The 60,948-nt window shown below is 40.2% G+C and overlaps 3 protein-coding genes and 1 long non-coding RNA gene across 7 annotated transcripts; 2 read left to right on the top strand and 2 right to left on the bottom strand.

The window, feature by feature from the left end:
* Positions 1-834: 834 nt before the first annotated feature.
* Positions 835-32,442, bottom strand: PTDSS1 (phosphatidylserine synthase 1). 2 transcript variants are annotated; one of them, XM_052788676.1, is made up of 13 exons: positions 32,129-32,442; positions 26,623-26,714; positions 25,034-25,078; positions 22,650-22,774; positions 19,945-20,103; positions 16,289-16,440; positions 14,142-14,283; positions 13,088-13,200; positions 11,488-11,553; positions 7,486-7,585; positions 6,235-6,303; positions 5,633-5,702; positions 835-4,315 (listed from the first exon to the last, which is right to left on the bottom strand). In XM_052788676.1, exons 1-13 carry the CDS (start codon positions 32,305-32,307, stop codon positions 4,203-4,205), a joined length of 1,425 nt encoding a protein of 474 aa, XP_052644636.1. In that variant the 5' UTR covers positions 32,308-32,442; the 3' UTR covers positions 835-4,202. The 2 variants fall into 2 exon arrangements, with proteins under 2 accessions (XP_052644636.1, XP_052644637.1); XM_052788677.1 differs by having other exon boundaries at positions 835-4,312.
* A 122-nt stretch (positions 32,443-32,564) lies between these two features.
* On the top strand, positions 32,565-47,386 carry MTERF3 (mitochondrial transcription termination factor 3). 2 transcript variants are annotated; one of them, XM_052787818.1, is made up of 8 exons: positions 32,565-32,690; positions 33,239-33,593; positions 35,787-35,939; positions 36,979-37,168; positions 40,384-40,531; positions 41,794-41,865; positions 44,655-44,816; positions 47,135-47,386. In XM_052787818.1, the coding sequence occupies exons 2-8, from the start codon at positions 33,263-33,265 to the stop codon at positions 47,327-47,329; spliced, it is 1,251 nt and encodes a 416-aa protein (XP_052643778.1). In that variant the 5' UTR covers positions 32,565-32,690; positions 33,239-33,262; the 3' UTR covers positions 47,330-47,386. The 2 variants fall into 2 exon arrangements, with proteins under 2 accessions (XP_052643778.1, XP_052643779.1); XM_052787819.1 differs by having other exon boundaries at positions 32,577-32,690; positions 33,242-33,593.
* LOC128142117 (uncharacterized) lies at positions 40,342-47,136 on the bottom strand. Of its 2 annotated transcripts, none has more exons than XR_008235275.1 (3): positions 44,982-47,136; positions 43,771-43,853; positions 40,342-41,951 (listed from the first exon to the last, which is right to left on the bottom strand). It is a non-coding gene; the product is annotated as an uncharacterized LOC128142117 (long non-coding RNA). The 2 variants fall into 2 exon arrangements; XR_008235276.1 differs by having other exon boundaries at positions 40,342-41,845.
* A 3,129-nt stretch (positions 47,387-50,515) lies between the features above and the next one.
* LOC128142327 (cytochrome b-c1 complex subunit 7) lies at positions 50,516-56,431 on the top strand. The gene is made up of 4 exons (XM_052788305.1): positions 50,516-50,630; positions 51,927-51,998; positions 54,837-55,003; positions 56,190-56,431. Exons 1-4 carry the CDS (start codon positions 50,612-50,614, stop codon positions 56,265-56,267), a joined length of 336 nt encoding a protein of 111 aa, XP_052644265.1. The 5' UTR covers positions 50,516-50,611; the 3' UTR covers positions 56,268-56,431.
* The last annotated feature ends 4,517 nt before the right edge of the window (positions 56,432-60,948 follow it).

Genomic DNA, 60,948 nt, shown 5'->3' with positions numbered 1-60,948 from the left:
CAGTGTGCTGTGAGAGAGGTGTCTCTTATAAATTGTTTAATCGGGTATCTTCCCAAGCCTTCAGAAGAGATTTTATACTAAACACTTGCCCCTCAGCTGTTCTTCCCAGAGGATGAACACGCTTAAGTCCTGGCTATTCCAAATTTTACTACAACCTCAGAATTTATGGGCTCTCTACAAATCAGTATTCCAAAAGGTAAGTCACACTGAAGAATAGCTCTTCCCAGCAAGGCAGAAAGTCCCGGTATACAATGTCTGTAGAGAGAAGGAACTGAGGAAGAAAGGGAAAGCCGGGCTTCTTTACACACTAGACATCAGGCTAGTGCCAACAGCAGAGGAGCAATCAACAGCTCACAATAGGTTTTTAGCATAAAAACAACTGGAAATTGCTGTTGTGGAAACTATGGCAGCAGTGGATGCCAAAGCAAAGCGTTTCTGATGCTCAATGACACCTTTATACTGGCAGAGGTTTACTTGCCAATAGCCTGTCTTGCCATTCTTCTACAGGAAGTCTCATTCCTTCTTTGAAGGTCTGTCATGAGGCCATCTTGCAACTCAGCTCTCCCATCCAATAGGAAAACAAGTCCAGAAAGAATAATTAAGACAAGACTTACCCTGTATACTAGAGAAACTTCAGAAGACATAATGTAACTGTTCATATTATCAGATCTGCTGCTCCGAAATAATAAATTACAGCAAAACCTTAGTGTGCACTGTAGGCTGCTCAGGGACCGCTGCACTTGTCAGCATGCAATTACATAGAATAAAATGTAATAGCTTCTAAAGGCAGTATGTAATCATTTCGTATGCCTTGCAGGTACAAACACACATAACTGGTGACATGGGTTTATTTACTGAGTTATTGCAAAATACAATACTTTGCAATCAATACAGAGCAACTCTATTCAAAAACTATTAAATACAAGGTTACATCTGTGTCCTCTTGTGATAAAGTAAAAAATATTAAAGTTTTAACAGCTGGAACATCAAATAATGATCTTCACAGAAGAGTAACAAAAGCACTGGTTGAAATCACACTCCAAATATTTAATTAGACATGGTGTATGATCTATGCAGCAACTTTAACGCTGGAATCCAGTACTCAAGGCTAGCTCTGGTTCAATGTATACCTGCATTTTAGAACTTTCCATTTTTATTTAATCCAGTACTTCGAGTTCTTGCCACTACCCTCTGCTTACACTTGCTTACACCATGCTGTCCCGAATTAGCCTCCCTTCAATGACTGACATCCCTGATGGACAGCCTCTGGAGGGCCAGTTCGGATCTCTCCTAGCAGCAGGGGAGATCACTAGAGGACAGAGAAAGGAAAGAACATCAGAAGCAGGAAAGTAGTAATGAGAGGCTGTGACAGAACAAGTAGTTAAAAAACAGGACAGTGCATTCCATGACTGTTACAAAATACTGTTCAAGCAGCAGAACTCATACATGGATGCTTGTTGCTAAACAGCTCAGTGATTTGTTATTGTAGGTGTTACACACATACAGAATTCAGCAGTAATGCAATAAATGACAAAATTGAGATCACTAATTTTACAGCAGTGATCAAAAGCACCTTTCCAATGCTTGCCAGTGCAAAGCTCACGACCAAAACGATGGGCTGAAAATACAGTTGTCAGTCAATGGAGGACTTGTGAGAATACATTGCCAGAACTGCTGACAGAGGACACAAAGTGCCATTTTCCAAGCAGCACTTGAATAGTTTACTTAAGTTTCCCCTCTCCCTAGCCATCCATCTTTTAAAGTAGTAAAAAACAAAACAAAACAAAAAACCATACCACAAAAAAACCCAAACAAAAAAAACCAAACAAAACCCCACCAAAACAAAGCAAACCAACCAAACACAAAAAATTAAAGTAAAAAGACTTCATGGGAAATATTTTTAAAGGTGTTGTCAGACAACATTTCTTCAAGGCCAAGCTGCTGTAATAGTGTACAGAAGTCAGCTTCCAACAAGATGATACTTCATATTTGCCTTTCCAATATTTTTAGGGTGCAGTTCAGCAGTGTGAGCACCAGGTCTGCATTTACAAAAGTGTCTTTGTCCCCACAGGCAAGTAGATATTGTACTTCAGCATCTGCTTACACATGTAAGCTTTGTATACATAGCTGTTGTGTGTACACCTTGCAAGTACAAAACAGGCTCTTGCCTTTGAAAACCACAGTACTTAATATATCTAAACCATTAGACTTCCAATCTCTTCCTTTGGTATTGAATTGATAGAAAATTTACAATGCCATTCTTCAGTCTTACACAGACTGAGTTATTAACCAAGAAAATAAAAAAGTAACAAGTCTCAGTATCCAAAGAAATCCACAAATACATTCATCAATACGTAGTACATTACGAATAAGGAGGCAATACATGGAATTGCAATACTACGAATGAAAACCAAGCAGCTGTAGGAAAGCCTGAAAGCCTTCCTAATATTTTTGCTCATGTAACACTTAATGTCACTGTAGCAATGATGATATAGCAGCTTCTACTATGTTACTTCCCAAGTTGTACACTTTGATTGAAAAGGGGGGTGGGAAATGAAGGGCCTCTGAGGAGTTCAGCAGCAATACTTAAGTGCATTGAAAACATTGATAATCTGTGGCACATAGGAATTAATGGCTTACGCAGGATACTTTTTTCTATTTACAGTATCATACACTTGTATAAAGTCTCTGCTGCATTTTTTTTTTAGTACTTAGCCTGTGACAAATCACAGTAACATTATTCAAAGAAAAAGGAAATCCCATTTTCTTATGAAGACTAAGTGACTAATGGGTATTACTTATCCCTGCTTAATCTATCTAACCCTCTGAACCCCATGAATCCCAAAAATCTAATTGGCACAAAAACATTTTGATAACTTAATACAGGAACTGATTGCTCTTGATTGTTTACCTCTTAACTTAATCATTACGTTCACTGCTGGAGAATTATCCACTTTACTAGATGTCAGAATTAATACATTTTAAAAACAAATAAACAAATCCTACCAGAAACCACACACACAAAAAAAAAAACAAACCTGCAAGAAAGAGTGACTTCACTCCTGGGTATCTGACTGCATGACAGGAAATACCAAAGCAATGGGGTATATCACAGTAATATCATGCTGCCTCTCAGACACCAAAGACTACAGCAAGCCTTCACAAATAATTATGTTTATGGAAGTAGTAAGCAACTCAGCTTCAGCAAAAGCCTGCCTTATCACCAGGCTTAGTAGGGCATCAGAGCCTTCAAAGCAGTTTCCGGTATCAGTCTGAAGAGACTGGGATTTCTGGTTCCAGCTGAGGCAGAGGCAAATTAGAGGAGAGTGGGAAGGAACATTGTACACAATGAGACACAGCTGAAAACATGACGTATTTGCACTTGAAGATGCAAAACACACTGCAGTAAAGGAGGAAAAACAACTAAATGACATGACATGTCTCTAAGGGCAGGAGGTATGGCCCTCTACTTTGCAACAGGTTTTTAAATAAGTATTTAAAAAACTTAAAAGAAATCAAGTGCATAACAATCAAGCTGAAGGACAATGCAGAACAAAAGAACCATGTTTGAAGGTCAATTTCAAATCCTTTACAAGAAATCTGGATTCATTTCTTCACTGGTAAAACCCTGTCACCAGGTCTAAAGAGCCTTTACATAAAAGGAAGCAGCTGGATACAAGTATGGAAATTTTAAATATTTACTAACTGTTGTATAGAAAAGTTTAGTTGTGAGACTGAGAAAGAAGGACAGAGTTGCTTTTAGTCAAAGGATTGCATACCCTTCTAGAAAACAACAAAAACACAGTAAAACAAAAAAATCCAACCAACTATGCCAACTGATTATCAGTTTACTAACCTTTGCGTTCAAGTCCTCAACTAAGATATTAAAAATGTACTTGCAACACCTGAACACAAAACAGGGTGTATCTGCTATGACAAAATTACTTTTCTTTCCAGCATACTCTTCATTAGCTTTTGGTGCCACATGCTGAAGAAACTAGATTTAAATCAGTGAATGGCAAGTGTCAGCAGGCAATGATTTGCACTACACTGGTGGCTCCATCTTGATCATCCTTTTCTTCAACACGTCCTTTTTTTAACTTTTAAATTTAAAAATCAATCTTCCATTTGGAAATTCAGAGCCAGGTCTGATTTTCTTTGTCACCTCTGGTCACACTGTAGGATATCTTCAGAGACCGTTCTTATTTCTTGCCGATTCCATTCGTTACTTTTGATTTGGAGTGCCGATTCCTCCTTCTAGATGAATGGCTTTCACTATTGACTGAATGTTTCGGTGGACTATTGTCAGCACCTGCTGAGAAATAAATATTTTTTGACATTGTCAAGCTCTTGTCTAAAAGACAGTAAGGCTTTCTAGAGCTACAGTGTTTACAGTTTGGATTACTTCAGGTTAATATAAACTGGCTGATACTTCTACTCCATCTAGTGGCCTATTTTTTTTTTTAAAAAGCAATTCTTAAGACTTCTGTAAAATTCCTCCTCCTCCAAAAAAATTCAGAAGTTTGCTATAGCAGAATATAGTGGTGAAACATCCTCCATTTTAAATGACACCAATAATTAAATCTCCACATTTTTATTACTGGCAGGTACTACCATCAGAAATTAAGAACTATGGAAGTGAGGTCACAGATCCTTGTAAGAGTATATTTCTTGTTTTTAGTCTTTTACATGACAGACCATGTTTGACTCTTGAGAAAGCAGAGGGAGACAATGGGGGCTGAAACAACGATTCAAGAGCAAAACATGAGAAAGACTGAAGTTTGTAATTAATGAATTAACAAAGTCAGAGAAATATTTGCTTGGCCAGATTTCTCCAGCATATATAAATGGGAAAAACATTTTGAGTGCAAGCAATTTTTCTCAAGAAAATATAAAAATCTACAAATTTACTAAACTGAGAATAAATTAATATCAGCACCCAGAAAAATCATGTTTGAAATATAAAGCAGCTCTGCTGTAGGTGCTTTTCAAGCATATGATAAATAACAAATATTTTTAATGGTACAAACACCTGGAGCAAAAACTCTGACAGAGATAACTTCCAGGTATGAATCTTGACATTTGTTCAATAAGCAAGACCACACTAAAGAGTTAATGGAGGAGGCAGGTAACTTAACTAACCTCTAGTGTAGGGAAAAAGAGAAGGAGGCTGCCTTTGCTTAGGACAGAGAAAGCTGTTTATGACCATCAACACTGCATTGACTAGGCAAGTGTCAGTAAGAACACAAGCTCCAGGGCACATTCTTGACTGTTTCTTAACAAGCAAGAATAAAAGCACATTTCACATTCACATGTTTCAAATCAAACATGCAATATTCAGAGAGAAAATCTGTCCACAACAGTTATGCAATGCATAATGCCCTAAACGTACACAAATGGCCTGGAATAACAGCAGAAAAATTCAGTTGCTTTATTAAAAAATAAATACATTCCCAAGAGTTAGAAGAAAAAAGGCAGTAAAGCAAAATAGCTTTGCAGATGATTTATCTGTATAGTTCCTGTGGGAACATTTAAGTCCAGTTGTCTCCAAGGTAAGTTTCTCCGGTCTCGTTTCCCAGTGCTGAGCCTTAATGCTAATACTTCAAGAATATAGTTGCAAAAGTGCCAATACCTCTGCTGAACTTAGAATGAAGCCAGGAAGCATCGGGACTGTATGGGCTGTCTTCACTTTCTGATAAGGTCTGTAAAAGCAAGAAGGACACATGTCATTGGGATGGTGGTGGTTCTTTTGATCAGCACTTCAACTGTTTGCAATTAGACTTGTAAATTTAAACTGTGGCAGAAGTCCTCATAAAACATTCAGCCAGTACTTAAGACTCTCCCCTTCTTAGTTAGAAGGTACAACATAGATGATACAATAAGAACTCACCACTTGCCACGTGGTCTGTTGTGTAACCAAGTATTCTTAATATTCCCCTAGCATTCCACCTGTACAATGGGAACATTAGCTAACCATTCATCCCTGAATACTTTGCTAAAATTACAGCCTCATTTTGAGTAACTAAGAGGACAGCATTCTTTAGAAACCACAGTGTAATTTGGGATCTGTCCAAGGCTCGTTGAATCTAGAGTTCTTTCTATTGATTTCAGTTAGACTCTGGACCATCCCCCCTCATCCCCATTTATACTAGCTCTGGTAAAGAATTCTAATATCTAGGAGTTTTGCAGTTTTAACTCTGGTATAAAACAAAACCAGGCTTCTTAATGAAGTACCTTTTCTCGGTGGCCATAGTATTCTGCATACCAAACCATACCATATAAACACAGGAAAGTTGTAAAGGCCTAAACAAGGAAGGAGAAGAAAAAGAAAAAGTAATCTGTAAAACTTTTTCCAAATTCCTTACTGGTTCAAAGTCTCAGAGTCGCTGGAGATTCCGCATTCAGAGACTTTCATGCTCTGCTTCTCTCTGCATCTTTTTTCAGGATGAGTAAGACCCATGCTTCAATTTTAAGGTACACACACATTCTGCCACCATGGGGTATGCAGACCAATTCTTAATGGGAGCATGAGAATACATAGAGATCACCCACATACATGTCAGATACACTGTCAGTATGATTTTTGTCCTCACCCTGTACAGTCATCATACAAAGGCAGCTGGTAGGCACTTGTAGGTATATTATCAGGAACAACCAGTCTGGGAGAAAAACAAATTCTCCTTCTCCCTGCCCCATGCTTCAGTCTCGGTTACATGTTTGGTTTTGTGGTGCTCTGATCTGGGAAGCAATTAAATACTTTTCTCCTCTGAAGTTTCAGGAATAAAATCATCATGCTAAATAAGAGAACAATAAATTCTGACTGCCTATCACCTGTTCAAACTGTGTTCCCAACTAGAAGGGAGAAGTATTTATCTGTCAGCCCATTATAAATGCCTTATTTTTCACTGACCATTAAAAATGTGTTTGGCATTGGAGTTACAAGTCTGGCAAGACAAACATCCATTTACTGTTATAAAACAGGCATTTCATGCTGTATTTTCAGGAATCACACTGAAGTACAGGAAGTTGCAGGCTGAGTGAGAATGATTTGCCTGATAAAGCAGGGTTGTTTACATAGTTATAAGACTTCAGTGTGAAACAACATGCATTACTTATTAATGCTATTCATTAACTCCTGTTCCTTTTCAGTGGGCACTATAGCAAGCACCACTAAAGTTAGCCTCAATCAAACTGACATTTTCTCTCAAAGATAAAGCGCCCTATAACTAGTGTTTGTTTCATTGTTAAGCACTGGTAAAGTGGCTATATTCTGCTCTGTCAAGAAATGAGGAAAAAAGTTATTCTAGTCCCTTCAAAGTGTGTTCTAAATGATCTAGCATTTGCTTTTCCTAGAATGTGCACAAAGCTCCTTACCACCATTCCCCCACAATGATCCCCTGCTGCCAATGTTCCAGAGAGGAAGCTATTTAGATGCTTTCAATGGTTTTGCCATGCTTTATGTTTCACATGAGAAATCTCACTTACCACACAGAGAAGCCAAAACACAACATACAGTATTTGTGTTTTGGAAAAAAGATCCTGTCCAAACTTTATGCACACAATAGCTTCAAGGAAAGCAATAACCCTGTGGGTAAATGAAAAGGGGGGGGGGGGGGGGGGGGGAGTGGTTACAAACACTAAAGATTTAACTCACATGTTCACAACCCAGACCCCAGACTGTCAGCTCTAAACAAGCATTACTCTCTAGTGAGCACACACCTCCCCAACACCACCATTAACTGAAATTCTTTGGGAAATTTATTTTTCTTTCTATACTTTTCTTCAGCATAAACGGCACAAAAAGTGAACAACCAGCAGTTCACAATACCGCAAGCCTCTGCTTGTCCAGGGAACAAGCAGGAGTGTGTGCCAATGGCAGAGAATTTTGGTTTATACCTACCATTGTGCTTCAGCCCTCACCAGATATAAATTTCTTTTCCATGCCGAACAACCAACAGACTCCCTGTTGGGTGAACTAGAACTGTGCTTTGGGTATTTCTCTACTGGATGTAAATTTACTACAATTCTAAATAGGTTACTTTGCTTGCTTCGGATGGATTTTAATGAGAAAATTAACATGAAACAGCATTTCAAATTCTGAGGATCCATGCATTTGCCCTGGTTTATGTGTAAACTCAGGTCCACACTACAGTATCAGAGGATTTCAGGAGAAATGTGAGAGGAAAAATTGCAGTATTTACTTTCTTCTCTGGCATTATAACAATCAAAACAAGTATCATTTCCAGCTCTCTCCCCGTTACCAGATGTTTACATCTTTTCAGGCATAAAGCTGGCAAACAGGACCCAGCTCCCACCGTGAAAGAGGGAGGAAGATGTCTGCATGACTTAACCGCTGGTATTGCAGAGATGGTCCTGGTGCAAATAATAAATTACAGCTTTCTCTGTACCGTCTAATGTGACTTGCAGCATAAGTGGGGTCAAAACTTAGAATTGTGAAAGTAACACCTAATTGACCAATACTGCAAATTAACAAGGTGCATATTAGTAAAAACTTGAGAGCAGTGTTACTCTGTTGGGTCACCAACTATTTATCTTTCTTAGTTTTATATGATTCTCACTAATCCAGCTGCAGATTAAAAAATAGCTAAACTGAACTACAGCAGTGAGAACAGAAAGACCACCATCAGGAAACAAACATATGAGGGTATGATACACTCGAAGGTATAAACAAAACAATAGGCTATTTTCAACAAGGACTCAAAAAAATGATACAGCTGTTTGTGCTAGATATATACATTCTTTCCATTATTTTTGTCAAGAATACTTGGGTTAAGCACATTGTAAAATAGAACAGCTATTACAGTTAAAGAAGTGGTAAATCAAAAGATAGAAGAATGCTAACAGTGAAAGGTGTTAGTGTCCTACTGAAGGGTGATGAGAATACTCAATAGAACTAAAGACTCCATAAGTTTTTGTTCAATCAAAATGGTCTTGTAACATCTTAACAGATATTCCTTTTTGAAAGGCTTCACCTTAATGAAAATGGTGTAATTTCCAGCAGAGCTGTTGCACAGGCCTTGTTCATGCCTTACATCACTTCCTGTCCATCTATTGAAAGTTATGCTACAGTATATGTCAAGTCACAGAGAACACAGTTTCATACTAACGCAAGGCACTAATTTTAATTATTCCCATGGTTAGGCTGTTACAAATTCAATTTGTGCCTTTAGAAGTGTGCCTTGATCACCATAGATATGAATATTCTATACATTTGCTTTTAATTGCTTCAGAAATTATATTCTGGATAGTTAAATTACTGGAAGAGTGCTGCTTTTCTAACAAACAACAGGAAGTCCTAGTGGTGCTCTGTTTTTCTAGCAGATTATAGAACTAAGCAGTATGAAGGAAAATACTTACTCCATGCACGTTTCCCATAATTAGATCGCACTGTAGATGAATATTCTATCGCAGTTCTTGCTATGCGATCGTAAAGAGATATTTGGGCATCTATTTATTGACATATATGTGTTGACATGTTGACACATTAATGTGTTCAGTGAGAGCTTTGAACCAAGGATGATGGTTTCTGTAATCCTTAACAATTTTTCAGAGCCAAGGCAAACATTCAGCATCATATTTCCCTTTGGTTTGCAAAAGAATATATTCTTTCTCTTGGATGAAAGAGAAGTTCATCTTTCTTTCTTCATAATGCAGAACTTGAAAATTCTTACCCCCAGATTCTAAAATTGAGTCTAATAAGAGTCTAAAATTACCATCTATAGTTGAGAAAATTTCCTTTTTCATATAAACATATAAATTCCTAAATCATTTAAATACAGATTTCAGTAACATGTCTGAATTCAAATGTGTATCTCCAAAATATTAATATAGTTGATCTGTAACTACGAAGATGTTTATGCACAAACAGAGCAAGGTTATTTGATTCTAATTGTAAATTAAGTAGTCACATTAACTGTGTGATTAATTAGTTATCTTCAGTACTAAAGCACCATCCATACCAAACCCAGAAAGACAAGTTACTCTGCCATGATCATTTAAAAAAATCCTTTTTAAGGACTGTGTACGTTACAGACTCTCTTTAGGAATCATAATGCATGTTTCAAGGAGGGGGATCCTCCCTAAGTAAGGAGGTTTAGGCTTACAGAAAATATTATCAACTTGTACTCAGCCCCACTAAAACTAAACAAGAACAGAGTTACTACCTTTTGTGTGTCCATTGGATGTTACAGTCATGAGTTGAAGACAGTAATAGATCCATCCAGGAAGGTGATAAGTCAGTGAAAGAGGTGAACATTTAAGCCCAGCCAAACCCAAGGAGACATGTGTCATGTTCTCCAGGGTACATTTAAAACAAGAGTAGAAATCCCTTCAATTACATTACAGCATGCTCTGCTCTCATCTCAATTAAATGTTGAGGAAGAGGCATTCCTTATGGTGGTGTAGTGCCCTTGGAAACACATGTTCCAGCCCAGCACTGTTCCTAAAACTCTGTAACATCCCTAAGACTAATAGCAAAGGTGAGGTAAGTTTGCCAGAGCACTGTCTCTAAATTAGATCTGTGTATTTATGGCTCATTGAAATGCTATTCCAATTTAAAACAGTAATAGGTTCTTCTATTAAACACAAAAACGGTTCAGACAATTCTAGAAATAAGACATACATTAATCTTGACAAAGAGAATGAAACGGCTGTTTTAATTTAAAATCATTGCTATCAGAAATTAGCTTCTTGAATAGTTTCTTAAAATACATATTACATGTTTTTTCTTTAAGACATTATTTAGGATCTTTTATGTTTTCCCATTTGTAAGTTCCAAGTCATAAATCAAAAGGGACACTACTACGCTGCCTAATTACACAAAGCTTTTACAATGCTACAATAGCATATGCTTCAGGTTTGCAGAACAGTACATTTTAGTCAAGCCATCTAGAAAAGGAAGTTCTCACCAGAAGCAAACATGCAAACTCTTCATTTAAACGTCTCCTCCATGAGACATGTTGAAAGAGATTGTAGCCAAGGTAACCATTGTTCACAGTGTTATTCCTTTCCCTCTTTGAGAACAGAATAGAAATCGTTGATAAACATGGTTTGTTTCACTGTCTTCTGTTGTGATTCCACTAACAGCAGCAATGCCCACCTTGATGGCCAGGTAAACATTGCTCCTATGACAGTCAAGCGGTAGAGGCTAAAGTTGTATCCTTCTCACCTGACTGAGAATATGGGCAGCAAGGCCAATGCTACTTTGAAGAAGCCTAGCTTTATCCAGCAGTTTCTAGTTCTTCCTTCTGTTCTTCTCCTTACTCATTCCATCACTTCCCATGTTCTACCTCCAAATCCAGAATTTGCCTTTCCTCTGAACTTGTGAAAAAAAAAAACCTCTCCATACTGTTCTTTATACTAAAACCAACACAAAACAAGGACTAGCTTCATGCAAAGCCTGTTCCTGTGCTGGACTCATACTTAACACTTGGACAAGTGCTTCAAGAATGCAGCAAGAACACTTACCCGAACACCCAGCACTGAGTTCCCACCCTCTTGCACTGTGTATCCGTGAGGTACGCATAGTATTGTCTGAGAAGTGAAACAAGAAAACTCTTCAGTGAAGTTGAAATTCCCCAGAGTATTTACTTTTAGAAAACAAGTTTATGTTACAAATACATCTATAACAAAAATGAAGTGCTGATGGTTAAAATCACATGCATTCACACTGGATGTCTACCAGATGGCTTCAATTCTAGTAGGACAGATTATCACATAGATCGAATAGCTTCAAAAAACACAGAAAAACCTGAGAGCAAGGACTGGGAAAGTACCCAAACCAGTAGGCTAACAAAGCTACATATTTGCTTCCTGCCTCTCTACTGAATCTCCAATTCTTTTAGGCAAAGTGCAACAGCTTTGAAAGAATTAGAGAATCCCCCACTTTTTCCACAGTTTGTCTTCAATTTATTAATAATTGCATTTTCTTGAGAGATGTGGGTTTGAATCTTGAAAGAAACTGAACATGGCTATTCCATATCCTAGGAGAGTGTTCTAACCAGTGGCATGTTTTCCCCTCAAGAACAGAGTAGAATTTCTCACTATTTTGAAAACAGTGTGGAGATCTTTCTGCTTTGTTCTTTATGCTCCTAAATTTTAAGAGTTTAGAGAGGGGAATTCCAAAGAAGTGGAATCAAAGTTCCTTTTCTCAGTCTCTGATTTCCACTTACAGATGGGGAAGACAAGTCTTATTAATCCAACAATACAAGGACTGGTTAAGAATAAAGACTTCTACAGGTTGGCAAGTGCCATAAAAATACTTAAAAGCTCACCTACACAGGAGCTTATAAGGATGTTTAAGGTGATTTAATTAACAGTGTGAAATCACTGCACATAACTTGAGACACTAACAGCTGTATTTTAGGAATAAACCAACACATGGCTGCCATTTAACTGTCCAAGGTAACGTCACTTTACTCATGAATCGGAAATTCCCTGCCTCTAACTTCAGAACTGTGTGCATTCTGTGTACCTCCATCTATTGTCAAAGGAAAAAAAAAAAAAAAACCTAAGGGGACTCTGCTAACAACATGAAATAGTGTGCATGACTAAAAGCAGGTTAATGTTTCTACACAGCTGTTAACACTGCACATGTACTGTTCTGTTACTCTGAATATGGTAATGCTCTATCTTTTCTTATAACATGCTAATATTTTCTGTAGACACACAGAATAAGGAGCTCAGAAGAAACAACAGCTCTATTTTTCCTCATCTACACTTTTGTGAGCAGCTGACTCATCAACTTGGATACTTTCACATGCAGTCCTCAAGGATAACATATGCAGCTAACTCACAAAACAGGAAGATGCTATACAAACAGAAGACGGAACAGACTGGTTCTGCATCCCTATGGAAACACAGATGTTTATATACAACTTACCTTATTAGTTTACTTGTCAGAAAATACACTTTATTGAAAAGTGATTACTGTTTTGTTTTTCATGGTGGCAAAAGCATAAATTTCTTGAAAGGTGTTGTACTTACTCACAAACTCTATGCAGTTCTTGGGTGCCTAGAAGTCAAGCTACTTTAAACCAAAGAAAAAACACCATGGCAACAAAATTACCTTACAGTGGGTGCTGTAATGATTCCTATGAAGAGAATTCTCCCCCAGCTTAAAGGGTGGCTTGCTTGGAACACAAAGATATGTTTCAAAAAGAATGTGTTCAACTCAGTCAGCTAGGAAAAAAAAAAGTTAGTTAATAGCATTCAACTTGCATAACTTTTAATGAGTTACTACAGAAAATGTGCAAAGATTAATGTGGAAACTGCAACACTGAAGGAAAACTATCTATGCTCTACCACAGCCCTGCTGGTTAGATTGAGGATTTAAAGAGTCTGAGATTCCTGCTCTAGGACAGGCAAGGAATATACTAGTAAAACAAAGAATTGTCCTCTAGACACCTCTATGAAAGTATTTGCTCTCTTTCAGGAACCCATTAAGGGACCAGACAGTAATTCACACTGCAGAGGTCTTCTAATAACTTTCATATCCTAAATCAGGTAAGAATGACTGAGGCAAATTTGGTAGAGATGAAGAAAAAAAGTGTACCTCAAATGCTTCTGGTTCTCCTTTTAAAAGCTAAATCCAGCAAATAAAAAAAAAAAAAAAAAAAAAAAGGAGGGGGGGGGCGGGGGGGAGTTTTAGTGAAGTCTGCTAGCATTTGCATGACGAAGTACCAAAGCAGTTGGGATGTGTTATGGAGTCTTGCTGGATCAAGGCCAGAATTCTGAGTATTAGTGATCCATCCAATAGTCAATGGGAAAGAAAAAAATCCCAAAACCAAAAATACCCCACACAAATAACCCAAAACAAACAAAAACCCACTCCAAAACCCCACTGTCTAACAGTTTTTAAAACTGTATCAATTGCAAAGAGCAATATGATGGCCAGTACAGCAATCTGTAACATTTGGGTTTTTTGGCAGATTCTGTAATTACACTCTTGAACTATAACGTAACTCCTGTGAACAATGCCCTGACCAATTCTGTATTATCAATTCATTTAACTGTGTATTTCAATGATGGACATACATTGCGTTAGAATATGTTCTAGCCAAACACAGCCAATAAGTAACTGAGCTGACAGCAGCTTTGATTTCACAGAATTTATTTCTTACCTGCCAAATGATCATGAAAAGGTAGATTCCGGCCACTCTTTGAAACGAAGACTTAGGGTCAAACCAGCGGACATAGGTCCAGCTGGCTGGGGTGAACTGTAATACAGCTCTTTTGATTTTCCCTGTGGTTGTGTGAATGTCCCTAGAAAAAGAGAATGGCGGAAGTAAATACAAGGAATATGCAAGAAAAAAAAAGCAATAGCCATGTTACTGATGTTTCAGAACAATCACACTTTTTCACTGGACAGCAGAGATCTTCACAGACACAACTGTGTACCAGGCAAGGGTGAATTAAGAAATATAATCTATTAAGCATTTCAGTCAGGGTGCATTCTGCTATGGAAGTCCGCCCTCCCCTACCCTCAGTCAGTAACTAACTACAAAACATACCTATCATTCTCTCCGTGAAGGAAAGAAACAAGGATTGCGATCCTGCAACCCCCTTGGAAAATCTAGAGGATATTTCTTCCTAGTCTATGCTGCCACTGCTCTTATCCCAAAGACTCCGTGTTCTAGAGCTCACTGACATCAATCCTTCAAGAATCTGTCAGATTCATCATTCGTTAATTGTATAAGGGGCTGGCTCCAAAGGCTTCAAAATACTGCACTTCCAGCACACACAACCCCTGCTGTTCTGATATTAGATGCATGCAAATCTTCTAGAGAAATGCAATAGCACTGTTAAAAGCTAGAAGGCTATTAAATTCCCTTTTGAAAGAGGATGCGAATAGAGGTTCATCTGACAGATGTCTTACTGGTTCTTGCTTTTGATAACATTAATTCAGATGAGCAACAGCATCCAAAGGACAGGGAATCTAAGAAAAACTCAGAGTTTCCTTTTCTGAAGGAAGACTAGCAAGGCTAGAAGTCAGTTTTCACCCTGTTATTTCCCTAGCCCTTCTGGACAAAAAAGGAGATTCAGATTTGACATTTCTGATACTTGTGTTCTTTTAGGCTAGTGGGATCTTAGGTTAGGGGGAACCTTCTAATCTTTAAGATCTGCATTTATTCAATGAAGAAAGAAAAAGAAAACAAGAGGGCACAAGCAAAGGCTTCTCATTCTATGCAGCTCATCTTCGCAGTATAGGTCCAAAAAAAAAAAAAATCTACTCGTGCATTTAAAAGAACGTGAGGAAAAAATCATTCCACAAAGACAGTGAAGACTAGTCCCGCCATAGGTATTCTGCTGTTTTAACTTTCAGTGAACTCTCTAAAAACATAGGGGCCATCAACTCTATGATGCTCATTATTCCTCCTGAACTGAAATGCAGGAAAATTGAATTTGGACTAAAGGCTGGATGGTTCTCAGAGCAATTAACAAATTTGTGAGTAAGAAAAGAAAGCAGTACAGAAGTTCATGTAGGGTACAAATTTGGAAGTCAAGATTTGAGCTCCTTTTCCATCTCTCAAGGCAGTATCCTTTGGCAATTCATTGTACTTGATCGTTTCATCTATACCATTGGTAACATGCAGATAACCATGCTTGCCACCAACTGGCAGGGAAGAAGGCAGGAGAGGTGCAAAAAACTATGAAAGGAACCATACCTGGACAGCTAGGAACTGACATTTACTAGGCCACAAGCTGTTGCCCTTTTACACAACATATGCTACTTTATTTTGCAATTACTCCATTTATTTTAGAGGGTCAGAAATGGGCTAAGGCAATTCACAGCACAGGTACAATCAGCCTGATTCCTCTTCTGCAATTACAACTAGTGCTGACAGATTGCCACACTAATGCCTCATCAAGGTGAGCCCGAATCTAGTTAAAAAACATTGTATAATGAGAAAACAATTACAATTTTTGGTCACTGCCTTCCTCAAAGTTTTATTTGTACAAAATAAACTAAGAATGCAAATAGCTTTACTGCTTTATACTTTCATTTCACATCAATGCTTGTAACTTAGATTGCAAAGGAAAATTATATATACATAATCATATTTACAAATATATGCTGTACAGTAGCATTATTATGAGAAGGATTTTTAACATTTAAAATAAATTTACAGCATTGTTAGCACATGCAGACTGCATGCTATTTCTATATTACACGTGTTTTACGTATGCAGAGGTCTATTTCCCAAGGAAATGAATTTAATATTATAACATCAAGCATAATGTTTATCAAGCTTTAATTTAGACCTACTTGAAGCTTGCCCAGTGATAGGTCCTCATCTCCAAGAAACGACAAACTACCATGCCCAACCAGATGCCACCCCCGTTACAAAGCAGGATGTCCAAAATGACTTGATCCCACCAGCATTCAGCAAAATTAGGCAGAAGGTGCATGAAGAAGAGCTACAGAATACAGCAAAAAGATTCTGGGTGAGGAACAGCACAGAATTAATCTAAATTCACTTTTTAAGTACACATTCAAAAAATCAGCTTTTCAGTATGTCATACTTCCAAGGACATGAGCCACAACCACTGAAATTTGATGGGCATCCTTCCATTAACTTCAGAAGGCCTTGGATAGAACGACACAAGACATCAGAGGTTTCCTTCTTGCCATTCCCTGTTGGGGCTATGCTGTATATAAGGATATCATGCAGTCCTTGGCCTCTCAAAGATGATACACAGAACATTCATAGAAAGGCATGAAACAAGAAAAACTACTGCATTTCTTGGAGGAAAGAAAGTGTTTTGTGCTTTAAAAAAAATAAATTGAAGAGAATCTTTGTTTTGTTTTTGCTAAATAGTTTTAAGAAGTATGTTTTCTAAACCAGCAACAAGATGCAGTACGTAGAATGGATGCATTTGTAACATCTGTCAGTACTAAAGCATGCTGGAGTTCAGGACTTAAGACTTGTTCTGTTTCAAAACTTTCTTTCATTTACTGTTTTTAAGAAATTTAATGACTGTAAAAAGAGTAAGAGTTCACCAATATTTCAGACACTAGAAGCTTTGCTGCTATACTTGATCCAGAATGGTTCAAGAAGTTAAGAGGATATTCCAACTCGCCCTTCCTGCTTGGTCTCTGCTAAGCACTAATGATGAAGGTACTTTTATGATGAAGATACTGGAAAATAGGCCAGAAAGAAACCAACATCAGACTGAAAAGCTGACACCATCTGGATATACAAAAACATATTCAGTCCCTTAAAGATTTCCCCTGGAAAGTACACAAATCATTTACCTCCGAAGCAAGCTGTTCCTTTCTGAATACTGAAATTAACTATGAGACATTAGCAAGGCAATTAAATTTATTTACAGATACATTTGGTGACTCTACACTTTTGATAGAGTGAAGGAAAACAACTGGCCAGAGTTAAGGCAAGATATAAACATAATTTACTGAGAGCTAGAAATGGATTCAGCGCCTCTCATTCTCCTTTAAGAGAAAATAATTGTATTCTCTATTCTACAAGAAAAAAATCCCAGCAACCCAAAAAATAGACTGAAAAAGTTAGCTGTGGACTGGAAATCAAGACAGCTATGTGTTAAGCAGTCCCTTTGGAATACTCAAGGAGATGCTCAACAGAACACATAGCAAACTAAAGAATATTCTTACCTCTACAAAACCAGTACAATTTTTGTCAGTTAATGTACATACACTGTGTCTGTGGAAGATTAATGGTTTGATTTTGTAATTAAGTATCTTTTGTTAACAGATGTATAAATAAAATATTGAAAAAAAAAAATCAGATGTGGGAAAAGGAACAAGAAGAATGTTCTCTGTATACAGCAAGAATGAATACCGGTCCATTTATAATAAGTTACAGTGATACTGATAATGACAGTTCCTTTGAAAACTCTTGCAAAAGTATATCAAAGCAACTAGTTTTTCTTTGACAAGGCTATGGGAATTTCAACCTGTAGAAAAGAAAATTTGAATTTCTCTTCAGGACCCAAGCTATACAATGTTGCTCATTATCCTGCTACAGTTTCCTTTTCACATTTTAAATTATTTTAACCTGAAAAGGGCACTGGGCTATGAATCTCAATCTGCAGTAATCCAGCCGAAGACACCAGAAGTTACAGATAAGAAGGCAGCAAAAACCAGAGCACAGGTGTTAGCCAGACCATCTCTAAGGTGCTAGCTGTCTTCTCAGAATGAGAGAATGAGGTCTGCTTGCATCCCAACTTTAATCCAATAGTAAGGAGCATAAGCCAAGTGTCCCATTTCAAAACGGGGAACCAGCTGAAATCCATTAGTGCTAATAGAAGATGCACAGCTAAATCCCTGTGTAACTGCCCCAATAACTTCTATAGGTTTCTAATGACTCTCCTAAATTAACTAATTCATTAAAAATCCATTTGAGTGGTGATAACCTCTCTATATATTGAACCTTACCCAACACATTGTCTGTTCCAATAATCTGCCTTTCAACAACAGGGAATACTAGACACCCTATGCGGTGTCAAATTGACGATGATGGCTGTGTAATGATCAACTGAACAATAAGAGTGCATGTGAAACAAATCCAAATTTATTCTTTTCTGGAGAAAAAACCTGAAAACAATAACTAGCAAAGTTGCTTTTTGTGGATGGGTACTTGTGAAATCCCAATCCTAAGCAATTTCAAACAGCATATCCTTCAATGCCACAGAACAAAAACATGTTTTGTAAAGGAACTCATGGCACCAGTATTTTCAAACCCAGAAGTTTAATTTTAGACAACTAAATCCTTATCTATGTTTCTGAATTATAAATGCCTTGTCAGATGAGCCAAGCATTCTCAAGACAGCAAGCTCTAGAGAAAACTATGATTTTAAAGACTAAATTCAGGTGTTTACATCTACACTATTTGAAGTGTGACAGGTTAGACTATACTGTCCCAAAAGCTGATAAAAATTGGATTTTTTTTTTTCCTCTAAATTGTCCAAAGAATACAATGAAATTAAACTCATTTTTATAGAAACGCATCCTTGGATTTTAGGTGACACATATTCCACTAATCAAGCTCTAGATTACATGCAAATGAAAATATTTAGAGTAGCAATTAATCAGCTTGAATTCTTAAAACAGATCTAACAATAAGAACCAGCAGTCCAAGCAACAGTCAATTGACTGAATCAAGTCAAGTATCTGTATTTTTTTTTAATCCAAAATACGATTTGAAAGTGCCAACAATCAAATGACTTAAGCATGTGCTTGGGAGAACTGTGGTAAAACTAGGTAACAAAAATAAGTCAGTGGTCCTCCAAACCATGGTGCAGGTCTAATAAAAATCACATTTTAATGTCACTGAACATGAATAAATTAGGCTTGCGGGGTACAATTTAACAGAAAAAGGTCTATGCACTCAGGCATCATGACAGAAAACAACACACCAAATGGTGTCTTGCCATCACATATAGACTTCTTCTCATGGCTCCTCACACCTTCCTCAGGGATCCCTCAACTCCATTTCACTGTACAGTATGCACAACTATACACAATGTGTAATACTGTTGTATTTGGGTTGAGGGGATCATGACAGTAGATCACAGATATTGCAAGGTGAAAAAGGAGAACAATTGCTCTGAATCACAGAATATTAGTCAACATCTGAAGTAGCATGAGTGTTGACTCCCAGAACAGCAGAAAAACAAATTATGGATGGCACCAATAGGCTGGCCTAGACTTCCCTCCTGCTCAAGTAGTAGGAAGTCACTTACCTAAATCCCAGTTTGCTGTTGTCCACTAATGCAAATGCATCAATTGCTCAGCATCTGAGTTATAAGGCTTAAAATGTAAATCTATACTGAGAACTAGTGAGTCATCATTCACATAACATTCACACTACCCCCCCTCCAGCCCCTCAAGAACAATTCAAGTCTCATACATTTGCTTATAATTAAGATAAATGGGTGGCCTACTTCAGTGAGCTCCCAGGTGATGCTAATAGTCCAGCACAGCCCATAGCTCCGGATCAGCAAAGCCTTCATAGCCCAGCCCCAGAAATGCCCAAAAGCAAATATATCAAAGTGGCTAAGGATTCTCTCCCACGTGATAACATGACAGTTCACAGCATACTCCTGTTAATGAAAAAAAACCCAAACAAACAAAAACAATGAAAAATCTCAATCAACAGGCAACTTCAGAAACACTAGAATGAAGAAACTTCTTTCTATCCAGTGCAATAAGCCTGAAATTATAAGGATATTAAAATAAGCATTATTTCGCTTTCTTGTCCTCCTCAACTCTGCAGGAAAACATTCAGTATTAAGACTCAGTGTCATCAAAGTACAGCTCTAATTTAAAGGGAGATAGAATAGACCTTGGTGTCTGAAAGAGCACGTACTTCTTATGTGACAGAGGAACAGCAAGAGCAATAAAATCAATAATAATAAAACCAGCAAACAATACTCCAGAAAACAGTTATTTGCTTTTCTTTGGGGTCTTGATTTGAAATAACCACCTTTCCCCATTTTCATGCTGTCTAGTGTTCAGATGTGCTCATCAGTGGCTAATCCTCACCAGTTTGTGATGTTATGTTACTCATCTCAATGTTCATTTGAGTATCTTTTGTGTCTTATTTTCCTCACAAAAGCAATTTCCCAGACCACATTCATATTGAGAAAGTTCAGTCACAGGGCTGAATTTAAAAAAAATCAAAGGGAAATTGCAACTGTTTTGTCACAGATGAGTGGCAGATTCCTTACAAACATTAATTAATATTCTAGTCATCAATAACAAAGGAAATGTGTTCTCTCATCATGTTGTACAGCAAGTGCTAGAAATCACTGCCTAACCAAAAAAAAAAAAAAAAAATCTGTATGCCATCAGGAGGCTGCATCTGTGGGGTTCTGTCTTGTCACTGGGCACAAACTGAACTATTCCCAACTGGAAACACACATTTAAAAAAATCTCTGCTCTCCAACCCTCCTAAAATATACATTGCCACCTGCAGGTGACAACACAGCACTGCTCAGTGCTGTTGAATTAAGAATGGATTCTCTTTCAGGCCAGAACTATTGCTAATCCTGCACAAATGAACCATGATCAAGTTGAAAAGGGGATGGCAGAGAAAGATTTAAATCCTGGTCTCCATAAAGAGAAGACTATACAATTTCACACAAATACTTCTATCAGCAGGCAGTTAAGTCCCACTATGAAACTGTAAGTAACCCTTACTGCTGGTGCTCCCTGAAGTGAAAACATGGTATTCCTTCTAGCACAAGCCAGTGCTGCTGGTCATTCAGACAAAGGTGCACCACCTGTCCTAAGGATGGCAAAGCTGCAGGTTTAGTGCACGTACCCAAAGAGATCTGAAACTGGTTCATTTGCCAGCATGAGAAGCATGGAATGCACAATGGAAGCTACAGGCTCCTAGCTACACCATGATATCTGAAACTCTATGATGAGTGAACACAATGAGGTTACTCCAAAAGTAAGCTTTTTTTCAGGGCTCTTGCTTTTTTGCTGTTATTTTTACTGTGGCTTCCCCCCCCCCATATCATCTTTCCAGCTGCAGCTCTGCCAGTCATACAGTGAAATGTGTTGAACTTTCTTTTATACTCAAGCAACTTAGTCACCCCTGTGCAAGAGACCAAGCTGCAGCCTTCATTACAGTTGCACTTTCAAAATTTACTCCAACTTTAAGTGACAGTATCAAGACTGCAAAGTAGTATAGACTAGGTTTCCACTGACTGCTATAGTCAGGGAATCTGCTGCACTGTGGTTCTGTGCCAGTAGTAATACTAGTCCTCCCCTGACTTGAATCTATTTATTTCTAACTTAAATGACAGCAGAGCCAGGTGAATCTGACTTACCAACAGACCCCTCGTCTCAGCTCCCTTTTGTTGCTCAGCAACATCACTAACCCCCATGCTCATGCTCCATTTAGCAACGTGTCCTCCCACCACCCTAACAGCAGGCTGCCCATGCCTCGCCACCACCACACATCTCCTGCAGAACAGAAAGTCACAGCCCTGCTCTAGACACTGGAGTTGCACAACACGTACTGCTGATCAGCTGAGGTGCAACACCTGAAGCATCCAGAGCTTTCCAGGTAAGGAGCCTGTATGCAGCCCTCACTATCAATCAACTAATGTAAGCCTACTGTACTGTAAAGTTTTCCATTCCCTCTTACATGCTACAGGGCAGGAGTTTGCAGCCACTGCTGATTAGGTGTGGTGCAGTACTTTGCATGTGCAATAATTGCTATGACCAAAGACAGTCAGTGTACTTCCTTACTCTTGAGGCATGAGTCCAGTAACAGCACCCACTATACAGCAGGTGACCATGGTGCACAGATGCGCAAACCCAAGAGCAAGGAAGCACACTGGTCAGGTGGTGGGCAATAATTTGATGCAACAATGAAGAGGACAAGACTGGCAACTCTTGCCTCCCCACGCAGTAACCCTCTTCTGCTTGGTGCCCAACTACTCATACCCACAATTCACAACAATTGATTTCAATGTAAAGAATCAGCAGTTGACACAAAAGGCTCATTGACTCTGTCAAGTATAGGCACAAACTTGCACTGCTCATGCCAGCAAATTCAGGTTTATCCCTTCCCACCCATGTAAAACATATCTAAAGTAGTCAAAATGTCCAGTAAAGTGCCATGGATACATACCATAATATCTGCTTCCCTGGTGGCATATCGAAGATTAGGATCCAGCCAGTACATCACTGCTTTTACCTGCTCAAAATTAAGGAAGAGCACGAACACCAGGAACAGAAAATAGAGCACACTGAGACCTGCAAAAAGACTCAGCTTTAGAATCATGTTCACTCACAAAACTCCTTGAGACACAGAGAGTCCAAAAAGCTACTTCCAAACTGTTACTCTATACATGCCCCGTTTGCACAAATTGAGTTTTCTACATACAGTGGCTACATGCAAAAAAGCTTAACAGACCCAAGTCAGATGGTAATCTCTGAGCACTCAGGCCTTCATATCCCCTCCTGTTTCAAGTGATATAATATAGGCTTGACTGCATGAACCCAATCAAAACAAAATCAGTCTAATCAGTTTAGACACAAGTAGTACAAGGCTGTGATCAGGAAGCTCTTTAGTAAGAGATACATTAGGACCCCAGGACTGGATTAGCTCTGTCCCTTTGCTTTAAGTATTCTTGGTCTCAATAATGCAGGTCCCTAAGCCTTTATGCAGATTTCAACACAAAGAACAATTTAATAAACCCACCTGGCAATTCTGAACTATGCTGGCAATAAAAAGTAGTTATAAATATAAACTAATGTATGTTTGAGTTACTTTTGTGAGCTGGAAAATTTTCTGCTTGAAGCTTTTAAAGATAAAAATGATTATGATTTGTTGTCACACCATTATAAATTATGAAACACTACTGCATTTGGGACTACTGCCTCTCTCCTCCCAACATCTGAATATGGATCTTCATAAAAAAGAAAAACTTGTAAGAAGTTAAGAGTCCTAGGAGTAGATCTGCGGGTAGACGAAGCTGCTGCTGGGAGCATATCTTTACATTATTCACAAGTTCACAGATATCTAAGACCACATTTGGAAGAGGCATATAAACACTAACACCATTTCCATAGTCTAGCACTCAAACTTACTTGTATCCTGCAGCAATGTCATGGAAGGCAGAAAGATTAATGTGAATAAACTTAGTATCTACCATACAAAGTAAACTATAGAAATTCTAAAAAGGTATTTTAAACTATAACCAGAACTCACATGTTATTAATCCCCCATGTATGCTAGAGAACAACTGCCATTCAAGTACACACATGAACAGAAAGTATATATACTCTCCTCTGTAGTACATCCTAAAAACACATCAAGTAAACAGATGCCACACTACTACAAGAAGTACAGGTTGCAGGCGAGGGTACATCCTGAAATGCTGAGGACACACTACTCCTGCCTTTCATCTACTGAACAGGTCTGAGAAACTCAAGCGTGGCTAAACAAACCATGCCAGAAGCAGCAGAATTACACGGGGAAAAATGTTGCTCTTGATTTTCCATGCAGCCTTTTCCTGGAAGTACAAGGGGTCAAGCCCTGACAGTATCAACATTGCGAATGACCTTTTACTTCACATTTGCTGAAACCTGAAATGAGCTGTAGGACCTGTGTTTCCCAAACTTCACAAGAAGCAGGATTCTTTAACGAGTACTATCTAATCAGCAGTATCCTCTCAATGTCAACAGATGAGTAATCAGCTACTTTGGGAGGCTACTTATTTTTAGCTATATAAGGTGGCGGGAGAGAGAAACATTCAGTCCCCTCAAAAAGAAACAGATCAGCTTTTAAATCAAATATGCCTAATTCTCTGCAAATGTGCTTAAAGTCTAGGATAGGCTCCGTGAACTCTGAATTATTACAAAATAAAATTCCTTCTGGTTTTGCCATGTAATTCAGATGTTTAAGGAGCAGGATTTCACTCAGTTCTGTAGTTAATAGAATTATTTTCCAAACTACGAATGTGACTAATATTTACAGGTATTTTTGCTAAAATTGTAAGTTAAGAACATGAATATATACATGTTAAGAATATTAATAAACGTATGTTAAGCTATAGAATGATATAATTTAATAAACATATAAAGTAATAGCACATTTTGCCAATAATGAAAAGAAGCACCCTACTAGAACGGATTTTGGTAGAAGTCAGACAGTATATGCAGCAGCTATAAAAAACCCAAACTTTTGGGGTGGGAAGAGATGGCAGTAGGAAGGGTGTGGGGGAAGGAGATTAGGAAGCACAAACACAAAACAGGTTAAAACAGTATCAGGATGAATGATCCCTTTCTGGTGATTTAATTTACACCATCCTGACACAGAGTAACTACAATGACATTCCCAAACATAACAAAGAACAGATTACATAAGCAACTGCTCAGAAGTGGGAGGGAAGTGACATTCACGCAAGTTTGATGCACAATTATGTTTCAGGACAATTCCATTCATCTGAAAGTTAAAATGGCCAGTCCTGCAGAAGCACTGAAAAAGTCAGAAACACAACTTAAACTTACCAAAAACCATTCTCCATATTGCAGGGTGGGGACGCGTAAAGGGTCCTGTGGACAGTAAACAAAAAGTTTATTAGAAGACAGTCAATAAGAACCACATAACCTATTTTTGAGTATATCGCATATGAGGATTTGGCATGAGCACAGAACACTTCTCCATCAAATATAGCCAAAAGTTGGGGCTCTATGTAAAAAAAAAAATTAAAATAAATGGTAACAGCAGATTTCAGAGAGGAAAAGGAGACTGCCAATTAGTAGGGTGCAGACAAAATTTTTCATTATTTTTATGGAGTTGTTTCCAGAACATTAGTATGCTGTTTAGTCAGCAGACACCATATCTCAGGTGTCACCTGAGGATCTCTTGATCTGGTTTCTAGACCACAGCTCACACATGGCTTGCTCCCAATGAAGTCATCAAATACAAATTTCTGTGTGTTAGCAAAGAAACATGGTGCTTAGCCTTCAGACTCCGATGAAATGTTAGCAAACAGGCCTCCTAAAACTTCCAAACTGAGTATCGTATATCTGGCAAGAAGTAAGATACCTATGCTCTTTACCAGTGTCAATATTATTTACTTTAGAGCCAGTGACTAAACTGACTTTATTAGATTAAAAACCTCTCAGTTAATGTGAAGAGCAGAGAAGGTAAGTCTGGTGAAACTGGAAAACCTCTAAACACAAATCATACATTTAGGTAGCAAGAAGTAGCTGAACAAATATTTTCAGCACACACTGCAGACTGCTCTTTCACCACTGTACACATAGAGCTCATTTTCCTCTGGCATTCAGTTTTTCAGGGAGAACTTTGTGAAAACTATGGATTAATGATTTTTAAAATGTCAAAAAAACACATCCCAACTCTGAAATACAAAGCTGCCCTGAGCACAATCACTGTTTCTTCCTGAACACTGCCAATCCTGAGACAGTTTAGACTTGAAGAATTATGCTTTTGCTGGCAGCTGTAAGTAAAAATTAAAAAGAAATAAATAATAAATAAACCCAAACACAACAGGAAGACAGCATTTCCTCCACAGAATTAAGTGTCATGCAAGGGTTTTCACATTTTTGCACTTTCTGCTCCTCACACAATTACCAAAACTTTTGTCCAACTTAACCTTCTACTGAGCAACTGTGTTTTTACATTGTAATGTGACTTAGACCATTTCTAACTATCACTAGCTTCCAGTAAGGTGATTTACGTAAGGTGTTATATCTCTGAGAATTTGTAGAATGACACTTCTCTTAAAACACACAGAGGCAGACTCCTTTTAAACATTATTTAAAAATCTGGCAGCATCATTACTTAGCAATCTGAGCTGCAACTGTGCACCTGCAAATAGAGACACTGATTTTGAGAACCTGACTTCCTTGTTAGATACAGACAAGCTATAAATAACTTGCATTTTACCGTTATCTCCTCTCAGTGTGATTGCAACCCATTTTTAGACTGCTCCTTAACATAAAGGAATGACAAAAGAGAAAAGAAAAAAAAAATTTAAAAAATGGTACTTTAATAAAAATCAAAATATAGTGGCAATGAAGTGAAAGTCACATGTTACAAAGTGAAGTATAAAAGTATAAACCTTACTCACCATTAGGAAAAGCTAGAACACTGATGATTAGAAAGAAGAAAATCACAGAGAGGATACCCCTCCAAATATTATCCTCTGGGACAGAATCATCCCTGAAGAGACAGACAACATCAAAGCGTTAACGTACATTATAAGGATAAAGTCAAAAGCCTCTGAAGATATCATATTATTTAAATAAAGACTACATGGAAATTAAGTATAAAATAAGCATGCTGGTTATATAACAAGTCAAGATAGTAACTGCACTGAAAGATTTTCACTCTGCACTTCTGGGGATCCCTTTCTCACAAGAGAGTTAAACATATAATCAATACATGCGAGCCATAAGCATTGTTAGAAGTCAATGCAGAAGCAATGACTAAGTTTAACACAAGGTAAAAATATGTTCCTGCTTTAATGTTCACAGAAACATCATCAAAAGTACTTTTACACAGCAGAGACCTAGACCAAAAGACTCTAGAGGCCTAGATGCAATTCCTTGGTTTCCCTCTGCTGTTTCGGTGCTGGTCGCAATCCCCTTCACTTCCCTTGGCCTGTTCCCAATGCCAAATGCCTGAGGTGAGTGCAGAGAGGGTGGAAATAATGACTACAATCAGCCTTTGGAAATCATGATTACACAGCTTAGAATCCACGTATAACAGAGAGATGGCAAAACTTAAAAAAATCAAGGAAAAATATCAACTTGCTTTTAGATCTATTAAGCCAAAGCTCTGAATAAAATACCAGGTATTATTTATGCTACTGTCATATTATGTCCAGAAGACACACCTAAGAATTCAGTTTGGAATGCCAAGGCAAACTTGACTGAGCTCTTCTTTCTTTTCGGGTAGGTAGAATATAGTGTACAGCAGCAAGATTAACAAAAAAAAAAAAAGCCCACCCAAGTCTTCTAACCAGCAGTCAGCTTCTAGGGTACTTCAGTAATACAAATGGAAACAAACTTCAGACCATCATAATATGCACAGCTAGTATTTCATAATGTATCACCTACTACAATTCAAATTAAAGTTTTACTATCTGGGTAATTTTCATGTACTTAGGATCAGTTTATCTATTTAAATATATTCCTTTATTTATTCCTAACCCATGATATCAAAAAATTCCCAGCAAACTTTAGAGGGATAAAGGTCTTCCTGGCAGAGTGTCTGTCACATTTCTGGATGGTTCAGTAAAGAATCTGTGGCAGCATAAATGCGCTCCACATTAGCTATTTGCTGCAGTTATAAAATATTTCTCACTTTGCCACATTATTTCCCTTTCCCTCAAAATTGAACCTTAACAGCTCCACAGCAGACTTTCATCATTGTGAGGCATTTAAGCACTGTGTTAGTTTAACTGTATGGTAGGAAAAAGTACATTAAACATCAATGGTTTCTATGCAGGCCTCAGGGACTCCCCACAGCATTTATTTTTTTTAAAGCAGCTCAGTCCAGAATTACCAGTTTTTTTCCAGCAGGCATGCTGCACAGACGACACTTTATACCAGCTATGAACCCCAAGTTCCAGAGCTTAACTCTGGCTCCCCTGACAATCTCAAGAGCCTCATGCCATCCAGTGCACTTCCCAGCCAGAGCCTCAGGCTCTGATGGTTCAGACAGCAAAGCCATATTCCTGTTTTAACATATGCAAATAACACACACACATGCTGTCACGGGTGCCACCAAGTGGGGAAATTTCTTCTTTTTTTGAAGAGAGAACAGATTACTAGAATGACAACACTGTACAATTCAGCCAAAAAAGAAGTGAAAGACACTGTGATCACATCATTTAATTGTCGCACCAACTGTGCTGAAGGGTCCTCACCTTTGCATATCAGGATTCTGAGTACTACTCAGCTTCAGGAAAGCTGTCCTACTCACATTGACACCACTTCCCCCCAAAATCAACAAAGATGTTGTATGCGGTGTTAAACTGCATTTCATTCCAAGTGAGTGGTAGAGGCATTTCATTTTGACTTGCAGATACCTATCCCTTTTGAAAGGTATCCAATCTTCTTGCCAGAAGCAGGTAAAAACAGGTGGGAGCAAGAGACTTACTACTGTGCACTAGTTAGGATAAGAATTATAGTGTTTGCCTGGAAAAACTATTTTGGGGAACACCAAAAGAGGCAGGGAAGCAAAACAACTGTTGGAGGAAAGACACAATCACAACAAGCTGCAATCAGGAAAACATGCTAAATCATCTCCTCACTAAGCCTTAGGAACTTTGATGCTAACTTTGAAATATAAGCATTCATGCAGCAAAAATAAGATTTCTAATGCTCGCGTGGGAGGACAGATGAAAATTCTCTCAATTTAAACTCACTTTACCAGCACATTTTTCAATTCTGTGGCTTGTTGGAGAAGAAATAATAAAAAAAACCCAAGGCATATAACAACCACATAACCTTTTTCTCTCTCCTGCTCTTCTCCTTGCTCTAAAGCACTATCTTACTAGTTTACATTTTTGTAATGTGCCACTGTAAGTTACTATATCATGAATAAAAAAAAAAAAAACCAAGGATACTCAACTGGGGAAAAAATAGTTAGGACACTAAATTTAGAGCATGTTTGGGGAAAAAAAATCTTCCATAAACTCCCCAAATCAAACCTAAATGCACAATAATCCAGTTTAATCAACTCCATTAATCAAGGGATGTGAAAGACAACACCGTCATAGGTCTTAGTCTTGCTTCCATAAAGCCCTGAAACTTCACACCAGAAGCTACTAATCTGTCACCTTCCTCAGTCCTATTGTTGTGCCCCCAAAATATCCCCTCCAGCACCCACCTGCCCTCCTGCTGGTTGGCTCTGGTCTCAGAGAAGGCCACATCCCTCTCTCCAGGGAGGAAGAGGACAGGGAAAGCTAGAGCCACTCCATGCCTCCACTCCAGGGAGCAGCCTGGAAGCGGAGGAGCCAGTGTCTGGCTCCTTCAGCAGGAAATAACCAAGGCAGCTGCAGCCATTGTCAGAAGCACTATAAGGATGTGTTTCAAAAAACAGAACACCCTCTACTCCCCACTTTAACATGGAAAAGTTAAACACACTCACGTTTCTTTTTCTGGATTATTAGTATTATTATTGCTACCTGAAGATTACTGCTATTTGAAGTTCAGCTTCACCCTTATCTGTCAGCTTAAAGACAGTATCAGCTGCTTTCAGTGATCGCAAGGGAGAACCCATGTTATGGCTTGGTACATCCAAGGGAAAAGCATTTTCTAGGTTTATCTGAACCCCCACATATTTCTGACATAAAACAATTATAGAAGAGACAAGAAAGACTTTAAGGGAAGCAGAATTTCCTCTGCCTATGCTGAAGTTCCTGAAAAAATAAATTTTACTTAACAACATCAGTATGAATGTATCATAGAAAATCCCCTGCTTAATAAATTGACCAGGAGAGCTACGGAAGAATTGACAGCACAGGGGAAGCAAAGAATCACTTGTCACAGCTTACTGGGAAGTCTACAGTGCTTTGTGCCCAGGAGGTAGAAACACAAACACAGTCACTGGAGACTCAATGCAGTAAGCTAATGGGAATAGAAAGACCAGACCTGGGAGCACATACTGTAACCATATGGGGCACTATCTCCTCTACCCCAGTTTTGCAGAGTACTTATGGTTTGGGTAGTGTCTCAAATAAGGCAACAGAGGCAGCACTCTGGTATCACCCGGGACATTTAGGAAACTCCTGCGATAGTTGGAAATAGCAGGAGGGGTGGGGGAGAAAAAAAATCAGAGTAGTTTCCACAACCTGAAGAGGAGAAACAGAGAAGAGTTAAAGAGGAGTCAGTGGATATTTAAACACAGGAAGTAAGGCAGAGCAGAGACAGACGGGGAAGAAAATGAAACTGAAGAAGTTGGAGTTCGAAAGCTAGCAAGACAAATGGAAAGAAAAGCTAGCAATCCTCTTGGAAAAATGCAAACAAACATCCCAGAAGTGAAGCAATATTCTTTGGGCCCAGAAGACTCCATAGTTCTGAAATTGCTGTTTGGCTCATCCTCTGCTTGAAAGCATTAATGGCAAAATTCCTTTCCTCCCCCAAAGGTGAGTGATCAATTCCATTAATCCTTCAGAACAATGTCTGGATGAGAATCTCTTAGTAACTCACAAGTTTGCCTAAATTAGCCCTATAGTGAAAAAAGCAATCTGGTCGGGGGGGGGGGGGGGGGGAACAGGACAAGACAAGAACTTGTAGCAAAGGTCTGTAATTGAACATTGTATCAAAGCACAGAAACATGTCTCCAATTTAAGAGTTAAGAAGGGATCCCTGGGATATTCTACCTCAGCTTAGATCTTGCTACCTAAGTAGAACAAGGGATCTGTTCACCAAAAATATCTTCCTTGAGGCCATACACAAGTTGAAACAAGAAAAGGCACACCTCAAACCATTTGCAGCTACACTATTTTATGTTTCCTTATGCTCCTTTCTCAGCTCAACCTAGGCTTGACCATTATTTTCATAGCTGATAAAAACTATACATTGGGATTCATAGAATAAGATAGAAGATTACACACTGAATTGTATATCAAGCCTAGGGACAAACGATGATGATGTTGTGTCAAATGCAGAGTTTAATCAATAAGGCCATTGAAATATGTGATTGCATACATACAATGCCACAAAAGTATAGGTGAGCCCAAAAAATGATGCACAACTCAGCCAAAACCTCTCAGGACTCACTTTTTGCCCAGAGACCACGATTTAGCCTAAAGGAGGATTATATTATCATCTTCATAGTCCTATTCAGTAGGAGGCAACAAAAAGTATGCACAACTTAGAAAACTACTGCAAGATACCCTTCAGACTGCACTGCTATACCCTTTATTTACAAATAAGGCTCCTGAAAATAATTGCGTCCATTCTTAGCTGTATTTCCATGAATGACTGCAGTGGCAAAGCCCGCAGAGCTGTTCCTGTGGTGGGGAAAGGATGTGGCTAAGCATATCAGTACCAGGGCCTAAGCCAACATGTGACTGTATAAAGTGTGTTGTATAAAAACAATGACACAAAACAGTCACTCCCATCCATTGAAGGCTTGGTAAATTATCTGCTTGTGTGATGTCATTGCTGGGCTTCTTGATATCTAATAAAAGCCATTTTCGGCAACTGCTTGAAACACACATTTTGGTAGACTTTAACAGACATCCTCAAAACGATCAACAAGTTCCCAGGAAACGTAGCAGAGGAGGATAACCGCTCTCCAAACGGAGGGCCTCCCGAGCAGGGTGCTCTCCAGCCAGCTAGCGATGCAACACCCCTGCCTGCAGAGCATACAGCAAGTCACGGCCCGACACCAGGTCTCCCGCTAACCCGCCCCCAGGAGGAACCGCCGCCCGCCGGAGCCGCGCTGCCCGTCCTCGCCCCCGGGGCACGGGCACCGGCCCCGGCCCCGGTCCCCTCCCCCTCCCCCGGCCCGGGAACCCCCTCCGGCCCGGGGCCGGGTACGCGCGGCCGCGGCGCTGCCGGCACCCAGGGAGCAGGGCGGGGTGGGGGACCCCCGCGGCGGCGCCGGGGGCCGCGCACCTGGTGAAGGCGAAGGCCATGAGGCTGAGGATGGTGAAGCTGAGGAGGGTGATGGTGTGCGGCCGGTAGAAGAACTCCAGCGTGATGTCCTCCACCTGCTGCTCGTTGATCATGCGGAAGTGCAGGCGGTAGTTCACGTCGTCCTTGCTCAGAGTCCGGCTCCCCACGCACGACGCCATCTCGCCCCCTTCCCCTCGCCTCAGCGCAGCTCGGGTTCTCCTTGGGGCGGCGCGGCACGGCCCGAACCAGCCCGGCCGCCCGCGCCGCCTCCCGCTGAGGCGACGCCGCTGAGAAGAGAAGCGCCGCGCCCGCCTTGCCGAGGGGCGGAGCTCGCCCCGCCGCGCCCACGCGAGTGAGGGAGGAAGGAAGGAAGGAAGGAAGGAAGGGACGGAGCGGGAGGGGAGGCGGAGCTACACCGCCCCCTTCGAGCAAGCGGTGGGAAGGACCCTTTTCTGCCTGACCCGTCCGCCCCCCCCCCCCCCCGGCTGCCGAATGGTCTCACCCGAGTTGGGGCGGGCATGCACATGGGCTGGGCCGCGCGCGGGAGCGGCGCGAGGGGCAGGTGAGGTGTTGGCGGGTCCCAAGGGCCGGGCCGGGCCTGCGCTGCGCTGCGCGGGGTGTTGGGGCGGCCGCGCTCGCCCTCGCCCTCCCGCCGGCCGGGCTCGCTGCGTGTGGAGCGGCACGCTCTCACGCAGGCTGTAGGCAGAGGCTGCCGGCCTGGGGAGGCCTGCAAGGGGTGGCGAGCGCGGCGGGGCCCGGCCCGGCTCCCCGCCCCCCCCCCCCCCCCCAGCCCTGCGGCGGGGTGTGAGGTGACGGCTCTGCGCGGAGGGCCCCTTCCCTCGGGGAGGGTTTAGGTCCCGGCTGGGCCTCCCCCGTGCTCCCAAAGGCACGGCTGTCGTACAGGGCAGCGAGCTGTGGCGTTCAGAGCCGGCTCCTCTCCTCAGTTATGCCTCCTCCGTTTGTCACGCGTTTAAAGCCTCAAAGCAGCTACTTAATGCTTTGTAGGGAGTAATTTCTGCATTGATGCTCAGGGAATTAAGGCTTATGCTCCCAGCCCTGCGGGCCAGGTGAGGCAGCGCCCGAGTTACTCCTCAGCCCTTTCTCTCCCAGCAGGATGCTGCGCTGAGCTGGAAGATGGCTTCGTGGGCTCGGCTGGTCTCCCGCTGGCGTTGCCTGCTGCGAACGACCCGTGCTGCTGAAGGTCCTCGCGGTGTGAGCAGCCACAGCAGCTCGGCACAAGGATGTCGGGGGTTCGCCCCTCTGGCTCTGCTGCTCTCTAGAAATGACGTTCTTCCGTGGAGATTGCAGGCATACAGGCATGCATGTGTAGAGGGCTGTTCTCCACCTGGCAGTGCCAAGGATGGATCCTTTTCTTCTCCTGAAAGTAACTTGCCTTCACCAGTAAAACAGGAACAAGCAAAAGCAGAAACATTACCTTATCTGAATGCAAAAATACCATATGCAGGTAAGAGGCCTTAGGGATATCATTTCTCTCAAATCTCCAGATCATGCTTTCAGCATTACCCTTGGTTCTCCTTTTTTGGCCTGTTTATCTAAAATACTTATCTGAAGTTCCTGACTTTCACTTGGTTTTAGCCCCATAGTTAATGTGGAATTCCTGCAGTCACTCTAGCGTACAAAGAATACCTTTAAGCCGAGATAAAGGTAAAATACTTTGGGTAGAAATGTCAGTCTGGAGCTGCTGTTTGAAGGGCTTTTCTTTTCATAAGTCTACCTGCAGCAGCTGAGCATTTGCCTTTCCCTCATAGTTGTGCTGGTACAAAATAAAGGGGTTTGTTTGTTGGTTTTGGTTGTTTGGGGTTTTTTTTTTTGATTAAGGGTGGGGGAGGCCACCCCTGAAGCAGCTCGCACAACACAGCCGTTTGAACGATCATGGATGAACAACAGGAGGCAGCAGAGTGTGAAGCCTGCTTAAGCACTGCCCTGATGAGAAACGCTTGTCCAACTGCCTCCTGAGGAAAGGACATAGATACAAGGTCGCCTTGGTGTTACTGCCCTGAGGAAATTGCCTCACTTTTCTCTACTTTTATATCTAAGTGAGGTTAAAAAAAATACCACCCTCTGAAAATAATTCTAGTATGCTGAGGAAACTTTCTCTGGATTACTAAGCAGTCTTGTATGTTCAGATTCTGCTTTGAGCCCAGCCAATTTGGATCCTACAGAGCTTATTTTTGGGGTGGCTCAGAGCTGCAACTGAGATCTGTGTGTTTGTGCAGCTGGTTCTGGAAACAGTGCTGCACCAGAACTGACAGGTCAGCCAGCTTGTATGTGTCTGCACCTGCGGTGCAGTTTATCTATGTGCCAGATTTTTATCTGCCAGCAGACTTACTGTTGTGTATGTGTGTGTGGAGCATTTTGCCCAGTTGGCAGTGTATATAATGGAATAAACATAATTGCTAACTTTTTTTTTTTTTTGTAACTTGAGGTGTGTTTCCTCATAGGAGGTCTAAAGAGCTTGAAGTGGCAAAAAGAAGGCATCTATGCTTCCAGAATGGAACTCAGTGTATATTGGTTCAGTCCTCAACAAGTTGAAAGAAAATACTTTATATCCATATAGATTCCTAGACAGTTCTTATTACTGTTTAAGGTGTAAATGTTGCTAGAAACGTTTTACTGTGCTTTTGTTTCTGAGGCTTTGAGAAAAAGAAGTGGCAAGACCTTTAACAGCTATTGAGCTAGTCTATGCAACTCTTCCTGGAACATTAGAATCATCCTACTTACTTTGGAACCTGTCTTGGAAGTTCTGGTGTGGCTTTGTTTTCTTGATGTGGAAAAGTGTTACTCTAGTCTCTAGGAAGTCATTGTGAAAAGGTACAGGGTACAGAAAATCCTCATCCTGAAGAGTTTATAATTAGGGCTGTTGATCGGTAATCAGTCTGATAATTGAGGTGGATGCTAGCAGGCAGCCTGCAAACAGTAATCTTGATATAGCCACTGTGAGCTCCTGTCAATGCAAAAATAGATCAGTGTAGAGAAATATTTTTTTAAAAAGACACTGAGCTCTGTGACTTGGAGCACTTAAGGAGAAACAAGCATAATGATGTTCACTTGGAAACCTGAGTAGGAAATGGACCTTGATTTCTTTAGCTGTTAGAGGTGGTGACAGTCAGCAGCCATTCTGTAATAGATAAGACTTGATAGCTTTGTTGCAGTTGGCTGTGAAATACCTTGAAAGTTAAAACAACTGCAGTTCAGGCATCAGATTCAGAAGAGGCACAAAGTAGTGGGCTTGTCAGGTTATGAAAAATAATCTTTGCAGTAGCCTTTGATCTGGATATGATGAAGCAGGAATGCATTTGTGAAGACATGAAAGAAGATTCTTTTTCAAGAAGGTGATGTGATCTGTTGTCTGCAGTGATCAAGGCAGCAGACTGAAGGCAGGCTCTCTGGGTACTATGCTCAGATTTGGCCACATGAGCAAGAGTTGATGGGCAGTGACAAGGAGTTGGAACAGAGACAAAAACTGGGAGCAGAGTCTATGTTCTCATATGCTTTCAAATAATAATGGATTGCCTGTTCATCTCATGCACAGTGTTCTTGCATTTTGAAATGGATTTTTAGAGAGCTGTATAGTGTTTGGTGGGAGCAGCTTTGTCTTTCACAAAATGCATTTGGGTCTCCTGTATTTGTTTCTTAGACTGGGATGACATCCCACCTTCATCTGCTTTGGAGGAGATTTCTGAGGAAGAAGCCGTACAGATCATTGCAGAACCGCTTCTTCCTCTTCAGTCTTCCACGCTCCGAGATTATGTTGATCACTCAGAAACCCTGGCGAAACTTGTCCACCTAGGTACGTGTGGTTTGGGTTTTTTTGTTTTGTTTTGTTTGTTTGTTTTAATGTGGTTTGCCTATGTCTGGAGCTTTGGAGATTCTATAATTTGCGTTTTGATCTTACTGGTTGCCTTGTAAACTTGAAAATAGGAACAGTAACCAACGGCTAAAAGCAGCAGAATGTTATCCAGAAAAAGGGAGGGGACTGCATGACTCACTAGCAATGCCATATTACTTGAAGACAAAGCTGGCTAGTTTTAGTCCCTTAGTGCTGTGGATGCTAAAAGGAGGCATCTCCCACAGCTTCCAGAGGTGGGGAGCACTTCATGTAACTTGATTGGTCTTTTTTTGGGATGGTTAAGGATGCCTTAATTTGCTGCACGAGAAATTGCAGCTCTCCATCCTTGGAAGGAAGGACGGAGAGCAGTTGCTCTGCAGAACCTTAGAAGTAGGGCACAGTAAACTGGAGAGGCAAGAAGGAAGGGGTGGAAGAAAACCTTACTTCTCACCAAAAAGCGCTTGGACTGTATAGGGATAGCTGAGTTCAAGGTTGCTGGCCACCTCCTTGTTTCCCAAAAATGCAAGGAACACTAGAACAAGGTTGGAGAAGTAAATACTTGAGAGGGGAAGATCTGGCCCCATGTAGTAAAAAATTGCTATGTGTGAGCCAGTATCCAAAGGCACTTCACTGCAAAATTGTCCCCTTCCTTTCTGTAATGGAGTTGGGAGTTCCTTGCACATGTACTTCCGTGCAACAAGAGTAGGTCTCTACATGTGGCGTGTGCTAGTGTACTTGATTCCTCACATGCAGGATTCAGTGCAAATGTCTTCCTTCAAAAAATAAACTCAGCGAAAGCGTCTAAAATGACTGCTTGTTTTATCTGGAATCTTTCCACAACATACAAGGTGTTGTGACCTTGCTGTGTAGAGCAATTAAAGTATGCTAAATCAGTGAAAAAAAGGAGTAGTCCTATAAATTTCAACATGTCGTCATGAAACATTTATAGGAAGTAGGGTCTGTGTTTAATTAAAGCAAATTCTAATTTTGTTTTTTGTAGGAGTTGACTTATCCCAAGTGGAGAAACGTCAAAAGGCAGGTCAGCTCTTACTGACCTTGGACTTTGAAAAAGATATAAGAAAAATACTTCTGTTTCTTAAGGATGTGGGTGTAGAAGACAATCAGCTGGGACCATTCCTGACCAAAAATCCATACATCCTTGCTGAAGATCTGGAAGCTTTAGAAACCAGGTAAGCCTTTTAAATAGCAGCAGGGTGTCAAGCCCCTTGGCTTGACGATCTAGTTTCCCAGTTGGCTTAACCTTGACTGAACCTGTGTTGCTGCTGCTTCCTTTCTCACTTGATCCCTGGCTTGGTGTTCCTGTGCCTTCCCATCAGTGAGCATTAACATGTGGTGGTATCATAAGTCGAGTCAACACCCTGATCCACCTGAAAACTGACCATTAACAAATTTTACTACTCATCCCTGTCTCTCTGCCACAGAGGAAGCAGCTTGCCCTCCTAGGCCAATTGCTTTACCTGCGTCAGCTTAGATTCCAAAATGTTAGTCCCTGAGGCTTTACCTAAATTTGTAAAACAATATTAACCTCTTCAGTCATGCTTTGAAACCACTCTTCTAGATGATATGTCTACTCATACCTTGTGAATTCTGCAGAAAAAGAAGGAGACCAGATCTCTTCTGTGTTTACATCTAATAGCAGCAGAAGGTTCTGGTGATTCCACCCCCACACACACCCCCCGCCCCGTTGTCCCGCTCAAACTGAGCACAAGACTACAATGAACTTTTTGTGTGTGTTCACACTTGTACGGCCCTACACTGTTCCTCAGTCCATAAAATGGACTTTTATTCTTAAAATTACTTGACAGGCTTACATTAATGCAACAGTTCTTTTACAGAACAACTCGTGTGTGCGTGCGCACTTTGTAATGAACTCAAAACATCTTGGTATTTAAAAATTCCAGAAAAGAGTCTGTCTGCTTGGCCTTTGCACGTAGTAGCTGTCCAAGACAGAAATCTGAAGATACGGCTTTTTGGAAACAGGCACATTAGTAGACTCATGTCTAACATAGACCTGACTTTTCTTCTTTCTCCTCTGTTCTTCCATCTTCCTCTTCAGTAAGTGGCCTTTCAGAACCAGTATCCAAAAAGAACCTGTGGCATTTTTCAGCAGTAGTTTTGACTCTGGATGTCAGAGTTGTTTATGCTCTTCTGAAGAGAGTATTTTTTGCTATGATAAACATTCTAACTCTCCTGTGAAGTCAGATTTGCTTTTCAGTGACTGTCCTGTGGCACTGCCTGGTTAGTGAAGTAGGGACTGAACAAGTCAATCCAATTTCTTCTTTTCTGCAGCTTGATTTTTCAGTGAGTTTATCTGGCACTGCTGAATGCTTTCCTGCAAGCTTTAAAGTAAGTGTGCTGCAGAGGGTGTATGGCAGGCTGTGAAGTGAATGTGTCTCAGATAGCTGTCTTTTGAAAGCTGAGTATCACCTTTGCATAAACACTTCGGTGCAGATGGACATGGTATTGGTTACATCACTCTGGAATGTTTTATTGCTATGGATTCCACGTTGCCAGGAAACAAAACACAAATTTCAATAGATTTGGCATTTGACTTCAGATAAACACTGTAAAAGTCAAAACATTCCATAATTCATAACAATTCTGACAGTTGCAAATCAGTGTCTGTACTGCAGCTGCTCCAGATGCTTTGTTTTATGGTATTGTTAATGATGACTTAAAACTGTTAACATGCTACATAGAACTGCTGACCGCTGTAGTAGAATGAGAGCTAACCTTGGTGCCACCACTCAGAAATTTATCTCAAACTTTGGTCAGGTTGGATGATTTTGCTTCTTTAATATACCAGTTTCTGGAGTCAAGTTATTACCATCTTGCCATCCATCTTTTAAGCTTCTTGCCTTTCCAGGATGCGAAGAAATGCTTCAGGTGTGAATCTTAATGACTTTTTAACAGAAAACAAGTGGAGGGGAGTCAGGACAACCAAAAGGTTTTATTTTTAATTTGCTCATTTAGCTATGTTTCTAGGATGCTTGGCAGTTGTGCCCTTGAAAAATTGAATGGAAGAAGTATAGTGTAGCCAAGATGCAGCATTCAAAACATAATGGGATAATTTTTGAAGGGCCAATTGTTTATTGTTGTGTTCTGCATTTCTCTTCCTCCTAACCTCTCCTTGTCTCTAAGCCTCCTGCAGCTAGTTCCATCAGCGTTGTCTGGAGCTTGGGCTGCTACCTTCTGTGTTGGGGTGCCTGCTCAGTTAGGAATTGGTCCTCTAGAGCTTGTTCTTGGATCTTCTGTCTAGACGTTTTTGGCTTGTGATGACTTAATTTTTGAAGGTTTGTGGAAAGAGAGGGAGGTTTTAGTGAGTGAAAGGTATTTTTATTTTTTTCTCTCCACAAGACATGATTTAACACACAGGCCATCTTTTTCTGAATATGTGCCTCTGCAGAATATTCTGCAATCTATTTAGTATCTTAATTACTGCCAGATAAAGTCAGTTCTTGTATGCTCTAAGTTCATCTGACAGTAAATACTTCTGTATATGCTCATCTATAACCAAAGGAAACCTCTTCAAATTGTAGTTTAGTTTTTTTGTAAATGGTGGCACGTGGGTTAATCATGTCTCTCTTTATTTTGTGTGCTGTATTGCCCCCCACCCCATTCCCTTTTCTGGGAGCTGTGGCAATAATCTACTGCAAGTAGTACTTGAAATAGGATTTAACTTTCACTGAATTCAACAAAGTTTGGAAAAAGTTTTGAGTTGGAAAGAAAGCAAGCAAGCTCTGTTAAACATAAAAACTTTAGTCAGCTCCTTCTCCTTTCTGACAACCAGATGTTTTGTAACTAAATCCTTGGACCAGTGACTAAAAGTAGAGACCTATTGTAACAAAAGTAACTTCAGCTGATTTAGAAATGTCTTTTTGGACAATGTCTCTACAGATAGCATTGTTGTATGATATTTCTATTCCAATGCTATTGGCAAAACAGGGATGTATGAGGTATAGCACTCTGTTCTTTCAGCAGTAGAAATGGAATTCATTAAAATAGCAAAAGGCTGTATATATCTTCTTGTCCATACCCTATGATGATCTATTAATGTGTTTGCAATCTAGGAGACAGGCTGGTAGTTAAACATAGGTTAACATAGTTATCTGCTTAAGTACAGCTGGAAGGAATTAAAATCTGTCTTCAGTATTGACATTCTGCTCTGAGGTTTATTTTACTTCTAATTAATTGGAAGGGATGGTATTTTGCTTTTACGATAACTGCAGATTTCCCCCTAATTATTTTTGGCAGGGTTGCATGTTAATGCTAGAACATCTGTCCGTTTATAAGATATCACTGAGGAATTTAAGCAAGTACTGAATAAATGGAGGCAATAAAATTTTCATCACTGGATTTTATTTTGTTTTTGTTCTCTTTCTAGAGTGGCTTACCTAAAATCAAAAAAATTTGGTAAGGCAGAAATTGCTCAGATGGTCTCAAGAGCTCCATATTTGCTGTTGTTTTCAGTGGAAAGACTGGATAACAGACTGGGTTTCTTCAAAAATGAACTTGGTCTCAGTGTAAAAAAGGTAAAGACTGTACACTGAAGTCTTTAGGTACTTTGCTAGTGACAGCTGTAAGGCCTTGGAACATGAATACTTCAAGTGTTTGGAGGTTATCCACAAACATTAGTGACATTACCGATGGTAATACACAGAGGGTTACAGGAGGATAACGTGATTTTAACTGTCTATAGAAGTAATATGGACACCTAATGTTCAAAGGTCCTGAAGTACAGTTCTTGAAGATGATCTGCTGCAGGTTATTGTCAAACAAGCATGTGTATGTCCAGTTTTATTATCTGAAATGGGTCAGAGGACTGAATCCATTGCTGAAACAGGAAGCAGCTTTTTTAACTTCTAGAAAATTAATTGGCTCTCTTCACCTCGTCAAGATACTGTAACATACTTAACTCATCGGTGAAAAATAGTCTTAATCTGCGAATATCATATCAAACTAAATGCCAAATCATATGTTTAGCTCACCGAGAGTAACCCCTGGGTTCACTCATGAGTGCTTACCGCGTTACGTGCTTAGCAGGTATTTAGCACCATGCTTCGGGATCTTCAGAGGTAGTAGCTGGACTTCCTTGGAATAAGTGGGCAGTGTTAGTTGTTTCCTGCAGTAGCTGGGGATTACAATAAATGTCAAGTTCCAAGTGGAATCTGGTGTTCTTGTATTGGCTTCTATTAGCTGAACAGTCAGAGCTGTCACAGTGCCTGTTGCTGGCCTTTCCACGCTTGAGGTAAGAGATCTCTCTGGAAAAGGGTTTAGTCACTGCCTTGTACTCACAGTGGATTACAAGTAATCACGTCTTAGGGGATGTGGAGTAATTTCTTGTATTGCCATCATACTAGGGTCTAACCAGATCCTGAGGTAGACAAATTCCACTGCAGCTGAAAAATCCTTTCATAGCTTCTATCAGGTAGTGTTTTGTTTATTGTTTTTAAAAAGGTGGGAAGAAACAACATGAGCACTGAGAGAGATTGGGCACTTGACCATGCTTTCTGCTTTTGGGTTATGCTTTTACTCCCTTTTCCTGTCTGTTTTACAACAGCTATGTTATTTTTTGTTTTCCAGAGGAACAATTTGAGTAACTTTTTGCATCTTAATATACTGCTGCTTCATGCAAACTCATATTTGGGGTAGAGATAAAATGCAATGCAAGTAAAAGAGCATCCCTCTTCCAACTGAAAAAAAAAGTTTATATGAGATCTCTTTCTTTCACAGATGGATTCACAAACAAGCTTTCAGTAATAATCTTTCCTTTGTGTGTTTTGCCTAATTGTAGACAAAGGATCTGGTAATTCGTCTTCCAAGGCTACTGACTGGCAAATTGGAGCCTGTAAAAGAAAATCTTCAGGTGAGCTTATTAGTAGATATTAAAAGCATATTGTGTATCCACATAGTTTAAGAGTTGTCAGAAGATAAGATTCCTGGAGGAGAGTCCTGCACAGAAACAATTTAATGAAATAATTTTAGTGGAGATATAAAATAGCTGAGGATTTTGTTAAACAATTTCTTTTCCTCTATAGCTTGCAAGCTTACAGCATACGTGGAGCAGTTTCTTATTCTGTCTTCTACTCTGATGTAGGTTAGAAACTTCATCTGGGTCCCTTCCTGCCAAAAGTTGCTATCTGTTGACATAAATTGTTACCCATTTCTTTACAACGAGTGAAAAATAGGGCCTGCTCCCTCTTTTTTTTTGATTTTTCCTTAATTATTATGTTTTTTTGCTAACTTGGATTGCTCATGAGGATTTAGGAGCAAGAAATGTGCAGTTGATTATTTTCCTCTTGGCAGGTAGCTAGTCTGCCAAAATGTGCATTTGACACCTATTGTCTGATAACAGATGGTCGTTATTAACAACTGTTGGGTAAATAACTTCAAACCCACAGGGACTCCTTTCCCTTTTGAAAATGTAACTATGTATTGGTTTAATTATTGCGCTGTAAAGCCATCTAGGCCAAACAGCATGATGTAGTGTAACAACTTGAGAAATCCCATTATCCTATAACGCATAACTATGAATTAAAATATATAATTTTCAGACAGACTCACTGCTCTGAAACTATTAAACACTGGGAATCTTGCAGTCTGAAATGTGTGTGTGGTAAGGGAGGAGACTGGAAAGTAACAGACTGTTCCAATTAATAGTGCTTTCTTTTTAATGAACATTGTTTCCACAGGCTAGGGATTCAGTATATTATAATGAATGTATTTTTAAGATCCTCAGTTCTATGTGACTATCTTGTCTATCTACTGAAAAGTGTATAGTGTAGCATCCTTATTTTTAACATGTTCTAGAGGGAGAGGAAGGATTTTTAGGTCCTCACTATTGGAATCTACTAATACTTAGAAGCTCCAGGCTTTCAGGAGGTTGGATGTCTCAGATTCAGAATCTGGGTTCAGACCTGTATGTCCTAAGCTGGTGGTGGGCAGGCACTACTCAGGAAGTGAAACCATGTACCAGCAGTTCAGAAGCAATCTGAGTGGGCTGTTATTCAGAAACAACTGCAGCAGCTGATACTGGTTGTCAAAAAGACACCAGTCATGGACTAAATGAGCTGAAGGATGGCTTATTCCATCCTCTGAAGGTGGAATCAAGCACCTTCATCAAGCACAATTACAGGTTCATTGACAGGGTAAAACTGGAAAGCTTGCATTACCACTGCCTGTTGTGGGAATCATACAGAGTATGTTGACTATTGCTGGGGCTTACACAGTAAGGATATTAGCATAAGTGGTTTAGAGAGTTACTGAATGTTAAATGTTTGCTGTCAAACTGAGTGCAGTCAAAGCAACTTACACTTGAGCTCACTGTTCATGTCAAGAGAGAGCTGTTCCATTTCACAGACTAGAAAAGAACAGCTCAAGATTCTTGCACAATTACCTCTACAGCAGGGCAATCTATACATCTCCACGGATTCAACGTCAGGTCTTACTCTCGGTTGTGTATCTTAATGCAGTAAGTTACCCCTGCCAACTCAGATCCGTGGAAGACTGCAAACACATCTCTTCATACTTGAATGCTGTCTTGCAAATACTTATAAAGCAGATAAGGAAGAACCAGGAGTTGAAAGACCTGATTATAGTCACCTCTAGAAACAATTCCCTGTAAGGGTCTGGAAGTCCTAAGGTAGTTTCAAAACCCAGATTCTAAGCCCTTCCCTTTGTATTTGCCAGGCAGTTTTGTGAAAGAGCTGCAGTCTTGGCACATCAAACTGGAAAAACAAAAAGCACCACCTTTTGCCAACTGAAGACGTACCTGAGTTGGATTTGAAAGTCTGGTTATGTTGACTGGCAAGCACACCCACTTCATGACTGAAAACAAGCTGCTTGTAAATGTCACTGGAGGATAGAAGAAATGGCTGAGTTACCAGACACTCTTGTATGCCGAATTCCTTTCTCAACAACTCAATGAACTGCTTGCCATTCTCCACTTTGGGAGGAGTGCTCATGTTTTTATTGAAAAAATGTGTTTTGTTTTCCTTTTCGGAAACCATAATTGAAGTCAAGGCAGTCTCTGAAAAAAGACATCTTTCTTTAGACATTAACCAACTGTAAAATAAATTGAATACACCGCATATTGTACACATCTCTTTCAGGTTCAACAGACTTCAATTGAAGACTACAGGACTAAAATTATACTCCCTAATATAAAAATATAACTTGGATACATTAGCAGAAGAAATAACACATTAACAAAAGTAGTCACTAGCTATTTGATTGCTGTGTTTTACAGAGCTCAACAGCTCCACAACTAGAAAGTCATTCTCTTTTGACAGCTTGGTATTGCAACTGATGAAAGACTCTTAGGGGAGAATTTTTATGCTTGTAACTGCCATGTATACTGAGACACAGCTTTCTTGTTCATATCTCAGACAAGCTGAAAAATACATAGCATTCACAGAAGTCATCTTTACTTCAGGGATACTCTATGAACAAATTACACTTTAATACCGAATGATAAATAATTTGCACTGTCTGACTTGAGAAGAACTGGAGTGGCAGATATTATTGTGGGTTGCATTCTTGTTGCTGTGTGACAAAAGGTAGAAGAATTTTGCATTATTTTATGTCAGTGGCATGTTAAAATAAGCTAAGTTTGCTATAGCTGACTTTTGAAGATAAAATTGTGCTCTTTTTCAGGTCTGTCAGATTGAACTTGGTTTTCAACGTAATGAAATTCAAGAGATTGTGTTTAAAATCCCCAAGATTTTAACTGCAAGTAAAAAGAGACTCAAACAGACATTTGACTACTTGCACAACATAATGGGCATTCCCCACCACATGCTTACTCGCTTTCCTCAGGTGAGCTGTTAATCTGGGAATAAAGCGTAGGTGCTCTTTGCACAGCTGCTTCTCTAGTTTGGTGCTGAAGGTGAAGCCTCACCATATGCAGGACACATGTGAATTCTTCAACTTGTCTGTGGCTTTTACTCTAATTGGGGTAACTTTTATTAGCAATTCACCAACCATTGAGAATTCCAGTGTGGAAGTGCCTTTCTCCTCCCTCTGGCACATGTGACACCACCACCCCCAGTCTTGTGAATTTTTAAGTTTTAAACAGAAGTAGTCATGCTCATCTCTTCTGGATCCATGCAAGAGACATTACTCCCGGCTTAGGGATTCCTTGTCCTGAAATCTTACCTCGTGAGACACAAGGGAAGATGGATCATGCAGAAGATCTGTTCATTAGGTAGCATATATATATAAAAAAGCATTTCTTTCAGATTTGTCTAGTTAAAGAATAAATTTTATGGATTTGAGGATCTGAAAATATAGTTTAAAGGTAAGAGAAGTTCTGCCCATTAGGCAATCGGATTCTCATTGATCTTCCTATTGCTGCAGCAATAGCTAAAAAAATCACAGTGAAAATAGATTAGTTTCTTGATGATTATTTTTGGTTTTTTCTATCTCCTCATTAATGTTATTTCCTCACAAATTAAAAGTTGAAAGCATTAGTCACTTCATCCAATGCTGACATGCAGCCACACTAGCTTCTTAAAAGGTAAAAAAGAAAGCACGAATTACAGCTTCTCAACTGCAATAATTTTCTTCCTAAAGCAAGTGTAGTAGGGCATCTAACTGTCTAACCTAACTGGCTAAAAAGCCAAAATTATATGGGCAAATAAAACTACTCCCCAGGATTTTGATTACTTATCTTGTTATTTAATATAGCTTTATTTAACAAGGATGCTTGCTATAACTCCAATCCATGTGTCACTTTTGCCCTCCTTGACCTGTAAGTGACCACAAGTCTTGCTCACTTCCTTCTCAGTTGTCTTATTGTTGGCTTCATGGTGGTTCACCTCATTATGTCCCTTCCCTTTGTTTGGAAGGGTAAGTGGAGAGTTTCTTCTATTCTTTGTTCTTGGCGCAGTCACCCTCTCTTTTCCCTGTTCTTCCCTTCTATCCTCAAAAACTGTGAGTTCCAGGATGTGGCTAATACAACTCCATCTGTATGTATTCTGGCCATTAACAAATCACAAATATCACAAATGCATACTTGTCTCTATCTGTTCTTGCTTCTATCCTGAATGACAGTAATGCTGAAAATAAGAGGTATACAGGATTTTTTTGTCAAATCCTCTCTGATATTACAGGTGCTGTTGTAACCGTCCTTTGTCAGCTAGCTCCGTAACTGGTGGTTAAGGTTTTTTCCCGTTTTCTGACTCCCTCTTAAAATTCAAGGAAGGCAGAGGAGGAACAGTAGTTTTGCTTTCTGTCCTAGTTCAGATTAGTTTCCATCCTCATGAAATCCTTCCTTCAGTAGTGCAGTCTCTCCTTTTTAGTAAAAACTCTGCTCGCTTTCATTGTTCTAGCACTCATGTTTTCACCATCATCTTCTCTAAAGCAGCATCTCTCTTCAGTTGTACTGCTCAGAAATGCAGAGTTAGATCTCTGCTTTTAAGACTTAACTGTGTGTGCATCTCTTATCTTCCCCACTTCTCCCTCTTTTTAGATGTTCCACTGATTTACTTCATGTTTCTCTTACCATTCTTCTCGCCTTTGACTGTCTAGAACTCTTTTTGTGACAAGTGTCTTCAAAGGTAGGCATGGCTCTACAGCAGAAGACAAGTGGTTGTTTTAAACCACTGCACTGTGCCTTTTGGCTGTGTTATGACTGGAGGCGCAGCCACTCACCTTTTCTGTTGCCACTGTGCAATTCACTCGTTTGTATTGCACCACGTGGTCACTTGGTCATTTCTTCCATATAACAATGCTCATCTGAATCTAGCTGTATAAATAAATGCTTCTGACAGTATAGGGAAAATGCTTAGGTATTCTTGCTCCCTGTTCCTGAATGTCTCCTCTCCGCTTTCTTGGCTGTGATTACACAAAAGTAATATAGTTATACAAACAAAAAACTAACATGCTTGAGAGTTGTATCACTCCCTGATTTCCCTTGTGTGTGTACGTCGGCTTATTGTATTGAAGCATTTATTTAGAATTTAGATAATTTGTATATAAAGATAACCTACCTGGTGTTTGACATAAATGAGAAGAAAAGATACAAATTATTTGTTTTCTTCCTAGATCTTCAGTTAGCATCAAAAAAATGCTCTTGTTATAGATTCATCAGAGTCTGAAATTTAGACAACCTAAAAGATTCTTCCCTTTCTTAGGTTTTCAACTCAAAGCTATTACGAATCAAAGAGAGACATATGTTTCTTACGTTCTTGGGAAGAGCCCAGTATGACCCAGCGCAACCCAGCTACATCTCTCTGGACCAGCTAGTATCCTTGCCCGATGAGGTGTTTTGTACAGAGATTGCCAAAGCTTCTATACAGGACTTTGAAAAATTCTTAAAAACACTTTAATTAGTAACACATGTAAAAAGGAATAAAGTTATGAAATAAACATATTTTATAAAACTATTCCCCTTTATGGTCTCTTAACTTCTTAATTACTGGTTTAAGAAGTTGTTGCTTATGAAACATTTGTAGGATTTAAAGGCTCACAGTAATAGTCTTTATGGTGACTTAAAAATATATTTCAGAAGGATTGAGTGAATATATGTTTATTGCTACTGATGCAATCCATGTAATTAATTGCTAACTTAATTCAGAGTGAATGATGCAGCACACTAACAGAAAAGTAAATTTAAGTGGATTCTTCTTTTTTTTTTTCTTTCAATAATTTCAGAGTTTTGGGAGATGGAAAAACTGGCTAGTGACTTATTCCCTGTCTTGCCCTCTGTCTTCTCCCCTCACCCTCCCTCCCAAAAGTTAGAATAACAAGGTAATGCAGTAGTGAAGAAGTGATGTGTTTACCTGCTTTTATCTTAAGAGCTAATAGTGTTCTTCTTTTCCTTGTATGATAGAAAGAAGTACACCGTTACATATGTGAAGCTCCTCATACAAAAAGGCATTTTTCAACAGGTTACAAAGGTGTTTCTTTGTGAAGCTCCCTGCTGAAGTTAATATCCTAAAAGCTGTGCAGTGAAACTTGGTTTGAAATATCAAAGAAAATCAGCAGACTGAATCTAGGCAAATTACAGAAAGAAAATAAAACAATACCCATCCCTGAAATCTAGAAGGAGCTTATTTTAAGTCACTTTTCTCTTCCCCTTGTTGAGGGGGGAAGTAGTTTTTCCCCACACCAATGAGATTTGTATGGCTTTAGCATACAAGTAACCACACAAAAAGAGGCTGTAGTATATACTTAGTTGACGAGTTATCTTGCTCGGTTATAACAACTGATAGGAATTGCGGGAGTATTAAAAGTACTTAATCCTATCAGTAAACAAATTGCATTAATACAGAATTATCAAATGCTTCACGGTGTATTTGGGCAAAGAGAAGAAATTGACTAAACCCAAATGCAAACTGTCTGATAGTTTATTGTTTAGAAGTTTCCATTCTTTCTGTTAAAACAGTTCAGAAAACTGAAATCCAGATGTTTTTATTTGGATTTAAGCTTATTTAATGAAAAAGCCTCAATGTTTTAAAAGCTCAGTGTTGGAGCTTAAAATACCAATTTGTATGCAGATAGCAGAATAAAATTCAAAAGGTTAAATTCCCGTCATAGGTGGGAAACAAAGTAAGGTTAAAGAGACGTATAAAGAATGAGAATAGTAGTGATCTCTGGATTACAACTTGGGTCTTTTATCCAAAATAAAAATTTGGAATTTGAATTATAACACTCAAGAAAAGGAGTGTTGTCAACAAGCAGGGTGCAAAATGATTTACTGGGGCATATTTGCTTGAAACACAGTAAAAAGCCACATTCATTGTCTGCAATATATATCTGAGATGCTCTCCTTTGTCTTTTGTTCTCATGTTTCCCACTCCATTGGCCTGGGAAGATCACTTGAAATCTTCTATTAAGTAGAATTCTTGGTGGAGATGCATAAAAAATTTCATCTAAAGTGGTGGCTAAACACTTTCCCCGTTCCCTCCTTTTAAATAAAAATATCTAATTCAGTATGCTTACTTAGATTTTGACTGTATTAAAATGCTAATAACAAATATAATCTTCAAACCAGCTAGTAAAAATTAATGTTTGTAGTAAAAATTGTTAATAGAAAGTTTGTGGGTTCATAATGCCAAAGACTGCTTTTGCAGATTTACTCCGCTGTCCTTATCATGATCTATATTACCGTGTGATAAACCATTCTAATATAAATTATTATAGAATGTGTATATTTTGAATGTTTCAAACTCAGCTTTTAATTCCTTTAGTATTTTTAAATGTAAAAATGATTGCTGCCAGAGCTAAACCAGTTTCTTTGAAATGCTAAATGCATGAGCTTATGCCAAAATAGCTTCCCAGAAATACCATGAAGAAAGGAAGCAAAAGATTTTATGGGAGTGCTAAAAGGAAAGAGGAGAGAGGATAGAACTTTTTGAGGATTGTGCCAAATGCTTTTTGGCTTTAAGATGGAAAAAAATCTTGAAAAGAAATGTTTGGCCTAGAATTACCAAACTTATTGTAGTCTGCTGTTCTTGATAAAGGCTAGCAGCCTTTGATTGAGCATGTTGGTTAATCGAGGCTTGCTGGGTACAATATGGCAAAGACCCTTTGCGGTCTGTTGACACGCTGTGTGAGCTGTGCTGTTTGCTTGCCTATCGCATTCAGCTGGATGCTTTTCTGACTGAAACTGCCTACTGTAGCAATATTTCCAGAATAATTCCACATATTTATTTTATTTCTTTAAAAATGCAGTGGTCCGTTTCTGAAGGCGTTGCTGGGGAGAGGCAGTGATCCGTGCCTCAGAGAACAGAGCCACTCCCCTGGCAGCTGCGATATCTGAGCAGAGAAAGGCTTCTGCTTCTTTCTGTGACTGATGCCGTGCTTTGCTTACTGCGTTTACAAACATAAACTTACTTTTAGCTAATACTCCTTTACCCCTCAGTTAGCAGTTGTTGGTCTAAAGAGTTCACAGCACCCAGTTACACCAGTTCGGCTGCTTTGATTGGCAACTGGATTACCTTGCACTGAAGCCAGTGCTTGTTTACATCACCCCTCCAGGCTCTGAGCTGCAGCCGTGGCCATGCGGGTGAGAACACGGGCAGCGCTACCAGAGGCGACGGCTCGGACTATGGTTGCAAAATATTTTGGGGTTTGAGTCGCGGCCGGTTTGCAGAGGCACTGCGGTGCACGCGCGCTGGGAGGAGACCGCATTACGTTCCTCGTTCTGAGCAAGCGTTGATTAATCTTGGCTTAATTACCGATTCTCCAACACCGTGAGCGTTATTTAAACCCATCGTTAGAGTCACGGGCTTGACCATGCCCGCCTCGGCCTCCTCTTTGTCGCTGGCGGGCAGGTGCCTCAGAGCAGCCCGGCGCCCCGCGGCGGTTACGGCAGAGCTCCCGCGCCAGAAGGCGGCCTAGCGGGACACCGAAGCACGGACAGGCCGTCACGGCGGAGGCCGATGGGGCAGTCTCCGTCCTTGGGGACAGATGATCGGCCCCCACCGGGATAAAGCCGCGAGCGGGCGGCGGTCGGGCGCTACCGGCACCGGGCCGGGCCGTGCCGCCTCTTGCCCCCGCCCCGCCGGGGCGCATGCGCCAGGGCTGAGGCGGCATTGGCGGGCCCGCCCCCGCCCCCCGGGGACGGGCGGGTTACCCAGAAGGCAGCGCGCCGCTCCGAGGTCAAGATGGCGGCGAGGGCGTCCGGTGAGGTGGTGGTGGGTGGCCGGGGGTGGTCGTGCGGGGCCGCGCCCGTCGCGCTTGGGGCGCTGGGCTCGCCCTGTCCCGCGCCGGGAGGCGAGGCGAGCCGTGACGGGGAGATGGGGAGCCGGTGAGCCGGTGTGAGCCCTGTGCCCTTGACGGGGGCAGCGCCCGCAGCTCGTGTACCGCTGGTACGGCCCTGGCGGGCGGGTCTCCTCGCTGTCCCTCCCGAGCGGCGGCCCCTCGGTCTGGGCCTCAGCGGAGGGAGCCTGGCTCCGATGCTAAGGTTTTCTGGGAGCAGTGGGGCAGAGGGTGCTCGGGCGCAGCAGAGGAGCCCTTGGGCTGCTCCGGAGGGAACTTGGGGATCGCTGTCGTGCCCGGATACTGACTCCAGGCTTAGCTGGTTTGACGTTACTCGTTCTCAAGTCCTAAAGTCCGAAGGAATAAGGCCTGATGAGGTAGTGTGCTAATGGTATACTGGTATCGGACGTAGTGCTGGGTTTATGGGGTGACTTAGTAAGACAACTGATTTAAAGTCATGAAGGATAGCTTGCCCTGGCTGCCTTGCCCCTATCGTGCTGTTTCTGGGTTTCTAGACCCCTTGTTGAATTGCTTCAATGGTATTTGTATTGCATTGTGCTTGATTACATGTAAAAACACCTTTGCTATCCAAAATCACATTTAGGGAAAGATGAACATTCTACAAGTGATGTGTTTTATTTTTTCTTTTTAAAATCAATGAATTTTTTTTGAGGTTTCCGTGTTGACTTTCCAGTTGACTTTGGCAGCTCTTTGAAAAAAGGAATCTCTGGAATAGTATTTAAGTAACTGGAGAGGAGAGCAGAAGGTTAACAACAAAATAATATGCTGGCCTTGAAATCGCATTAACCCATAGTGAGAGCTGTGGAGCTTAGATAAATGGTTTGAAAAGCACAATGGGTTTGCTTTGTGTAGAATATTATGGTTTTAGTTCAAGTAAGAGTTATGGAGCCTTAAAAGTGTTGCTGCTGTCTTTGACAATGAACTGTTAGCATTGTTCCAAGCCTTAAAGCAGCCTAATATTCAAATTTAGTGAAACAGAGGTCAAATTATTGTACATAACAAGCAGTCATTCTACCTGTTCGGTGTCAGTTAATGGATACTGAAAAGCAGAGAGGACAAGTCACATATATTCAAGTTCAAACTTGATGTAGTGTTGCATTACTGCACGTGAAGGAGGCCAGAAAATATTTGTGTACTGTCATAGTAGTGTGTAAATGTTGAATTTTATCTTGCTCTGCAATTGATAATGGTCACATTCAGTTGCAGGAGGAGGTCGCCTGTTAGACAGGATTCGCAAGTGGTATTATAATGCAGCTGGATTCAACAAACTCGGTAAGTGTTTCGCTGAGTTTTAAAAACTTTGCAAATGTAATAGTCCTCAAGCTAGTTATGGTTCATAGCGGATGTATGTATGTGCAGTTTGGCCTAAGTCTTTCTGATCAAAATTAGCTACTGCTTCTGTGGGGAAAAAGTTAGCAGTGGCCTCAGTCATCATGATTGCTACCTAGTAATGAATTGGTGACTTTTCTGTTATTTCTGTGTTTGCTCTTGTTTTCAGTGAAATAAGTTATGACGGCTAAGGTTGAGCTGGAGCAACTGAAAAAACTTTCACAAAGCAGTCTTGAAAGCTTGATTATTTATCTTTTCCCACCAAGTCACTTTTGGTGGCCAGTGTCTTCTAACCCAAAGGCTGCCCTTGAAGCTGGAGAGGTTCCCACTGATAGCAGTCAGTCTGTCTGTGATGTTTATGCAAGGTATCCAAAGTGCAAAAAAGGATGTAGTTCTGCCCTTCGTATCACCGTAACTTCACTTGGTGTGTCTCAGGCGTGCACAGTGGTGAAGTAGGTGTAAAAATAGTGTTTCCTTAGGTAGAGGAGGTTGCCTTGATGGTATTGTCTTCAATTTGTTCAGAGTTGTTACCAAATTTGTTTTAACTATTTAGATGGCAGAACTGTTCTTGAATGACAAGGGAATCTGAATATTCAGAGGCTGACCACAATATGAGCAAATCATTTAAAGGAAGTTAACATACCTGCCCTGGGTAAGTTAGAAAAAATTGCAAGACAATTGTAGAGGAATAAGCATAGGTCTTTCCTGTAAGGGTGCAGTGCTTAGCCATTCTTTTTATATCTGTCTGCTGAAATTCTTGAAGGCGTTAATACTTTTTGCCGCTTTTCTGGGAACGTGACTTAAAACTAAGGAGAAACACTGAATTTAATCTAGTGATTAAACTAGCAGCCGTGCTCCCTGTGCCTTTGAAATAAATTACAAAACTGAATTCAAGAATATGTGCACTCTTCACTGGGTGAAAAACTGGCTGGATGGCTGAGCCCAGAGGGCAGTGGTGAATGGGGTGAAATCCAGTTGGCGGCGGGTCACAAGTGATGTTCCCCAGGGCTCAGTGTTGGGGCCAGTTCTGTTTAATATCTTTATTGATGATTTGGATGAGGGGATTGAGTGCACCCTCAGCAAGTTTGCAGACGACACCAAGTTGGGAGGCAGGGTCGATCTGCTTGAGGGTGGGGAGGCTCTACAAAGAGATCTGGACAGGCTGGATCGATGGGCTGAGGCCAATCGTATGAAGTTCAACAAGGCCAAATGCCGGGTCCTGCACTTCGGTCATGGCAACCCCATGCAGCGCTACAGGCTTGGGGAAGAGTGGCTGGAAAGCTGCCCGGCAGAGAAAGACCTGGGTGTGCTGGTTGACAGCCAGCTGAATATGAGCCAGCAGTGTGCCCAGGTGGCCAAGAAGGCCAACGGCATCCTGGCCTGTATCAGAAACAGTGTGGCCAGCAGGAGCAGGGAGGTGATTGTTCCCCTGTACTCGGTACCGGTGAGGCCGCACCTTGAGTATTGTGTTCAGTTTTGGGCCCCTCACTACAGGAAAGACATTGAGTTGCTGGAGCGTCTTCAGAGGAGGGCAACCAAGTTGGTGAGGGGCCTGGAGCACAAGTCTTATGAGGAGCGGCTGAGGGAGCTGGGGCTGTTCAGTCTAGAAAAGAGGAGGCTGAGGGGAGACCTTATCGCTCTCTACAACTACCTGAAAGGGGGTTGTAGTGAGGTGGGTGTTGGTCTCTTCTGTCAGGTGGCTGGAGATAGGACAAGAGGAAATGGCCTCAAGTTGAGGCAAGGGAGATTTAGGTTAGATATTAGGAAAAAATTTTTTACTGAGAGGGTTGTCAAACATTGGAATGAGCTGCCCAGGGAAGTGGTTGAGTCACCATCCCTGGAGATATTCAAAAAGCGAGTGGACAGGGTACTTCAGAACATGGTTTAGGGGGCATGGTTAATGGTTGGACTCGATGATCTTGAAGGTCTTTTCCAACCGAAATGATTCTATGATTCTATGTGGCTCAAAAGAAATTTCTGTTTTTTTGGGAGACTACTGCCAGCTCAGTCACATGAGATCAAAACCTTTAACTACAAGTCAGTTGGTATCCTCTTGTAATCTTCATTAATCTGGGAATGTTACAGAAGTAACATTTTGTCCTATGTTGTTAATACTGTACCTTAAAGCGGGGTTGGTTGAGTTTCAGGAATCTTTTGTCCCACAAATAGTGTACGGGTATTCTTGTCTATGAGAAGACTAGGTACTTCTCCCTGATTTAACTTATGATTTGGGGCAATGTGGGAGGGAAGCAACTCGCACACAAACATCTAGCTTCAGGTTTCCATGGCTTAATATAGTCAATGGAGATCTATCTAGTCATTATGTATAGTGGAGTTTAGAGGATAATTCTTCAGTACTGAAGTAGTCACATCTGTGGTTGACTGACTCTAATGGATGCAGAGCTCTTAAACCTTTTAACTAGACAATCATCTTAAATACAGATAGAAAACTAGGTGAGTGTAAGTCCACCCCTCAGATCCAGAATAGTTATTGTTCCGTATATATATATATATATATATGCTTACGAAACACATTGAATTAAATACCCATTTTCCGTATTCCTCCTTAAGAAAAGGAGTAAAAACAAGTAAATAGAATATGTGAAAGCCAGTGTTTAGAGTTTGTTCTCTGTGTAAAATTAGTGGTTCTCTTCTGGATTGGTTTGGGTTTTCTTCATAATTTTGCATTGGAAGCATTTTGCCCATGTTATGTAGAAACACCTGTGTCAATCCTAAATCTTACTTAACTTTCAGTGATATTGTAAAATCTTCTTGGTACAGGATTAATGCGAGATGATACGTTATATGAAGATGATGATGTAAAAGAAGCACTGAAGAGACTTCCAGAACATCTTTACAATGAAAGAATATTTCGCATAAAGCGAGCACTTGACTTAAGCCTGAAACATCAGATCCTTCCAAAAGACCAGTGGGTGAAGTACGAAGAGGTATGTACAGAGTGTTTCCAAGGTGGAGTTCTTAAATGGCACTGTATGACTGGTCTTTGGGATTTTCAGTCTCTGAAGAGATACATACTTACATGTTCTTTAAAATGAGTAACTGAGTGTGTATCTCGTAGGATACCTGTGGACAACATGGCTTTTGATTGCTGTTTAAAAATCTCTATTTTTCAGTGGAAATTACAAAATTTTTCTCAAGGTGATAAAAGCTTAAACCGCAGCTCAGAGCCATAGCATGTTGTTTGTATTCAGATAAAATATTTCTTCTAAGCTATCAGATAAAGAAATACACTGTAACTAGCTTGGAAATTCTTATAAAAGGTCTCTTTCTTTTCTGATTAATTTCTTTAATTTTGTAGAAAATCTTGAGCCAAAGCTCTTATTCATGAAGATGCCAAGGAAGAACAATTTAAAGGGAAATCTTGCATTAAAATAAGTGTCATCTTGTAACTTGAAAAGCAAACTACAACCTCCTTTTCAGATGTAACTAAATTTTTTTTTTTTTTTGTAGCGGATTGATTCACAGACTTTGCATTACTGTCCATCTCGGCTTCTGCCAAATTACCAGGCAGAGAGGAATCTTATCACTAAACTTTTGACTATAGGATAGTATAAGGGTATTATGTTTCTCTATATAGGCAGAGGCTGTTTCTTGTGGTCGTATTGGTCATATTTAGGTAATCGCTGCACTGAATAATTGGTTGCATGGTTCCTTAAGCAGCAGTTTGGTTTGTAAGTGTTAAACACAGTCAAGGTGTTCCATCGAATCCAAGTTTACAGTGCTGTTTAGAAGTTAAGCTCAAAATGAGATTCTCCAGAGTATTACAGTTGGACTTTGAACTAATTAAAGTGGATCTTGTACATTTGGGTATCTGCCAAAAGAACATTTTTTCTAAAGGTATAGCTGGAAGTATCACTTTGCTTGTTAATGTTGGCGAGGCATTAGGAATTAGTGGTTGCTGCAGTAAAGAACTTGTCATTGCAGACTTGGCAGATACAAAGTTTACCTTTTTAGAGTAAGTCGTGTTTGGTTTTGTTTTGTTTGTTTTTTTTTTCTTGTTAGGTTGGGTTTTAGTCAAATCTGAGGCGAAATGAGAGACAAGTAATCTGTAGGAATGGCTTGAGATGTTTCTGGTCCTCCCTATAAGTTTAAATATATTCTCTTCTTTTTCAGGATAAGCATTATCTTGAACCGTACTTAAAAGAAGTAATCCGTGAAAGACTTGAAAGAGAAGCATGGAACAAGAAATAACTATTGAACTACTTCATGCAAATAGCCACATATTTCTGATTTTTTTAAACATTTGGTTACAGAAGTCTACAGGGAGGCAAATGTGAGGCTGAGGAATACTGTTTCAGTTTGTTCATTGAATCTGTTCATCCAACTAAAATAAACATGTCAAAGTATAAAATCTACTTGGAAGAGTTCTTTGTAAATGTTAACAAGCTAATGTTCAGATCTTTCCTATGAGCATATACATTACATATTAGCTTGGTGGTATGCAGTCTTCATTCCAGCTTTTTGATTCTTACTCTTTTCAGAGTACAGCTGTTTTCTGCAGTTGTTAGGGTTAGGTAAGAAACACGCAAGGCTGTTGGTGCTAGTTGCCCTGTTAAATTAAAATGGGGTTGCTTATTTCCTTCATCACTTCTCCCTGGAAACAACAATACTGGGCCAGTGGTTGATGTTACAATGACATCATGAGACAGCAGAATGTAATATTCTGTGCATCTAAGCACATACGTATTACAGTAATGAAAATACAGATGTTTTCTTAATCACAAAATCAGGAGATGTTTCACTAGCTTTTTATACCATATACATTGTTAATCCTTAAAAGACTATTTTCATATAAACCATAATGACTGTCTCACTTCAGCTTCTTGAGACTTTTTATCCTTTTAAAGGGTAAGAGTGGCATGCTGATGTACTTTGAACAGCATAATTAACTTCCCATATATTTTTTCATGGCCTAAAGCATGCTGCTGTTAACAGTGATTGGTATCAAGTATTTTAAACTATCAGGCTTAATGACATGAGATATACACATGGAACTCGGACTCTGCTTAAAAACAGAAGTCAGTCAGTTGTATCTGGAAAATACCCCTTGCTGGTTGAAGACCTTGAATTTAGTCTTCCATAGTTTAACGGTAGTGTTAATTTGAGACAGATTTTGGTATTACATGTGAAATTCAAAGCCTATGATATAGACCTCTGTGTGAAGTACACAATCTTGTGTGATAGTCCCAACGTTTGTTTTTTTCTTTTTATGCATGCTTCTCTGCCAAATGCAAGAATCCATTGACTAAAAGCTAGAGCAGTTTAGAAGAAAAACGGAATTACATAAATATGGAGCAAACCATGTCTGTAGCTTTGAATTGGTATGACCAGATAAATACAATACTGGATAAGAAGTTAGAATTGAAAACATCTTTTAGCTTTGCTCATCACACTGTTGTTAACTTTCATCTGCTTGTTTCAGTTGCTTACATCTGTGGGATGGATACAGTGATCCCTGGGTGAAATATTTTATTTCAACACTTCACAGCCTGATGCGGTAAAACAAAATGCTGCAAAAATATCTGCATCACTGATATTCCTTAAAAGTCTGTGGGGAGATTATACTAAGAATTTGAGGTTTCTTTCATCTCCTATAGTAAAATCTTGTGATTGAAGCATACATAATTTCATGTATTTTTCAGAACTTTCTAATTTTCTTCCAAGAGACAAATAGGGCCTGATGTTTCACGCTTCTATTTATGGAATTATTAGAATACTTAATTTTTTTAATGGAATTAGAACTATTTCATTATCTGTTAGAATAATATTAGAAGACTTTATCTAATGGAAGTAGCACTTCAAAGGCATAGCTGATCAAACTTCTACAAAAGCTAGGATTTTGTAGAAAGACAGCATCTGCTTACTTGAGCATAGGTTTGGATTAAGATTAATGTGGTTCAAAAGTCTCTCAGAAATTACTTGGTTTAGAGAAGAGGGTTTTGTTGGTGTCAGGCACTTAAAAATAGGCTGACCTTTGAGGTGAGTGCAAAGCAGCCATGCTCCAATTGGCCTAACACACCTGAAATCACTGGCCTCCTCACACTCAAATTTAACATTTTAAGAGTCATAGGTGAGTAGTAGAAGTTAATAGAAGAGTCTTTCCAAGTGACCTTTATAGCAGTTCAAGGGGAGGAGAGAAAATGAAGCCATGTTAAGGGCTTGCCTACTCACTGAGGCTGAGGTTGGTTGACAGGTTTCATTTAGACATGTTTTCAGATGCTTCTGACTTGGATTGATAATTTTTAACTTTAAGTTCCTGTAATATGCAGTAGTCTCCTGTTGAAGTATTTTGAAAAAGTCCAGTGAATACAGTTTAGTTGTATCTTAGAATGATACTAGTAAGGAAAATGTATTTGTTGGTTTTTGCAGAGATGGGTGTGTGTTCCTTGAGATGTTTAGGAGAATCTAAAAATAGTGAGAAACAGAGAGGAAGGAGGTGGGTGTAAGAGGGATATCTGTTGCCTGGGAACCAGGAGCTGTAGCAGCTTTGTGTTAGAGACCATAAACTCTTACCTAGAATCTGTGATGTGAGGCTTGGATGGTTGTGCTCCTGGCTAATATATGAGTAACTTGGAAGACATTTTGTATTTCACCCTCTGGTGTTCCCCTCTGTGCACACTGAGGTACTAGCATTACTCTGTAGCTAGAAGAAACAGGAGTTTTCTTGTATGAAAGATCTGAATCCTGCTGGTGACAAGTTGGAGGGTCAGTGTGATTCCCATTTTTTAATCCTTGTGTTTATCCTTAAAAATGGATGGGAAGGAATGGACTTGCAAAAATTAGGGATTTTGAGATTTGTAATTTCTTTGTAAAGCTTCCATCCCACTTGTGCAGCTCTCTGGGATCCTGCCATATTCCTTGTGCAGGCTGTGTGCTCCTCTGTGAATGATCCAGGACTGTGTAGCCATGAGGTTGCTCTCTGCGAAAGGATCATTTTAAGGAAAAGCTTGATAATAGTAGGTCAAATAAATAGGTCAAATTGCCGGAGGTGAAAAGATATTCTGATGATGAAGGAAAGAGCACTCTGGTTTGGAGAACTGGGTTTTCTTTCTGCTGCTGTCATGAGGTTCTTCTGTAACACTGAGCAAGACACTTGGTTCAGAGAAACTCACTAAGTATTTTGCTAAATGCTTACTATATACTGCTTGGGGCTATGTCTGCAGAAGTGCAGACTAATCACATCTATGTCTAGGTTCAGTAGATCTGTCCTGAAAATATTAGGTGAAAGCGTCAGTATTCATCCATACACACAACGGATACTACAGGTGGTGATACCAGGAGCAAATCTCACAGGGATTTTCACAGATTTGAAAAAGACCACACAGTCTTTATTCCTCTGACAGTAAATGCAGAAATGCTTACAAAGAAGCTGATACATTTGTGGCCTATATGGAGTGCAGAAAGCAAGGTTGAGCTGTGCACTGAAGAGGATTGAAAAGAATTCCTGAATGAGAGAGTGGTTCCTACTGGCAAAAATACGAACCTGCAATTTAAAGTCATATCATAATGCACAAGGCAACGGTGCATCTTGCATTTCTTAACTTGACTTTGAAACCTTCATCCTCATTAATGTAGATTTTTTTATATAAATTCTATACAGATTCCATAAATTACTGAGGTCTTTTTGTAGTATGAGTTCACAACATCTTTGGCACATCGAAATTATGCATGTCAAATTAAGAGAGAGTCTGAGTTGGTATTGCTAATCCTGCAGTTTGATGACAGTTTTAGCTTGAATTAATTTTCATCACTTTTAAGCGAACCTGTGCTTTACTTGAAGTTCTTTTATTAAATACATAATGGAATATAAGAATATGTTTTGATTGCTGAAGATCATGTTTGTTATGGCAGACCGATTTCTTTAAATTTTGAATCGGTCAACCCAGAAACAATGGATTTTTTGCAGCACTGTAACAAGAAACACATGCTTGTTTTACATCCAACTTTCATCCAAAGGAGAGCTACAGCAGATATAAATCTTGTAAGAATTTTGATGAAACATCATGCTTGTCATTGTAATGGAACTGTTTTAGCATTAATATGGTAAACATGCTCCTACTTGAAGCATTTTCTCTAGATAGCAAAGGTCAAAGATTACCTTCAGGATTTCCCCACAGTGCTGCTGCACCCTTGTGGTTGGTCTTCATGGACTGGAACTTTGGCTGGGGTAAGGGCTGCCCTTGCAGTGCAGAACGGGCAGAGGCAACCTAAGCCACCGCTGCTCCAGGGTGAGACGAGGGCTGGAACTTGGTGTCCCACCTGGTATGCAGCTGACCTGAATGCCTTGAGTGACTTCACTTCTTTTAGCCTTTTCTAGTTGGTCTAAGGCCCAAAGGGCTAAGATCTTGAAAAATCTGTAGGCGGCTGTCTCCACTGTAAACAGTTTGGGTTAGCAGCTAAGTACCCTTGAAGAACTGGGCCTCATCCCAAAACCGTTTCCTCAAACCCCTCTGCAGGCTATGCGGAGCTGCAAGCTTCCTTTGGTGCAGTTTTGTAAATCCTTCAGTGTCAAACGGTTCCTGGCTTGCCTAGGACCTCAGTTCTGGTGGTTCTGGGACTAGGTGACAGGCTCATGTGGCGCCCCAGGGTGCCAGAAATCACGTGCACTTCTGCTTCCCTGGCAAGGAAATCACGTGCACTTCTGCTTCCCTGGCAAGGTGGGTGTTCTTATGGCCTGTCTGGAGATGGAGCCCTCAATGCCTTTTGCTCACTGGTGATTTAATGCTAGCTTATGCCGGCAGGCTGTGGACTCAATTCCTTTTTCTTCACAAAAAGGTGTGGATTCACAGTTCCCTTCTCTGCAAATGCTTTAGTTCTCTAACATCTTTTCTGGAGTGCAAGTGGGGCTGTTAGTCCCTTTGGCTGACTCTGT

The sequence above is a fragment of the Harpia harpyja genome, chromosome 5 (genome assembly GCF_026419915.1).
Source record: "Harpia harpyja isolate bHarHar1 chromosome 5, bHarHar1 primary haplotype, whole genome shotgun sequence".
Classification (NCBI taxonomy): domain Eukaryota; kingdom Metazoa; phylum Chordata; class Aves; order Accipitriformes; family Accipitridae; genus Harpia; species Harpia harpyja.
Note: the sequence above shows the minus strand (reverse complement) of the source record. Positions and strands in the feature narration are given on the sequence as shown.

Excerpts from the sequence above, each read along its gene's own strand:
- PTDSS1 (XM_052788676.1), bottom strand. The coding sequence starts at position 32,307 with ATGGCGTCGTGCGTGGGGAGCCGGACTCTGAGCAAGGACGACGTGAAC. Across the intron at positions 20,104-22,649 it reads CCAGGGAAGCAGATATTATG|GAGTATGCTGTGAACTGTCA; the intron begins GTATGTATCCAT and ends TTTCATTAACAG. Across the intron at positions 13,201-14,141 it reads TTTTCATGATCATTTGGCAG|CTGACTGAGTTGAACACATT; the intron begins GTAAGAAATAAA and ends TTTTTTTCCTAG.
- MTERF3 (XM_052787818.1), top strand. The coding sequence starts at position 33,263 with ATGGCTTCGTGGGCTCGGCTGGTCTCCCGCTGGCGTTGCCTGCTGCGA. Across the intron at positions 33,594-35,786 it reads TGCAAAAATACCATATGCAG|ACTGGGATGACATCCCACCT; the intron begins GTAAGAGGCCTT and ends TTTGTTTCTTAG. Across the intron at positions 40,532-41,793 it reads TTGGTCTCAGTGTAAAAAAG|ACAAAGGATCTGGTAATTCG; the intron begins GTAAAGACTGTA and ends GCCTAATTGTAG.
- LOC128142327 (XM_052788305.1), top strand. Across the intron at positions 51,999-54,836 it reads AGCTGGATTCAACAAACTCG|GATTAATGCGAGATGATACG; the intron begins GTAAGTGTTTCG and ends TTCTTGGTACAG. Across the intron at positions 55,004-56,189 it reads AGTGGGTGAAGTACGAAGAG|GATAAGCATTATCTTGAACC; the intron begins GTATGTACAGAG and ends CTTCTTTTTCAG.